The sequence below is a fragment of the Anomaloglossus baeobatrachus genome, chromosome 1 (genome assembly GCF_048569485.1).
Source record: "Anomaloglossus baeobatrachus isolate aAnoBae1 chromosome 1, aAnoBae1.hap1, whole genome shotgun sequence".
In the NCBI taxonomy this organism is placed as follows: Eukaryota; Metazoa; Chordata; class Amphibia; order Anura; family Aromobatidae; genus Anomaloglossus; species Anomaloglossus baeobatrachus.
The window spans coordinates 711,151,001-711,223,089 of record NC_134353.1 but is presented as its reverse complement, the minus strand read 5'-3'; the positions used below and the strand labels follow the sequence as shown (position 1 = coordinate 711,223,089).

General features: G+C 46.6%; 1 protein-coding gene across 1 annotated transcript; it reads right to left on the bottom strand.

The window, feature by feature from the left end:
- Positions 1–34,151: 34,151 nt before the first annotated feature.
- On the bottom strand, positions 34,152–53,541 carry LOC142298934 (macrophage migration inhibitory factor-like). The gene is made up of 3 exons (XM_075341800.1): positions 53,369–53,541; positions 41,021–41,193; positions 34,152–34,325 (listed from the first exon to the last, which is right to left on the bottom strand). The coding sequence occupies exons 1-3, from the start codon at positions 53,474–53,476 to the stop codon at positions 34,247–34,249; spliced, it is 360 nt and encodes a 119-aa protein (XP_075197915.1). The 5' UTR covers positions 53,477–53,541; the 3' UTR covers positions 34,152–34,246.
- Between the last annotated feature and the right edge of the window lie 18,548 nt (positions 53,542–72,089).

The following is a 72,089-nucleotide window of genomic DNA, read 5'->3' as shown; positions in this document are numbered from 1 at the left end:
ACGTTCCCTGAACGTGCCCCCATATTCTAGAAGGTCCAGAGCCGACGTGGGACATCCAAATGGATTTCTGCGGACCCATTTTTTCTATTAAATTGGAGAACAAGGGAATGATTTGGGGAGTGTTTTTTCTAATAAAAATTTTTTTGTTGTCTTTTTTTGCTTTTGTTTACTGTCAATTAGTTATGTCGGGTGTCTGATAGACGCCGTGACATCACTAATTGCTGGGCTTGATGCCAGGTGACATTACACATCTGGTATCAACCCCATTTATTACCCCGTTTGCCAACGCACCAGGGCGCGGGATGAGTTGGGGCGAAGCGCCAGGATTGGCGCATCTAATGGATGCGCCACTTCTGGGGCGGCTGTGGCCTGCTATTTTTAGGCTGGGAAGAGTCCAATAACCATGGCTCTTCCCACCCTGAGAATACCAGACCTCAGCTGTCAGCTTCACCTTGGCTGGTGATCTAATTTGGGGGGACCCCATGTTATTTTTTTTTTATTATTTTTATTTATAAATAAAAAAAAAAAAACCTGGGGAGCCCTCCAAATTGATCACCAGACAAGATGAAGCTGCCAGCTGTGGTTTGCAGGCTACAGCTGTCTGCTTTACCCTGACTGGCTATCAAAAATAGGGGGGACCCCACGCCATTTTTTTTTTGTTTTTGTGATAAAAACTAGGCTAGGCACCCTTTAGTGCCACATGAAAGGTACTAAAGGTGCCAGCTTAGAATATGCAGGGGGGGTGGGACGTTGTATATATATTTGACCTCCATTGACGCTTTTTAGGCTGGATGCCCACAATCGGGGTTTGCAGCGTTTTGGGCGCAGAGTGTTTTCCCTGCGTCCATGACGCTGCGTTGTGCAGTAGAAGCACAGTGGAAGGATTTTTAGAAATCTCATGCCCACTGTGCTTCTTTTCTCTGCAGCATAAACCGACCTGTGAAGCAGCTTCCCGAGCCTCAGCATGTCAATTTATGCTGCGTAGATGAGTGTTCTCTGCAGGTAGAATAGAGCTCCACAGCAGCCTGAACCCAAATCGTGGGCATGGGCAGCTGCGTTCTCCCGTGGGAAACACTCACATCTCTGCAGGAAGGCTGACACTGTGTACTAGACGCCGTGTCGCTGGATCATGGCCACGTAGCCCAACAGTGAGAATATTGTTGCTACAGCTACATTTTGGGGGAAATAGCTGTGGATTCAAAATGATTAATATACTCCTGAATAAAATCCTTGAGGGGTGCAGATTCCAAAATGGGGTCACTTGTGGGGGTTTTCTGACGTATAGGTACCCAAGTCTTAAAAAACGCACCTAAAGAAACGCATGGAAAACGCATGAAAAACGCATGAAAAACGCATGAAAAACGCATGCGTTTTCTATGCGTTGTTTCTCAAAAAGCATTGTTTACAATTCTCCCCTCTGCCAGAGGGTGCGTTTTTTTCCGCGCGGAAAAAAAAGCAACGTGTTCACATACCCTTAAGATTCACAAGAAATGCAAATGTTTCTGACATGTTCTTGAGTGCGAATTCTTAGGGTTTTCGTCATCATGCCAATATAAAAGAGATTGCAGAGACACACAGCCATATACACCAACGCCTCTGTAGTACAAGTGATAGATCTTAAAACTTTCATCACTGTCGGAATTTGTGAAATCAAATTTTTAGGAATATATTTACAAGCAGAGCAGTCACCACAGGGGAAGGAACCCCATGGCGGACAACGACTGCCAAAAATAAATTTACTCTAAGGCGGGATGTAATGGCTGTGCATCAGTAAACCTCTCAAATTACGTGACCGTCGCCACGTAATAGAAGGTTTCTTAGTTAAAGCCGACCGTAGATCCCTATCGGTTAGTAAAACTGACCAGTGTTTATCCAGAATTTTTGATATACCTAACCAGTTCGCATTAAAAGTAGATATGAATCGAGTGATGTTATCTGACACCTGTTTCCTTGTGGAAACACCAGTCAAAAGAGACTGTCTCGTAGATCCAAAAACCCTGTTAAAATCCCTATAAATATCCTCACGTTAGATTCTGAAATCTATTAAATAACATAGAGGATTGCCTTTGAAAAGTGTCTTCATTTGAACAAATTCTGTGAGCTTGTAGAAACTGTCCTATGGGGATTGATCGCTTAAGTTGAGGAGGATGTGAGGATGCAAAGTGGAGAAGAGAATTAGTCGCTGTTTTCTTACGATGGATATCAGATTATTATTATTATTATTTATTATTATAGCGCCATTTATTCCATGGCGCTTTACAAGTGAAAGAGGGTATACGTACAATAATCATTAACAGTACAAAACAGACTGATATAGGAGGAGAGAGGACCCTGCCCACGAGGGCTCACAGTCTACTGAGTGATCCATCCATATGTTTAGAAAACGTAATATCAAGGAACTCAATGGTATGTTGACTATATTTCCAAGTGAGCCTAATATTGGGGTCATTGGTATTGAGATGATGCAGGTAGCTGTCCAGGTGCGACGGGGAGCCCTGCCAGATGAAAAGTACATTGTCTATATAGTGAATTACATTGTCATGCCCAGGGGTGCCAAGGACCGTCTCCCTCTCCCAAATCCCCGGGAACAAATTAGCATATGAGGGAACACAAGACGCCCCCATAGCAGTCCCCTGGAGCTGTAGGAAGGGGTGGTCCTTGAACACAAAAAAATTATGACAAAGAATAAATTCCAAAAGCTGGAGGATGAACTCCTTTAAGGCAGAATCAAGATTGGTTATTTCCAAAAAATATTTTACTGCGGCAAGGCCTTGGGCATGACGTAAAGACGTGTAAAGGGACTCCACGTCGCAGCTGACCAGCCACCACTCCATCAAACTTTCTTAAAACATCAGTGCTATCTTTAACAAAGGAGTGAAAAGTCTGTACACTTTGTTGCAAAAAAAAGTCAACAAACCGCCAATTTGATTCAAAAAGACCCCCAATACCTGAGACAATAGGTCTATCCGGTGGAGTCAGGGGGTCTTTGTGAACTTTGGGCAATAAGTAAAAGGGAGTAAAGAATCCCTCATTTGAGGTGTAATGGCGGATGATTCCACTCCGTCGTCCAAAACAGTCTTCAAAAGGTGTTTGAAGGGGACCAATGGACAATTTGGTGGTGTACGGTAACAAGATGTGTTACCCAACTGTTTGAAGGCTTCTGCCTCATACATCTGCACCAGCCATATGAGAACATTCCCGTGACACGCCCGCACCGGTGTCTGGGGGCACTCATTACCGGGGCGACTCTGTTATGCTCGGGTGCCATGTTAATAAATGCTGGTGGGGATTATTTACAGGGGATATGTCGTGATGCCACCTGTGGTATGCGGCAAGATAGGTGCCGCTGCTGCTGTTCAGTTTCCTGGGGATCGGTGGTGACGCAGCTGAGTTGGTATAGCTCTCCACAGGTAGAGCTGGGCCCCAGGGCTGTTGGGAGTAGTAGTCCTCACAAATGATAGAGATGTAAAGGCGGGGTGCAGGGTCGGGGGCACAGGCAAATAACTAGGCAACACAGGGAGACAATCTCAAGATTTTACTCACTGTTGGAAGTTCCTGGTTTACATGACCGGTCAAATGTCGCCGCCGAAGTGCTGAGTCCTGCTGTGATGGGCTCCAGCCAATCCCGGATAGTTCGGAGGCACTACCCGGTGCACCCTTGTGTGTTCCTTTCCTAGTTATCTTCCTGCGCTGAACTCTCCCGCCTGTCCCGCGCCTACACACATAGTGCCCTGAACCGGTGTCCGCAGACCCTGTAGGGTGGCTTTAACCTCTGTCCCTTGGCCCTATATGGATTTGTGTGCGGATGTGGCTTCGGTACTTGCAGTAACTTCAGCCTCCGGTTTGCTAGCTGAGCCTTATAGTTCTCCACTAGTTGAGGTGCCGGTTCTTTACTGCGGCCAAGTCCCTCCACTCCGGTATGCCATTTGTGGAACGAGACCACGGGTGTATGTCGCACTAGGCTCTAGGACCCCTTCTCTCGTGTGCCTGGGACGAGCAGCCCCAGCTCCAGACTACAGGTCTTCACTCCTCCGCGCATACTTCCTGACTGGCTAACGTTCTACAGTGTGCTCCAACTATCTAAACCCCACCTCCCAGCAGGCCGCCATCACCCTGGTCTGATGGAGTGTTGCTAAATAAGAGTGTATCTGTGTTTGTGTGTATACCGATTTGTGACCTCATCTTTACCACACCTCTGCCTGAAGTGCCGTACCTCTGTGGAGACTGGAGCCTCAGGGGCGCCACACCCACCCTTGTCACCTGGTTTTATAATGATGTCTTGCATATTTTGCAAAGATCTAATAGCCCTTCGTTCAGCTCGTGATATGTTATCAGAGACAATCACAGTATTGGCATGACGACAAGAACCCTAAGAATTTGCACTCAAGAACATGTCAGAGACATTCACAATTCTTGTGAATCTGAAGACCCTGAAAAATTGAAAACAATACCCAGACACTTTTTTCTCCACTATCAGAGTGACCCTAAAGGTTTTAGTGTTAGGGGTATTGATCATGTGTTTATGGGTAATAGGGGAGGCGATATTAAACGGAGACTCCTCCAGAAAGAAACCCGTTGGATGGTCATTTTGGATACCATCTCTTCTCAGGGCCTCAATGAAGCCATCAGCTTTAAGTCCTTTTTGTAGCTATGATCCTGTATATACGAGGAGATTTTCTTCTGTTGTTTTTGTGCCCCCCCCGCGACAGCCGACGAGCTGCTCGGATCCGGATCCGCAGTGGCTCGAGGAGTCTCCGGACCCGAGGCGGGGTCGCGCAGCCGCTCTAAATGAAAAAGGGGGAAAGATATTTACAAAATGGGGTGAAAAACAAAGTTCGTGATGCCACCCATGGGTTGTGGTAGCGTGGGATACCACCGCTGCCGCGTTTGGGGGAGCGCACGGGAGCGATGGGATGGCAGCGTATGATGTTAACCCCTCCGTGGGCAGGGGGAAGGTGTCCCGGGGCTCTGTAGTTGGGAGTATGGGGACCCGACAGGAGGAGAGGGGCACAACGTACTCACACAGTCCAGGAATTCTGACACTGACAACGGGTAAACCAAAGTCCTGAATGCCCTGTAGATGTTGTTGGAGCACGCTGGGTCTGTGCCCTTTTGGCGCTGCTGGTTTGTCTGATGCCTTGTCCCTTGGCACTGTGTTTACTCTGTGTGGATCCCTTTTGCCTGAAACTACTCGGGTCCCGCTCACCCGTGTGGCTAACGGAGTGAGCTTGCTCTCAGGGTTTACGCTTGGGATTTTCTGGACGATTTTGGGAAGTCCTATCCCTTTCGGTGCGCTAGTACCCCGATTTTGAAGCTGGTAGAGAACTCCGTCCTCGTTGGGTAAATTACAGGGCTGCATGAAGCTACTTCCCAGCCTAGGGTACGCGTACCTCGTCGTGCCCTGGCCCCTGCCCGGTTGTAGCACAAGGCCGCCAAACTGCCCTCCATGGCAGTACCCTGCTTCTTGCCACTACCCCCTGCGACCGGGGTTCCAGCTCCTTCCAGGCCAGGCCAACGTCCGGCACCTGGGACGGGTACAGGAGCCCAGCTCTGCAGCGTGACCTTTCACTGTCACTGCTGGCTGCTCTCTCTCTGACTACTGACACTTCTGGCCCTCCTTCTACCATCCCTCCATCTGGGCAGCCCTATTCCCCTCAGACTGCCCAATGGGTGTCTGGTGGGTGTGGTGCAGAGTGTTCCTCAGGAATTGTGTATACCTGTTCTTAGCAACACCAAAGGGACAGAAGGAATCGTAACCAAGGAGGAGCATGTACCATGCATAAGGGCAGGTTGCACAGTACCCTTGTGACAACCTGATAGGCCAAGGTGTCACATTTTTATTTTGTTTTTAATTTTCCTTTGTATCATTGTATTATTGTATTATTTTAGGTTTTCCCTTGGATTGTGTCCATGGTCATTTTCAGATTGGTCATTCACACTTCCTTGGCATTATGGAGTCGCCCATCAACTCCTGTCAAGCTTCATCCCCTTTTGGGTTATGGTTTTGGTGGGATGTGTTCTCACCTGTTATATTTGATATGTGTGACTAAATTGTATTTGTTGACCGTGTTGTTGTGGCACCCTGGACAAGCCAGGTTGTCACAGGTACTACACCAACACACCCCACACCCCGGTTAGGCACACCGAAGTCAAACACAAAAACCTTGTTGCCTTCCTCCAGGGGCTGATGTCCACACCAGGGGGTGGGCCAGGCGGTTGGTCCCGCCCACCGAGGAGTTCACAGTCCTGGAGGCGGAAAAAGGAGTCAGTTCAGTTTTGGAGTTTAGAGAGTGAAGTGGTAGGAGAGGAGACTGAAGGCGTCCGGGTGTGAGGCCCCGACAGAACAGCAAGGTTGGCAGACGGTGGTGACCGTCTGCAGGAGAGGCTAATTACAGCAAACCGTAAGGACCGTGGACGGGCGGTGGCCCAACGGTACCGGATCGGGGAGCAAAGAGAAGCCAGCACCATCCGGCAGGGCTTACGGACCCCGACCAGGCTAGGAGTCGCCGTTAAACTGGTCAAATCTGTTAGCGAAGGGAACCTCCGGGGTTTCCCAGCAGTCAAGACCCGATTGAAGGCAACAGCTCACACCGTAAAGGGAAACACAGTCACCGCCAAGGCTACAGTTCCCAGGGCCAGCGCCTGCGGGCAAAAGGGGCTCCCTCAGCCTCCATCCAAGCTGGGGAGCGGGTTACCGGTGGGAACCCATTGGAACCGTAAACACAACACAGGTGCAGGGAAAGGCAGTCACCATCAACCTACTGGGAGAACTACCACAGCCGTCTGTGGGACCCGTCCATCATTGGCTGAGTGAGAACCACCGTGCCGTGCGGCACAGCGCTGCCCCCGCGACCCTGCACCTCACCAGGCCCCATAACCCGCCTGCCATCCATCCCTACCTCCCTCACTGGGCCCCGGGACAACCAACCCCCCTACCCACGGAGGGGAGAAAACAACATCCAAGCTGCTCCCTGTCACCGCTCCCGGGATCCCCGTCCAGAGCAGCGGTGGTGTCACAACCTCACCACAACCGTGGGTGGCGTCACGGACAATCAATCCCCAAAACCATTCCCCTTTTCACTCACGGGCGAGGAACGCCGCTCAAGTCCCCGGGATCCGGCCCACCGCTTGAGCCACCACCGAGTAGCAGCAGCAGCAGCCGGACCCGAGCAGTGGGTGAGCGCAGCGTCCCCTCCTTCGCCCGCGACAACTTGGCGTCACGAACAGGATCTTACCACTCTGATGTCTGGTAGAGGTGCGCCTTGTGACCGCCGGAGGTGTCCGGCCAAAAATTTTGAGAAGCCGCCATTTTGGGCGTGAAAAATCCCCGCTCGAGCGTCTTCCCGAGCAGTGGAGGCGCGAAAGCCGAAACCCCGCCCCTGTACAGGAGGAGCCGGAAAAATACTAAGGGGGACGGAAACAAGATGTCTGCGCCCGACAGAGTCGCTGGAGGAGCGGCGGTCGCAGCCGCAGTGGCACCCGCGGATGGGAATGGGCCCGCCCAGGTCCCGGCCGCACTGGCGAGAGGTGCCGTGGCCCCAGCTCTCGCTCAGGTGATGCCATTCTCCTTGCCCTATGTGCCTGGAGCTACCTGGCTGCCGCAGTACGATGGGAAACCTGATGCGTTGCAGGTCTTCTGGAAGAAGCTTAGCCCGCTACTGGAATTGTACCCCCTAACTGATAAGCAACGTGCAGCGGTAGTGCTGGGGCAGCTAACCGGCGCGGCAGAGCAGGAGGCGGAGACCTGGGCCGAGGGGGACCGGTCCTCTGTAGCCACAATCTTTGAGAAGCTACAGACTGCCTTTGAGACCCGTACCGAAGCCGAGCTGCGGATGCAGTTTTACCAATGCCGGCAACGGCCCGCGAATAGCATTCGGGACTACGCCTTGCGTCTGCAAACCGCCCACCACACACTGAAGCGGGTAGACACTATCAACGATGCAGACAGCAACAAAATGCTAGTGGAGCAGTTTGTACAGGGGATGAGGTCCTCGGAGGACCGCAAGCAACTCCGGCTATGGGCCCTAGAACACCCTGATGTGGGCTTTGCCGTGTTAAAGGAATGGGCCATTAAAGCACTGCAGCCTCCAGCATCGAAAGTCCCTGAGGCAGCCCCATGGCCAGCTGAGACGGCTCCCGTCGTGGTGGCCCCTGTCCTCCCAACACCTACGGAACCTGCAACCCCAAGCGGAATGATGGAGGAACTGGCTGCCCAAGTCCGCCGCATGGATGGGGACCTCGCCAAGATCCTCGCCGCACTCCAGCCTCCAACCAGGTCCCAGCCCCCGGCGAAGATGCAGCTCGCCGACAGCCCCGAGGACGTCCCCTGGATGCAGCGGAGAAGGGCCAATGACTCACGGTATGGACCCCCGATTTGTTACAGGTGCAGCAAGCCCGGCCACTACTCCCGACGGTGTCCGTTAAACGAGCAACCCCTGGGGCCACGGGCCAATCCTCAGGAGTAGAACCCCATGGCCCCCCAGACTGGTGGGACCAGTACATCGGAGCCCAGCCCATCATCCCCCTGGCAGTGGACGGCATCCCGCTGATGGCTCTCCTGGACACTGGATCTCAGGTAACCACCATACCATACACACTGTATCAACGGTTTTGGGGGAAGGACGAACTTGCCCCCCCAGATGGCAGCATGACACTGATTGCCGCTGACGGACTCCCATTGACCCAAGTGGGGTACAAACAAGTGGCCATGACTGTGGGAAGAGCTGAACTGCAGCACCAGGGAATGATTGTGATAATGAATGAACCCAGTGATCATGACCCAAAAGTAGTGCTAGGGACTAATGTGATGGAGCACTGCATGAGTGACGTGCTGACCCTACTGCAACAGCTGGCCGCCACAGCGGTGGGGAGCCAACAGAGAGCTGTGCAGTGTGAGATCCGGGCCCTGATGTATCGCCAGCATGTGAACTCGACAGGAGGGGAGATTGGGGGAGTGAGAGTGATGGATGCGGCCCCTTTGATTGTGCCTCCCAGGAGCGAGATGATGATTTGGTGTAGGGCAGCGGTAGGGCCCCAAGGGCGAGACTATCCTGCCATGGTAGAGCCCATGCCCTCCGAACACTGGCCCACAGTAATGGCCGCCCGAGGTGTGGTAGACGTCAAGAAAGGGAGAGTGCCCGTGAGGGTGCTGAACTGTGGGGAGGAAGAGGTTAGGCTTCCCCGGTACGCTACCCTTGCCAAGTTGCTCACTCTAGATCCCCACACCATCCACGAGGCCGTTCCCCCAATCTCACCGCCTACTACCAGTTCTCACCCATCCCTGGGGGAGGTAGACGAGTGGTGTCGAGAGCTACACGTAGGCACTGACGATACCCCTACACATCACAAAGAAGGGGTATACCAGGTGGTACGGAAGTATGAGCGAGTTTTTAGCAAACATCCTCTAGATTTTGGGCAGATTAAAGGGGTCCAACACCACATCCCCACCGGTGAACACCCCCCTATTAAAGAGAGGTACAGGCCTATTCCCCCTGCACACTACCAATGTGCCAAAGACATGTTGAGGAACATGAAGGAGGCAGGGGTTATTAGGGACAGTTGTAGTCCCTGGGCCGCCCCGTTGGTGCTGGTTAAGAAGAAGGATGGCACCATGCGGATGTGTGTGGATTACCGGAAGATTAACCAGATAAGGCATAAGGATGCTTACCCTCTGCCCCGCATTGAAGAGTCCCTGGCTGCGCTGAGAACCGCTAACTACTTTTCCACCCTTGACCTCACCAGCGGATACTGGCAGGTGGCCGTGGCGCCAGAAGACCGAGAGAAGACTGCCTTCGCCACTCCTATGGGACTCTGCGAGTTCAACAGCATGCCGTTCGGGCTGTGCAATACCCCCGGAACCTTCCAACGGCTGATGGAATGCTGTCTGGGACCACCAGCACCGCTAGAAGTTTTTGAATGATAAGAATGATCAACCGAAGAAGTTTACCTGATTGAGATTGTGATTAAACCGGCCGTTGCCGGCAACTGTTGACCCCGTGGGAACTGTCTTTAACCATTACGTAGAAACTGCTACGGACAAGCCCGAGAACTTGCAGGGCAACCACGAACTAGTGGGATGTAAATAAAAATGTTTGTTGGCTTGATACCGTTACCGCCTCCAGGGAGGCTGATTTGGAGGATGGGCCTGGAGGAAAGTGATGGCCCAGGCCCGCCACTACCGTAACCGGTGGCGATCCTCCGGGGGTTCAGGGGTTCCCCATGGACGTGGGTCCCCTGAAAGAGACAAAACCCGCTCAGGCAGCCCGGTGAAGGACTGGGGTCAAGGGGTGCTGCCCATTTGCTTAGGGGCAGCATCAGGGCCAGGTTGTTTGGGTGGGAGAAGAGTGGAAGCCGTACCGTTAATAAAGACAACCATTTTGCAACTTTTAAGTATCGTACCTCCCGATGTGGAAAGAATGAAAAATGCTTATGTTTTAAATGTTTTACCGTTTTATCTTTTACAGTTAAACAAAAATAAAACCGGTGATGGACGGGCAGCCCGCGGACGGTTTGCATTTTACTAAGGGGGAAAGTGGCGCCCTGGACAAGCCAGGTCGTCACAGGTACTACACCAACACACCCCACACCCCGGTTAGGCACACCGAAGTCAAACACAAAATCCTTGTTGCCTTCCTCCAGGGGCTGATGTCCACACCAGGGGGTGGGCCAGGTGGTTGGTCCCACCCACCGAGGAGTTCACAGTCATGGAGGCGGGAAAAGGAGTCAGTTCAGTTTTGGAGTTTAGAGAGTGAAGTGGTAGGAGAGGAGACTGAAGGCGTCCGGGTGTGTGGCCCGGACAGAACAGCAAGGTTGGCAGACGGTGGTGACCGTCTGCAGGAGAGGCTAATTAGAGTAAACTGTAAGGACCGTGGATGGGCGGTGGCCCGACGGTACCGGATCGGGAAGCAAAGAGAAGCCAGCACCATCCGGCAGGGCTTACGGACCCCGACCAGGCTAGGAGTCGCCGTTAAACTGGTCAAATCCGTTAGCGAAGGGAACCTCCGGGGTTTCCCAGCAGTCAAGACCCGATTGAAGGCAACAGCTCACACCGTAAAGGGAAACACAGTCACCGCCAAGGCTACAGTTCCCAGGGCCAGCCTCCATCCAAGCTGGGGAGCGGGTTACCGGTGGGAACCCATTGGAACCGTAAACACAACATAGGTGCAGGGAAAGGCAGTCACCATCAACCTACCGGGAGAACTACCGCAGCCGTCTGTGGGACCCGTCCATCCAGCCGTTTGTTTGTCCAGCCAGAGTCTTTGCATTCATCATTGGCTGAGTGAGTACCACCGTGCCGTGTGGCACAGCACTGCCCCCGCAACCCTGCACCTTACCAGGCCCCGTAACCCGCCTGCCATCCATCCCTACCTCCCTCACCGGGCCCCGGGACAACCAACCCCCCTACCCACCGAGGGGAGAAAACAACATCCAAGCTGCTCCCTGTCACCGCTCCCGGGATCCCCATCCAGAGCAGCGGTGGTGTCACAACCTCACCACAACCGTGGGTGGCGTCACGGACAATCAATCCCCAAAACCATTCCCCTTTTCACTCACGGGCGAGGAACGCCGCTCGAGTCCCCGGGATCCGGCCCACCGCTCGAGCCACCACCGAGTAGCAGCCACTGAGTTCTTTATTAAAATGGCCACTCCTCCTCTTTTTTTTGAGTCATTAGCAAAAAAGGTGTGTTGGAACCTTGGATGAAGTAGCCATTTATTATTTGTGGAAAGAAGGTGGGTCTCCTGAATGCACGCTATATCACAATTAGATGCCTTCACCTCTCTCCACATCATTGACCTTTTCGCTGGTGAGTTGAGTCCATTCACATTAATAGACAATATCTTAATTCTCATATTGGAGCCGCAGGGGGGTTTGAATTCCTAGGAACGCCATCAGGGATGAGAGGGGCTAGACCAGCAAGGAATTGAGAGAAATTTCCCAAAAAAATTAAGGAACATTTGTGAGAAGAGGAACAAAAACAAAAAAATTCCAACACCGGTTTGCCCCGAGTAGGGTGCCCGGTGTATAACCGCTCGCCATAGGCGAGAACATCAGGGGGGCTACGTGACATCCCGTGTCACAGGAGCAGGGACAGCAGGTGCCATAAGCAGGAAGGAGTCCCAGCTAAGCTACTGACCATTCAGGGTTAATCCTGTCTGGAGGGCCTCTTTGATTCTCCTGCCCACCAGGGTTTGGTGGGTGGGCTATTCCCCAGTCATCCAGCAATTTGCCCAGCTGAGAAGGAGTATGACATATGTGAGTGCCTCCATCTTTGAAAATTATCATCTTCACCAGAAAACCCCACTTGTACTTGATGTCTTGATCTCTAAGGAGTTTAGAAAGGTGGGCAAATTATCTTCTTTTATTAAGAGTTGCAGCAGAAAGATCTGGGAAGATTTTTAGTCCCATGAAAGTGTCTGGCAGGGCTGGATTACCCCTCAGTGTGTGCAGCACAGCTTCTTTTGTTTTATAGAAATGAAGTCTAGCCAGGACATCTTTAGGCAGAGCTGGATCTATGCCTTTGGATTTAGGGACTCTATGAATCCTGTCCACTATCAGGTCTCTGGTGTCCCATCCAGGGAGTATAAGCTGCAGAAACTTGTGGAAGTATTCCTGGAGGTCTTTATCTGCTACTGATGAGGGAATCCCTCTGATTTTCAGGTTATTTCTTCGGGATCTGTCCTCTATATCACTGATTTTAAGTTTTAGTGCCTCCACCTCCTTTTCCAAAGCTGTGTTAGCATCTATCAGATTGTTATGTGATGTTGCAAATTCAGCCATTTTAGTTTCTACATGCTCTGTGCGATCACCCAGAGACCTGATCTCTTCCTTCAGCTCTCTTACTATTTCTCTGAGATCAGCCTGCAGGGAAGCCCTCAGCGTTTTCAGCAGAGATTGCATTGTTTCCTCTGTCAGAGGAATGCCTGTGCTGCCTCTCAAGCAACCTGTATCTCCTTGTGAGGAGTGAGAAGAAGCTGAGTGGGAAGCCAGCACCATCTTGCTTGGTAAGGAGAGATCTCTATCCCGGGGGTAGAAGTCTGTCAGTTTGGCTGGAGTGCCAGTTTTTTTAGGTCTCCCCTTAGGCATTGCTGGGGGCTGGGGTTACTCACACCTCCTCTAGCTGGTAATCCTGTTATCTGTGAGCTGATAAGAGCCGGTTTATCCTGCTTCAGCACAGAGCTCTCCTTAAAGCAGCCGTCGCCATCAGCGTGCAGGCCACGCCCCCGCTGGTGACATTGTTGGGGATTTATTCAAAATTGAAGGCATACAGAACCAGCATGCCTACCACAGCATCTTGCAGCGGCGTGCTATTCCATCCTGTTTGCGTTTAGTTGGATCATCATTTATTTTTCAACAGGACAATGACCCCAAACAAACCTCCAGGCTGTGTAAGGGCTATTTGACTAAGAAGGAGAGTGATGAGGTGCTACGCCAGATGACCTGGTCTCCACAATCACCAGACCTGAACCCAAGCGAGATTGTTTGGGTTGAGCTGGACTGCAGAGTGAAGGCAAAAGGGCCAACAAGTGCTAAGCATCTCTGGGAACTCCTTCAAGACTGTTGGAAAACCATTTCCGGTGACTACCTCTTGAAGCTCATCAAGAGAATGCCAAGAGTGTGCAAAGTAGTAATGAAAGGAAAAGGTGGCTACTTTGAAGAACCTAGAATATAAGACATATTTTCAGTTGTTTCACACTTTTTTAAGTATTTCATTCCACATGTTTTAATTCATAGTTTTGATGCCTTCAATGTGAATCTACAATTTTCAGAGTCATGAAAATAAAGAAAACTCATTGAATGAGGTGTGTCCACCCATATCCTGTCCACCGCCATTAACTTGAGAACGGCGGCAGCTATAGGCATAGAAGTGGTGTCTAGGTATAGTAAATTAGCCATATGCTACGCAATGAAACCACCTATAACGCCACTTAGTGCAAAACAACAGAGTTAGCATTTTTATCTCAAAAACGGAATGAGATAGACAAAATAAGTGAATTAAAAAATTGTAAGGCATCATCAATTCAATACGGATCGACACCTTGCATACAGAAATGCTATGATATGAAACCCATGACCACCCCAAAACATTGAATGCTGGTCATGCATATGGCACTCATTTAACTTTGATGCTCAAAGTAGCCACCGTCAGCTGCAATTCACATCTGGACTCTGGACAGGATACTGTATCTTGCTGCACGTTGTGCAATATGGTAGGTAACACATTTGCACAAGCATCTGTGATACATCGTCATAGGTCCTGGAATGTTGGTGGAGGGGTCGCATACACCTGCTGATTGATGTGACCTCACAGAAAGAATTCCAATTGGGTCAGGTCAGGTGAGCGTGGAGGCCACTCCACGCAGCCACCATACCCAATGACTTGTAGAAAGGTTTCATAAAATCATAGAATATTACAGTTGTAATGGACCTCCTGGGTCATCTAGTCCAACCCCCTGCTCAAAGCAGGATTCACTAAATCATCCCAGACAGATGTCCATCCAACCTCTTTTTAAAGACTTCCATTGAAGGAGAACTCACAACCTCTCGTTGCAGCCTGTTCCACTCATTGATCACCCTCACTGTCAAAAAGTTTTTTCTAATATCTAATCTGTGTCTCCTCCCCATCAGTTTCATCCCATTGCTTCTAGTCTTTCCTTGTGAAAATGAGAATAAAACTGATCCCTCTACAGTGTGACAGCCTTTAAGATATTTGTAGACAGCTATTAAGTCTCCTGTCAGTCTTCTTTGCAAGCTAAACAATCCTAAATCCTGTAACCGTTCTTCATAGGACATGGTTTGCAGTCCAATGTGGTGCCCAGAACTGGACACAGTATTCCAGTTGAGGTCTGACCAAAGAGGAGTAAAGGGGGATAATGACTTCACGTGATCTAGACTGTATGCTTCTGTTAATACATCCTAGAATGGTGTTTGCCTTTTTTGCTGCTGTGTCACACTGTTGACTCATGTTTGGTCTGTGATCTATTAGTATACCTAAGTTTTTTTCACACATGCTTTTGGATAGCTCTATTCCTCCCATGCTGAATATGCTCTTTTCATTATTCTTGCCAACATGTATGACTTTGCATTTCTCCCTGTTAAAAACCATTCTATTAGTTGCTGCCCATTGTTCCAGCTTGTTTAGATCTTGTTGAATCCGCTCTCTCTCTTCTCTAGTATTAGCTATTCCTCCTAACTTTGTGTCATCAGCAAATTTAATCAGTTTACCCTTAATACCTTCATCTAAATCATTGATAAAAACGATTCCTCCATGAGGTATCGCTTCACGTCCGCAGTCTTGTGAGTTTTACACGTTCTTATCATAGCATTTCTGTATGTCGATTCCTATTGAATTGATGATGCCCTACAACTTTGTAATTCACTTTTTTTCTCTATCTCGTTCCGTTTTCAAGATAAAAATGCTAACTCCGTTGTTTTCCACCAGGTGGCGCTATAGGTGGTTTCATTTTTGCGTAGTGCATGGCTACTTTACTATACCTAGACACCACTTCTATGCCTATAGCTGCCGCCGTTCTCAAATTAATGGTGGTGGACAGGATATGGTTGGACACAGTGTATATGAGTTAGCAATTTAATGGTCAGAACATATATAGGGACACTCCCGTTTTTAATTTTTTTTGTATCAAAGAAGGTTTAGAGAAATACAATGGTAATTTCTTTAAATAAATAGGAGCAAAAAAAAAGATAAAATTAATTCAATTTTATTGTAAACAATATTAAAAACATACCAAAAAATATACAACAGATGTATCGAGAATAAATTAGAGGATTTAGCGGCATACAATGCAAAATTACATATTGTGACAAAAATTGTTCTAAAATAATACAGCGAGCTGGAAATATTAGAGGAAATTACAATGATATAAAAATTCAATATAGATTATTCCCTCAATAATTACAAAATTTTATAAGATATAAAAGTATAAAGTGATTTTGTGCAAATCAATAATTGCATACAAAATTACATCCAAATACCTTACCAAAAGTGAAAATCAATTATATCAAAATATGTATAAATTATTTTTATGGAAATAAATAATTATTAATTATGCAGAGGGATTAAATGTATATCGAAAATCCATAAAAAAGATCTATACAAAAATATACCAGTTGCCTAAACTATTATATCACTGGCAATAATGCAATAAATAGACCCAATAAAATACTATATCCCGATTGTATTTCCCAAAATGGGTCTCTAGATGGCGTTCAAATCAAAGGAATGTCTGTAATAATAAGGTATGTGTAATATTCTTATATCAAAAGCCACACTGCAAACCTTAACACAGCCCAACGCCGTTACCGGGCCAATACTGTCATGTGCCACAATCCTCTTAATCCGATGTACATTTCGCTACGCCCTGCTTCTACGGGGGCGTTTTTTTTTTGCTCCTATTTATTTAAAGAAATTACCATTGTATTTCTCTAAACCTTCTTTGATACAAAAAAAACAAACAAAAAAAAACTGTATATGAGGTATTTATCCAGTGTGAGTGCTGTGTACAGTATACAGTATGTCCAGTCATGTGTGCTGTATAAAGCCAGTGTGTGCCGTGTGTACAGTATACAGTATGGCCAGTGTGTCAAGTATGTGTGCTGTATATGGTCAGTGTGTAAGTGCAATGTGCGGTATACGGCCAGTGTATGAGTACAATGTGCGCTATACGGCCAGTGTGTGAGGGATGTGTGTGGTATACAGCCAGCGTATGAAGGTTGTGTGCGTATATGGCCAGTGTGTGAGTACAATGTGCGGTGTATGGCCAGTGTGTGCCGTGTGTATAGTATACAGTATGGCCAGTGTGTCAAGGCTGTGTGCTGTATATGGCCAGTGTGTGAGTGCAATGTGCAGTATACGACCAGTGTGTGAGTACAATGTGCAGTATATGGCCAGTTGTCAAGGCTGTGTGCGGTATACAGCCAGTGTGTGAGTACAATGTGCGGTATATGGCCAGTGTGGGAGTACAATGTGCAGTATACGGCCAGCGTGTGAAGGCTGTGTGCGGTATACGGCCAGTGTGTGAGTTCAATGTGCGTTATATGGCTAGTGTGTGAGGGCTGTTTGCGGTATACGGCTAGTATGAGAAGGCTATGTGTGGAATACGGCCAGTGTGTGAATGCTGTGTGCGGTATACGGTCAGTGTGTGAGTGCACTGTGCGGTATATGGCCAGTGTGAGTACAATGTGCGTTATACAGCCAGTGTGTGAGGGCTGTGTGTGATATATGGCTAGTGCATGAAGGCTGTGTGTGGTATAGGGCCAGTGTGTGAAGGCAGTGTGTGGTATATGACCCAATGTGTGAACGCAGTGTAGCACCCTAGTGTAGAGACTGGTCGCTACAGGGTATATCATTATATCCTTCTCATATAGATAAGGATGGTTGACCTTAGGGAGATCAACATCTAGCACCGCGGAGCACCATCACGTGTTTTCTCAACGCAGTGATTCTAGAGCAATGCCCCTTGGGAAATATGCAAAACAAGGAAGTCGCGGAGACACCATCACATATTTCTCAACGCTGGCAGTTAACTAGCCAGGTCTTTCACCGGGAAGGAAAAACCACGGGAAGGGCAGTCTCTAGTCAAGGAAACCACCTATGCCAAAACATGGTATCCATCCACAGACAGCTGTTTCGGGGTATCTGCCCCTCATCAGTGTGGAGTAGGAAACTGGCTAGTGGGAGCAATGCCTAGTAGAAGACTGTAACGCCTGCCTGGATCCACAGACTCAGATGGGCTGTAATGGGGAGGCTAGAGGGAAGCCACTCACCAAGCAGGACCCCCAGAACCCTGAAACCCTTTAACCCCTATACAGGGATTTGGAATTACACAGGGCCTGGGTGATCACTACCTGTGGAAGGCTGCAGTCCGATGACAGTAGTAGTCAGGCAGGGTCAAACCAGGAATTGCGGAACAGGGACAGAATCGGCAGGCAATGATGTAGTCAGCAAACGTAGCAGAGGTCAAATCCGGATCGGGCAGCGAGGTACAAAAACAGTAGGCAGGAGGGTAGTCAGAAAACACGCAGAAGTCCTGTGTGCTGAAAATACCCCGAAACAGCTGTCTGCGGATGGATACCATGTTTTGGCATAGATGGTTTCCTTGACTGGAGACTGCCCTTCCCGTGTTTTTTTCTTCCCGGTGAAAGACCTGGCTAGTTACCTGCCAGCGTTGAGAAACATGTGATGGTGTCTCCACAGCTTCCTTGTTTTGCATTATAGCCTTCCCATTCAGGGAGAGGTTGGTCCGGTAAGTTTACACACACCTCACACCACCATACAGCAGGGAGAAGCAGTCACTAGGAAAGGGTTAACAATATTTCTGCACACACAGTTCCTGGCAGACGCTAGGTGGTCTCCACTAATTAGAACAAGAGTGGTTGCCATAGCAACTTGCAAAGGTGGGGGCATGAGCAGTTAGGAGTAGAAAACCGTTTCACTTGACCTCAGAACAGCTTGTACACGAGACAGAGCAGACGCACAGTGTGTAGCTCCCTGAGGGTTGCTGTCAGGCCCTCAGGGAGGCAGAACAGAGCTGTCTGGATGTAACACTATAGAGACTGCACAACCAAGTCGGAGCTAGTAATAACTAGAGAGACGGGACCCGGCACCTGGAATCGTGGACTTAAAGACAGTAGTCGCCAGAGCATGGGACTGAGCACAAGAGAGGTACAGAGCCCCAGTTCGGGTGGCCATGGCGTGGCAGCAGAGAGGGAGCCTGGGAGATGGGACAGAGGTCCGACCCACGAGAGGCCCAGGCTGCAGGCCTGTACAGGCCAGGACTGGGGGAGTGTACAGAGTTGTGCATGGAGGAAAAAGGCCACAGATTACCAAACCGGATACAGCCTCTGACCTGCCCAGGATCGACCCGAGTCTCTGATGGCGAGGACCAGCACCCCGGGTTCGATACCACCTGAGCCAGTAAATAAAGTGACTGGAACACGAACCTGGTGACTCTGTGAGTAACTGCCGCCGTCCTGCACTCCGGTGCTCCCGTGGACTGCCGCTCCCGTTCTCACCAACCTCCCGGGGTTCCCCATTCTACCCGTGGAGATCGACACGATCCCGGCTGCACCTAACACCTGCCCCGGAGAGAGACTGTGCAGCGGCGGCTATTTCCTGGCCGCATACCATGGGTGGCACTGCAAATTATCCCCATTCCCCATCCAGTACTGCCCCTGGGAGAGGAGTAGTCGCAGGAAGGGTCGGCGGCAGAGGAAGCCGAGACTCCAGTCACTGCTGCAACCGGTGACACGCTTCCCAGGGGCCCGTCACCCTCCTTCCATCCTCATGTGTACTGAACACTTGTTTGTTGTTTGTTTTTCATGTAGCCGACGGGGTCACAGAACCGGGTCAGGCCAGTCACAGCTACCCCAAGGAACCACTGGCCCGGTGACTGAGTACCCTAAGGCCCCGTGGGACGCTACAGCAGTGTGCGGTATACCGTCAGTGTGTGAAGGCTATGTGCGGTATATGACCAGTATGTGAGTACAATGTGCGGTATATGGCCATTGTGTGAGGGCTGTGTGCAGTATATCGGCAGTCTGTGAGGGCTGTGTGCGGTATCTGTCCCGTGTATGAGGGCTGTCTGTGGTATACGGCCAGTGTGTCAGGGCTGTGTGTGGTATACGACCAGTGTGTCAGGGCTGTGTGCGGTATCTGGCCAGTGTATGAGGGCTGTCTGCGGTATATGGCCAGTGTGTCAGGGCTGTGTGCGGTATACAGCCAGTGTGTCAGGGCTGTGTGCGGTATATGGCCAGTGTGTCAGGGCTGTGTGCGGTATATGGTCAGTGTGTCAGGGCTGTGTGCGGTATATGGCCGGCATGTGAGTGTTGTGTGTGGTATACTGCCAATATCAGAAGATGGAGTAGATCCAGAACTGAGCACTTCTAGCCACCTGCCACCGCTGGCATGGCATCTATAACAGGCGAATGGCGGGGCTGCCAGGTGCCGGACCACGGCTGATCAGAGATTGATCACCTATCCTAAGGAAAGGCCATCAATGTTAAAGTAGTGGACAATCTCTTTAATAAAGTCATGTGCTGACAAGTTAAGGGTTACTATGGTTTTTTTTTATGTTAGGAGCATTAAAGGGGTTGTCTACGTTTGTGATGAGTCTGCAGTCACTGTGGCTGCAGACTTCTGAATTCGCACAATGCACACACTGCACGCTGTCAAGATTCTCTGGTGCCGGCGGTGAGAGTGGAAGGTTACGAAACTGAAGTATGCAATTTACATACATGTGAACATCTGCCAACTAGACATGCAGGGCCTCGCTCAATGAAAATGAACTGAGTGAGGCCGGTTACGTCTAGTCAGAATGTGGCCAGAAATATACAAATCGCTTACAAGTGCTCATATGACTGTCCACTCTCTCCACTGGCACTAGAGAATCCTAAAAGTGTACAGAGCATGCATTGTGAGAATTCAGAAGCCTGCAGTCACATAGATTATTCCCAGTTCTAACAGCTTCCTATGATTCTCATTGAACATTGAGAAAATTATGAAGAGAAGCTCAGCATCATGTGACTGTAAGGAATACTTTACACACTGCCATATCGGGACCGATATCGCTAGCGAGCGTACCCGCCTCCGTCGGTTGTGTGTCACGGGCAAATCGCTAACACCCGTCCTACATACTTACCTGCCTAACGACATCGCTGTTGCCTGTGAACCGCCTCCTTTCTAAGGGGGCGGTTCGTGCGGCGCCACAGCGACGTCACACGGCAGCCGTCCAATAGCAGAGGAGGGGCGGAGATGAGCGGCTGGAACATGCCACCCACCTCCTTCCTTCCTCATTGGCGGTGGACGGTGGTAAGGAGATGTTCGTCGTCCCTGCGGTGTCACACATAGCGATATGTGATGCCGCAGGAACGACGAACAACATCGCTACTCACCAGACAACGATATTTGGTGTTTGGACAACCTCTCCAACACCAACGATTTTTGCCACTTTTGCGATCGTTGAAGGTCGTTCGTACTTGTCACACACTGCGATGTCGCTAGTGACGCCGGATGTGCTTCACAAACACCGTGACCCCGAAGATAAATCATTAGCAATATTGCAGCGTGTAAAGTACCCCTAAGTGTGCAAATCACATATGAATGATTGGTCACATGGGGGGTACCAAACTGAATTCTTGCCCCGCTGCCGGAAAGCCTAGATACACCTCTGGTATTGCTTTATATAACATAGCGTAAATAATGCCTTTATACCATTATTACCCAAAAATTAGGGATTAAATAGCAGAGCAGGACAGCTTTATTGAATTTAAGGAATACCTTTCATTTTCTCATTTCTCACAAAAGCTGTACAAAATTATTGTCATCCTGACATATTACCTGCAGCAAGTTAAGGTACTGTCACACATAACGAGATCGCTAGCGAGATCGCAGCTGAGTCACCGTTTTGGGACACTTACCAGCGATCAGGCCCCTGCTGTGAGATCTCTAGTCGTTGCAGAATGGTCCAGGCCATTTTCTTCAAAGGCAATGTCCTGCTGGGCAGGACACATCGCTGTGTTTGACACTGTGTGACAGGATCACAGTGACTGCTGAGATCGTTATACAGGTCGCTACTGCGATCTGTATTGTTCTGCATCGCTGGTAAGATCTGACTGTGTGACATCTCACCTGCGACCTCCCAGCGACTTATCTGCGATCCCTATCAGGTCGCATCGTTTTTGGGATCGCAGGTAAAGCTGGTGTCACACATAACGACGACGACAACGACGTCGCTGCTACGTCACCATTTTCTGTGACGTTGCAGCGACGTCCCGTCGCTGTCGCTGTGTGTGACATCCAGCAACGACCTGGCCCCTGCTGTGAGGTCGCCGGTCGTTGCTGAATGTCCAGCTTCATTTTTTGGTCGTCACTCTCCCGCTGTGACACACACATCGCTGTGTGTGACAGCGAGAGAGCGACGAAATGAAGCGATCAGGAGCCGGCACTGGCAGCTGCGGTGAGCTGTAACCAGCGTAAACATCGGGTAACCAAGGGAAGACCTTTCCCTGGTTACCCGATGTTTACGCTGGTTACCAGCCTCCGCTCTTGCTGCCAGTGCCGGCTCCTGCACTGTGACATGTGGCTGCAGTATGCATCGGGTAATTAACCCGATGTATACTGTAGCAAGGAGAGCAAGGAGCCAGCGCTAAGCAGTGCGCGCGGCTCCTTGCTCTCTGCACTGTGACATGTAGCTGCAGCACACATCGGGTTAATTAACCCGATGTGTACTGTACCTAGGAGAGCAAGGAGCCAGCGCTAAGCGCGGCTCCCTGCTCTCTGCACATGTAGCGACGTTATGATCGCTGCTTCTGCTGTGTTTGACAGCTAAGCAGCGATCATAACAGCGACTTACAAGGTCGCTGTTACGTCACCGAAAATGGTGACGTAACAGCGACGTCGTTGTCGCTGTCGCTTAGTGTGACACCAGCTTAAGTCGTTATGTGTGAAGGTACCTTTAGGTATCCATTTATCTTTATATGATTTATCTTCATTCTTATGCATGGTACTTATACTTCCCCTGGGAAGTATGCAAATAAGAAAGCCGTGGAGACACCATCACGTGTTTCTCAACGCTGGCAGGAAACTAGCCAGGTCTTTCACCGGGAAGGAACAACCACGGGAAGGGCAGTCTCTAGTCAAGGAGACCACCTATACCAAACATGGTATCCATCCACAGACAGCCGTTTCGGGGTATTTGCCCCTCATCAGTGTGGAGTAGGAATCTGGCTAGTGGGGGCAATGCCTAGTATAAGACTACTTAAGCAAGCATTGTTGACCTTAGGGAGATCAACATATCCACTGCGGAGACACCATCACGTGTTTCTCAACGCAGTGATTCTAGAGCATTGCCCCCTGGGAAGTATGCAAATAAGAAAGCCGCGGAGACACCATCACGTGTTTCTCAACGCTGGCAGGAAACTAGCCAGGTCTTTCGCCGGGAAGGAACAACCATGGGAAGGGCAGTCTCCAGTCAAGGAGACCACCTATACCAAACATGGTATCCATCCACAGACAGCCGTTTCGGGGTATTTGCCCCTCATCAGTGTGGAGTAGGAATCTGGCTAGTGGAGGCAATGCCAAGTATAAGACTACTTAAGCAAGCATTGTTGACCTTAGGGAGATCAACATATCCACTGCGGAGACACCATCACGTGTTTCTCAACGCAGTGATTCTAGAGCATTGCCCCCTGGGAAGTATGCAAATAAGAAAGCCGCGGAGACACCATCACGTGTTTCTCAACGCTGGCAGGAAACTAGCCAGGTCTTTCGCCGGGAAGGAACAACCACGGGAAGAGCAGTCTCCAGTCAAGGAGACCACCTATACCAAACATGGTATCCATCCACAGACAGCCGTTTCGGGGTATTTGCCCCTCATCAGTGTGGAGTAGGAATCTGGCTAGTGGGGGCAATGCCTAGTATAAGACTACTTAAGCAAGCATTGTTGACCTTAGGGAGATCAACATATCCACTGCGGAGACACCATCACGTGTTTCTCAACGCAGTGATTCTAGAGCATTGCCCCCTGGGAAGTATGCAAATAAGAAAGCCGCGGAGACACCATCACGTGTTTCTCAACGCTGGCAGGAAACTAGCCAGGTCTTTCGCCGGGAAGGAACAACCACGGGAAGGGCAGTCTCCAGTCAAGGAGACCACCTATACCAAACATGGTATCCATCCACAGACAGCCGTTTCGGGGTATTTGCCCCTCATCAGTGTGGAGTAGGAATCTGGCTAGTGGAGGCAATGCCAAGTATAAGACTACTTAAGCAAGCATTGTTGACCTTAGGGAGATCAACATATCCACTGCGGAGACACCATCACGTGTTTCTCAACGCAGTGATTCTAGAGCATTGCCCCCTGGGAAGTATGCAAATAAGAAAGCCGCGGAGACACCATCACGTGTTTCTCAACGCTGGCAGGAAACTAGCCAGGTCTTTCACCGGGAAGGAACAACCTGACAATCCAGTCAAGGAGACCACCTATACCAAACATGGTATCCTTCCTGCCCTTCCCGTGGTTGTTCCTTCCCGGCGTTGAGAAACACGTGATGGTGTCTCCGCAGTGGATATGTTGATCTCCCTAAGGTCAACAATGCTTGCTTAAGTAGTCTTATACTAGGCATTGCCCCCCCACTAGCCAGATTCCTACTCCACACTGATGAGGGGCAAATACCTCGAAACGGCTGTCTGTGGATGGATACCATGTTTGGTATAGGTGGTCTCCTTGACTGGAGACTGCCCTTCCCGTGGTTGTTCCTTCCCGGTGAAAGACCTGGCTAGTTTCTTGCCAGCGTTGAGAAACACGTGATGGTGTCTCTGCGGCTTTCTTATTTACATACTTCCCAGGGGGCAATGCTCTAGAATCACTGCGTTGAGAAACACGTGATGGTGTCTCCGCAGTGGATATGTTGATCTCCCTAAGGTCAACAATGCTTGCTTAAGTAGTCTTATACTAGGCATTGCCCCCACTAGCCAGATTCCTACTCCACACTGATGAGGGGCAAATACCCCGAAACGGCTGTCTGTGGATGGATACCATGTTTGGTATAGGTGGTCTCCTTGACTGGAGACTGCCCTTCCCGTGGTTGTTCCTTCCCGGTGAAAGACCTGGCTAGTTTCCTGCCAGCGTTGAGAAACACGTGATGGTGTCTCCGCGGCTTTCTTATTTACATACTTCCCAGGGGGCAATGCTCTAGAATCACTGCGTTGAGAAACACGTGATGGTGTCTCCGCAGTGGATATGTTGATCTCCCTAAGGTCAACAATGCTTGCTTAAGTAGTCTTATACTAGGCATTGCCCCCCACTAGCCAGATTCCTACTCCACACTGATGAGGGGCAAATACCCTGAAACGGCTGTCTGTGGATGGATACCATGTTTGGTATAGGTGGTCTCCTTGACTGGAGACTGCCCTTCCCGTGGTTGTTCCTTCCCGGTGAAAGACCTGGCTAGTTTCCTGCCAGCGTTGAGAAACACGTGATGTTGTCTCCGCGGCTTTCTTATTTGCATACTTACCAGGGGGCAATGCTCTAGAATCACTGCGTTGAGAAACACGTGATGGTGTCTCCGCAGTGGATATGTTGATCTCCCTAAGGTCAACAATGCTTGCTTAAGTAGTCTTATACTAGGCATTGCCCCCACTAGCCAGATTCCTACTCCACACTGATGAGGGGCAAATACCCCGAAACGGCTGTCTGTGGATGGATACCATGTTTGGTATAGGTGGTCTCCTTGACTGGAGACTGCCCTTCCCGTGGTTGTTCCTTCCCGGTGAAAGACCTGGCTAGTTTCCTGCCAGCGTTGAGAAACACGTGATGGTGTCTCCGCGGCTTTCTTATTTGCATACTTCCCAAGGGGCAATGCTCTAGAATCACTGCGTTGAGAAACACGTGATGGTGTCTCCGCAGTGGATATGTTGATCTCCCTAAGGTCAACAATGCTTGCTTAAGTAGTCTTATACTAGGCATTGCCCCCACTAGCCAGATTCCTACTCCACACTGATGAGGGGCAAATACCCCGAAACGGCTGACTGTGGATGGATACCATGTTTGGTATAGGTGGTCTCCTTGACTGGAGACTGCCCTTCCCGTGGTTGTTCCTTCCCGGTGAAATACCTGGCTAGTTTCCTGCCAGCGTTGAGAAACACGTGATGGTGTCTCTGCGGCTTTCTTATTTGCATACTTCCCAGGGGGCAATGCTCTAGAATCACTGCGTTGAGAAACACGTGATGGTGTCTCCGCAGTGGATATGTTGATCTCCCTAAGGTCAACAATGCTTGCTTAAGGGGCCTCATGATGAAACTGCCTCTTAGAACCTACCAATTCATGGAGGAGGTGGTTGCCAGGGGCGTTACAACCGCGGCTGCAGAGGTCATCATGGCGACCAAGTTCGGGGGTGCAGGGGCCCGCTGGCCCCAGCCCCTGATTCAGATAGATGTGTTAGAGGCTGCGCATCAAGCTGAAATACATCGCAGCATAAAGATCCGTCGGGTCCCTATACTGCGATGTACCTGTGGTGCCCCTGAGGCTTCAGTCACCACAGAGTATTGCACCCAACATTAGGTGTAATGATAAACTCGGTTCCTGAGGAGGTCAGTCCCGGTTTCACCACATTATACACTCAAATACACACCAGGTTGCCCTGTTCCCACCGACAGAGAGGCATTTACAGGATACCCTCAACAGGGGCCCCAGTCCCACTAGCTTAGAATCTGGGAGGGAGGAGGTGCAGCCAGCAGGGGGAGTCAGGAGCCAACACAACAGTTAGAAAGTTTTCCAGCAGGAGAGCTACGGAGCAGACGTGCCTCACAGGTGCTCCAGTGGGAAGGAGAAGTTCACAACGGTTGCCGCGGGGAGAGGGATCTAGGGAAGATCATACTTCACGTTGGTTTTCCCGAATCTGCCTGGACGGGGAAAGTTTCAAGCTTCCCTGTCCACACAGCGCCCGACAGCACAGTGCCATATAGGATCCGGGGCCTCACTTCAAGCCGGACCCCACATCGGAACCACGGCACCTGCATATAGAGACAAGAATACATCTCGTGAAACCCAGGGTCCCCTCGTAACTTCAAGCCAGGGGATCCACAGACAGGCGTTACAAGGAGAAACCCACTGAACACCAAACCGGACTGATCTCTAAAGGGATTCGGGTTTGACGGAGCCCATCATAGCAAGTGACCGGTATTACCTGGGTGAGCGGCATCATACAAAAGTCAGTAAAACAACCTGGAACCGCAGCCATAGACTCTGACTCTTTATTACCTGTACTGCCGCTCCCCGCCGCCATTACTACTCCCCTCATCATCCTCCCCGGGGCCCGCTCTACCTATGGAGAGCGATACCATCCCTGGCTGCTACTACGATCTGACCCGGAGGACAGCAGTGGCCCATTCCCTGGCTGCATACTACAGGTGGCGTCACGACAAATACCTCACCAGTACTTCCATCATTTCTCCCCTGCTATCTTTTGTATGCCTCGGGGCAATGGAGGCGGGCTAGGCTGCCTGTGACCGCGACAGTCGACGGCCCGGCGACGAGTAGGTTAAAACGCACCTGCCCCACAGGGCGCTACATGTGGCGTCACGAACAGGATAACATGCCCAGCTTAAAAACCTGGGTACTGTGCGCCTTACGGACTGTTGAAAGACTGTTTAATTGTAACCAGTAGCCATTATTGAACAAAATGGGATTAAAGAAATCCCGCCCTTCTTGGGCTGGCGAGGACAGTGGCGCGAAAAATCAAGGCCCATCCCCCTCACAGACGTGGGAAAAGAGGAAAACGAAACTAGCATGAGGAGAGAGTCAGAAAAGCTAAGCCCCGCCTTCTGGTGTGCAAGTGGACTGAGAAACAAAACTTAGGGAGTGAGTCTGGAGCGTAAAGGAGACGGACATACTGGGACCACATGGGTGCAGGGTGTCAGCAATGGCAAGCCCTGGTCGTCATGGGGCAACACCGATGCGACCCCTGTTCTGGAGTGCTCAGGACATGGAGGCGGAGGTGGCTCGGGTGAGCAGGATGCAGCTGATGCCATCCATGAATGGGAGGCGTCCATGATGGGAGCGGTGGGAGCCATGCGGGCCCATGAAGAACTGGAATCACAGTACCTGGAGGGAGAGGAGTCTGCAATGGAAATTGCAGAGACCCTATTCGCCATTGCCACCGGCGACACCCTTCAGGTCCCATCAAGCAGCCCAGCATCCTCGGGAGCAGGAGAACTCGACGAAACGTTTGACTTCCTGGTAGCTGATGACCGAGCTACCGACCCGGCTGCTCGATACACGGCATAGGAGGAACCGGTTACTGTGCAACCTCTGGCTGCCGACCTGTTGATACCATTTCCAGCAGCTGGGGACCCGGCTGCTGCTATCTCCACTGAGGGAGGAGGAGGCAGCTGCAAAGCCAGTCTCCCAAGCCTCGGAGTGTCCAGTGCCAGTCCCCGCTTCTTCAAAAGCTCTACAGCAACCGGGTACCAGAGACTGCTGCACCTAAACCCTGGGAGCAGACCTCCTGCCACAGTACGGTAAGGAATGTTCCCAGTAACTGATCACCTTCACGGTTGATTTTTCCGTCTGTGTATATATTCGGTTGATTTTTCCTTCAGTTGACTTTTTGCTTTTTTGCGTTTAATAAGGACAACCGGGCCACAGGACTGACAGTGGTCGGAACTCTTTGTATATAGTTGCACCTGTTATGCACCCTACCATAATTAGGGTGACTTGCATATTTGCACTTGCCTATTTATATTTGAACGGGTTTTTGCACTTAACAAAGAAAGTTTGCTGACCGGAAGCAGTGCACTGACCAGTGGCACAAAAGGACTCCAGCAGTCACCACTCTTTATTGTATTTACCTGAAAATGTTTTATATGCTGACAGGAATGTTTTAAATGCCTGACGTTTGCACTAGTTTTAAAATTACAATGGTTTATGACAATGCATGCTGCTATAACCAATGTTTGAAAATGTTCGATACTGTTTTTGATATTACTGCTATTTGAAATGTTTTTTGATAATGCTTTTACCTTGCAAATGTTTTGATACTACTTTTGATAATGTAACCAGTGTAGCGTTGATATGTTTGTAACGTTTATTGATGGTGTCTCCCATAAAGGGAAGAATGTTATTTATTTAATGTATATACAAAATGCGGTGTACCAAACTTTGAATTGCTGCGGCCTGGGAGTTCTGTCATTTGCTGTGGGGGACTTTGGCACCCCTGAGGCTTTAGTCGCCACAGAGTATTGCACCCGACATTGGGTATAATGCCAAACCTGGTTCCTGAGGGGGTCAGTCCCAGTTTTAACACATTACACACTCAAATACGCACCAGGTTGCCCTGTTCCACTGGGGACTGGGCTAGGGTCAGATAATAAAGGGGTCACCGACAGAGAGGTATTTACAGGATGCCCTCAACAGGGGCCCCAGTCCCACTAACTTAGAACCTGGGTGGAGGGAGGTGCAGCCAGCAGGGGGAGTCAGGATCCAACACAACAGTTAAAAAGTTCTCCAGCAGTAGAGCAGCGGAGCAGACGTGCCTCACAGGTGCTCCGGTGGGAAGGAGGAGAAGTTCACAACGATTGCCGCGGGGAGAGGGATCTCTGCTCCCCAAGGAACCGATGCCACGCACGCCGGCAGGACCCTAGGGAAGATCATATTTCACGTTGGTTTTACCGAATCTGCCTGGACGGGAAAGTTTCAAGCTTCCCTGTCCACATGTACCGCCCCGCTCTCGGCAGCCAAGCTGCTCGGATCCGGTCCTTCTGTGGGTGGTTCGAGGGTCTCCGGACCCAGGGGTCTTGCGGTCACTTCAAGTAAAAAAGGGGGAGATGGGATGGTGGATGTAGGAAGTATATGTACGGGCTGGGCCGTACGGAGTTCGTGACGCCACCAACAGTATGTGGTGATATTGGACACCACCGCTGCAGTTACGGGGCACCCAGGGGAGATGTTGTGCAGCAAGTTGTTAACCCCTCCGTGGGCAGGGATGGTGGCCCCGGGACCCGTTGGGGTTTGGCGGTGGAGGGAGATGGGCGACCGCAGGGTGCTGATGTACTCACTATTAGAAAACACACGAGTCTCTGGTAAACCAAGGTGATGGTGGTCGGTGCCCGCAGCCGGCTACGTTCTGGTTCCCCCACCCGACTGGTGGTCTCTGTCTTTCTCCTGCACCTGTTTTAGAATGGTGGACTGCCTGTGCTTGCAACTTCAGGAGTCCGCTCCCGACTGGTTGTGGCCTAAGGAGCCCTTGCCCGCAGACGCTGGCTCGTGGGAACTCTGAGCCTTGGCGGTGGCCTGTTATCCCCCTCGGTGGGCTGTTGCCTTCAATCGGGACTTTGGGTGGGACAGGAACTCTAGTCCTGGCCGCAATCAGTTAATTAACTAGTTCCAGTCGCTTCTGGACCTAGCTTTAGGGTCTGAGTACCCCCCTGTGTGCTTCGGTTTCCGAGTCGGTTCCCCGGGTTGGTATCAGCGGGCCACTACCCTGTCCCGGTCCACCTCGGTTCCACCGAGCCGTCTTCCCGGCTCTTGCAGACAGAGACCGCCGTCTGCCTCCTAGCCAAAGGCACCAGGGCTCCTACCCCGGTACCTGTCAGTTTTCCTCAGGCCCAGACACAGACTTGACCTCCACTCTCCTTGAACTCTGAAACTGAACTGTCTGAACTGAACTGTTTCCTTTTCCCGCCCCGGGCTGTCTAAAACTCCTAGGTGGGCATCTTCCAACTGCCTGGTTCCGCCCCCTGGCGTGTCTATCAAGCCCTTAGGGAGGTGACTAGGGTTTTAAGGGTTGGCTGATGTCACCTGTGCGGGAAGGTGTAATGCGGGGCCCTATTTGTGACTACCTGGCCCGGCCAGGGCGTCACACTCACAGCGCCCGACAGCACAGTGCCATATAGGATCCGGGGCCTCGCTTCAAGCTGGACCCCACATCGGAACCGCGGCACCTGCATAAAGAGACAAGAGTACATCTTGTGAAACCCAGGGTCCCCTCGTAGCTTCAAGCCAGGGGATCCACAGACAGGTGTTACAAGGAGAAACCCACCGAACACCAAAACGGACTGATCTCTCAAGGGATTTGGGTTCGGAGCCCATCATAGCAAGTGACCGATATTACCTGGGTGAGCGGCATAATACAAAAGTCAGTAAAACAACCTGGAACCGCAGCCATAGACTGACTCTTTATTACCCGTACTGTTGCTCCCCGCCGCCATTACTACTCCCCTCATCATCCTCCCCAGGGCCCGCTCTACCTATGGAGAGCGATACCATCCCTGGCTGCTACTACCATCTGCCCTGGAGGACAGCAACAGCAGCGGTGGCCCATTCCCTGGCCACATACCACATGTGGCGTCACGACAAACACCTCACCACTACCCTCAAGATCTCTCGCAAGCCATCTTCTGTATGCCTCAGGGCAGCGGAGCCGGGCTAGGCCGCCCGTGACAGCGACAGTTGATGGCCGGCAATGAGTAGGTTAAGACGCACCTGCCCCGTGGGGCGCTACATACCGGCCGCCGATTAAGGCCATGAATATTGCTCCCCACGCACATGATACTGGGCATGGGGAGAAGAGAATACGCTGACGCTGCCGTAAGTGGCCACGCATGACACTGACATTATGCGCTGCGCCGCTTACACGCTGGTCAGTGCCCAGCATCGCAGGAGGACACCGGGGGAGCGCAGGGTAGGTGAATACCATGACCCCCCAGTCGCACAGGCCCTTTTTCGGCAGACAGCAGATGGGGCGCCGCAGGGAGCAGCAGGTCACTGTCATTTGCTGCTCCTGCGGTGCACAGGCTCCAGCACAGGGTGCCCTCCTTTCCTGTATGTCCTGTCTGCTCCTGTCTTCACCACACAGAGAGGGGGGAGGGGTGCCTGCACTGCTGCGGCCATAGCAACTGCTTCTAAAGACCCTCTGAACTCCCGGAGGCCAAGAAGGAGGTGAGATATGTCTGTCCTCAATAGTGTGCAATATGTATCTGTCTGTGTATATGTAGCGCCCCTGAGACCCTCAGGGCACTACAGGGAACTGCATCCTCTTGTGGATGCAGGACCTACCCCCTGGGACCTGGAGTACCAGTGCCGATTCCATCAAAACACAACCAAAATCCTAGTTCTCCTCTCCAAACTGGGCATAGAGAGTTAACCATGTAAGGGGATGGTCGCCTTGGGAACGAGTCCCTGAGTATAACTAGCCTAGTGGGAGGGGTCAGCAGTCAGAGAGAGAGGGAGAGAGTCTACTCAAGAGTTGGGAGCACACAGGAGAGGTGTGCGGACGTGCCTGAGCTGGGTCCGTGTAACGGTGACCCCGGGGGCACAGGAGAGAGGTCACCAGGATGGGTACTGAGATACCGCTGGGACCGGAGCACGAACAAGTCACAGGGCACTAGGTCAAATGCAAGTTTTAAACTGTTTGGCAAATACCTGCCGGGTGAGGACACCTTCATGGACTTCACCAAACCAAATAATCCGGGGGCATCAGCAGTAAACTAGGATCGGGGTTCGGACACTTACCTCCCCTCAGGGTGTGCACTGCCTGCCGTACGGAGAAGGAGACTGTACCCCAAAAGGGACAGTCGGTGTCCCCAAACGCTCCACGCTACGGGGACTCAATCTACAGAGAGGGCCGGGGATAGAGCAACCTTATCACCACATTGGCACTGGTCCTCCAAGGGACCTGAACCAGCAACCCCTTCGTCCACAGTGAGTAGAGACTGTTAAAGACAACTTGGTGTGGTCACCATTATTGCCCCACTACATCTCCCAGGCACAGCCCTACCTGCGGAGGGCCTACCATCACAGCTGCCACTACTATCAGGTCTGGGAGTACCCACATACAGCAGCGGTGGTTCTCTATCCTTAACCGCAACCCGCAGGTGGCGTCACATGACCAAAAACTCTTATCTCCCCTGTTAATACTCCCCATTAACAAAAGGGGTCCAGGGCACGGGACCGGGCAATGGCCACCAAAGTGACATTCCTATTTGTTACTGCCCGAGACCGAGTACCCCCTTCTCTGGGCGATACATATACTGTCTGTCTGTCTGTATGTCTATGTATACTGTGTGTCTGTCTGTGTATACTGTCTGTCTGTGTATTATGTCTGTCTGTCTTTACTGTCTGTCTGTCTGTGTAGTCAGTCTGTGTATACTGTCTGTGTATACTGTCTGTCTATCCTGTCTGTCTGTGTATACTTTCTGTCTGACTGTCTGTCTATACTATCTGTCTGTACATCCTATCTAGCCATCCTATCTGTCTGTCTGTACCATCTATCTATCTATACATCCATCCTATTTATCTATACAAAATTCCATATGCCTCATATTATGAAAGTGAACACATAGTACAATTGTTATTTTTTTTTTACTGTGTGCAGCGCGGTGTGGGGCTATGTACCAGGATGAGTGGGCTATATAGCATAGGATAGATAGGTGGCTATATAACACAATGGAGGCTATATACCAGGATGAGGGGCTATATACCAGAATGGAGTGCTATATATACCAGGATGGGGGGCTATATTCCAGGATGGGGCCATGACGGGGCCATATATACCAAGGTGGGCCATGATGGGGTCATATATACCAATATATACCAGGATGGGCAATGATGGGGACATCTATACCAGGGTGGGGCTATATATACCAGGCTATATCCATGATCGGGGTCATACACCAGGATGGGGCCATAATGGGAACATATACCAGGGTGGGTCAATATATACCAGGCTATATCTATGATCGGGGTCATACACCAGGATGGGGACAAATACCAGGATGAGACCATATATACCAGGATATAGGCATGATGGGGGTCATTCACTTGGATGAGTCCATGATGGGGAGATATACCATGATGGGGTCATGATGGGGATATATATAGCTGGATGGGGCCATGGTAGTGGACATATATACCAGGATGGGACTATACATACCAGGATATATCCATGATGGGGGCCATACACCAGTATGGGGCCATGATGTGAACATATTTACCAAAATGGGGGACATATTTACCAGGAAGTGGCCCAGGATGGGGGGCCCAGGCTCAAACTCTGCATCGGGGCCCATCAGACTGTAGTTACGCCACTGGTGGTTGCTAGTATTACAAATGTACACAGATGAAGTTTACATAGGGTGCCAGTTACACAGGTTCGTGTGCTGCACAGTGTCTGGCTTACAAGCTATTGATCATGCCCATACTAATAGATCAGGTGGGCTGTGCAGCAATATCTGACTGCTCCCCATAGTACAGACACCTCAATTCACCCAACCAACACTAAAGGGCCTGGCAGCATCCTGCATAAAAATGGAAAAATGTGCAATAAAAAAAATAAAAAATAATTTATAAAACACATAAGGTATATTAATCTGCTCATTTTCTCGAGCTCTATAACAATTTTCCCAGAATTAGGATATGAAGTTCCATTTAATAAATAATTTCTGACTCTTATTAGCTAACCTTAATTTTTCAACATTTTTCAAAACTGTCTAGTAAGGCAAAGAATTACTGAATAAAGTCTCCTAACTTCATAAGAGAAAAGAAGGGATTGAAGCCTAAATGCTGTAATATATCATCTAAAACCTGTAATCTATAATCTAAAGCTGTAATCTATAATCTGTAATGTATACATAACAGAAATGAATGTCCAATAAATTCCAGTTTATTTGATGGTAAATGTAATCATAGGTGGAAGTAAAAGACATTGTAGGTGCAGATTCAATTATTCCAGGACGTTAAAGAGCAACTCCAGCATAAGTGGTACCGTTCCAACCAACATTGGCCCCGTTTATGTCATGAAAAGAGATGTAAATCCTGAAAGAGACAATTGAAATGTTGTATAAGAGAGAAGCTACACATGTATAGGTGAAAATATTACTAGAAAATTGGGTAAGGTAAAGCACTATAGTGTTTAGACATATGGATGATTTATATAAATGGATATCAGTTTAATAAAATGGGCGGTAGGTAGTGATAGGTGGACTTGCAGATAACCGGACCGGCGGACCTAACCGGATTTATTAAAAAATCCGGTGCCGGCCCAAAATTGATCCCAGATATCTCGCTGGATGCCAGTCCCCACATAAGTCTATGGGAACAAGAATCTGGTGATTAAAAATGGTGGTAGAAGGGATAGGGGGATAGGAGGAGGCGCATTATACTTACCGAGGCTCTCATGTGGCGGTAACTGCGTCCAAAACCGCTCATTCACTTTCAGGGCCGCTCATTAGGCTCATGCAAATGCACTGCTTTCCCTGCCCACCAGCAGTCAGGCATGACAGATGACTGTTTCCAATCACAGATGCTACGTGTGTCTATCGTGGGCAATTGGGAAGAGCCGGGTAAAGTGCTGGGATTGTCGCATCTAATGGTTGTGGCAATCCTGGGCAGCTGCAAGCTGCTATTTTTACGCTGGGGGGCTCCAATAACCAAGGGTCTCCCCAACCGGAGAATATCAGCCCCCAGCTGTTGGGCTTTATCATAGATGGGTATCAAAATTCGGGGGGAAGGAGGGGAACTGCACTTTGCTTTTGTAATTATTTATTTAAATAATTAAAAAAACAATTAAAAACCCACATGTGGTTCCTCTGATTTTGTTACACAGCTAAGATTGGAGACTGCAGACTGTAGCCGTTAACTTTATCTGTGCTGGTATCATAATATGGGGGGAACCTACGCCAATTTTTTCATTTATTTATTTTTTACTGTATGATAAAGACTCGCAGACCAGGTGTGTGATTGGAAGCATCAGACACGCTGCCAATCAGGGTGGGTGCGTGTCTGAGTGCAACCAATTACAGACACCAATGGGCGGTCAAAGCAGAGCATATTCATGAGCCTAATGAGTGGCCCCGGAAAGCAGTTACAGCTGTGCTGGAGGCTCGGTAAGTATGAAGCGCCGCTTGATTTATTATTTTTTTCTTTATTTTTTGTATTATCCGAGTGCCGGACCCAGATCATTAGCCGGACTTCACTGAGAATTCCGGGACTGGGTCCGGCACCCGGATACTTTTGAAGCCATGTGGATCCGGACTTTTACAGTCTGGGTCCGCCCATCACTAGCGGGTCAATAATGCTAAAAAATAACAAAATAAGTATTATTACCTTTTAAAGCAACTGCAGCTAAAGTGCAACTTCTCTAAGTTTTTATTTACAGGACTGAACACTGACATACAACAAGTCATCACTGAGACCAGTAATGTTGCAGCAATGTCAAATTGTATATGTCACCAATTTAACCTGTCAGTTCCTGGAAGTATTGTGCTGGGGAGTCAGGGGCTTCAACATGTAAGTAATGCTAATTTTGTTATTTTTAAGTATTACCTGCCCAGTATCCATTTTTTTAACAGACTTTAAATCTATTGAGGAGATACTATCATAAGCTGATTACAACCCTTTATCATTTTAAACAAGCCTTACCATATGAGACATTCCTGTGAGTCATCAATAACAATGAGACATACTTATCAAAATCATCAAAATTTTGTGTGTCTAGGGAAAGGGGGAGACCTGGGTTCCCTTATCACCCTAGATAGGTTCCGCACCTATGTTCCGAGCTGGATACCAGGCCCTAGGCTGAGCCTGATCTGGGCCCTAGGTAGGGAGCGGATGGGTTAAGCTCTTCATCAACCCCACTAGGCACTACAGAACACACAGGACTAACAAACAAGGAAAAATAATAAACAGTTTATCTCAAAGTAGATGCCAGGAGAGGGACTGCAAAATGCAATAAAGTATTTCAGATGATTGCAAACCGACTACTTGCAATCAGGATCTGTAGGAATTTAGAACAATCACTAGCACAGAGTAATAGGAAGTAAAGGTATATAAAGTCACAAGGCAAGTGTTGATGAGAAGCAGCTGAGAGACTGAGAAACGCCGCAGGGTCCTAAAGGGAAAGGGATGAAAACCAAGCAGAAAAAATAGAAGGTCAGGGAGCAGTTTGCGCAGCGAAACACTGTGACCTTCTATAGCCGGACACCACAGGACTGTCTGTCACACCCATGATAATAGGCCTCAATTAATCAAAGCTTTTATGCCAGAAAACTAAAATGGGTAAAATGTTTGCAAATTTTGGTGTTTTCATGCCAGTTTAAAAGAGCTCTGCCAAAATATGCTGAAATGGAGAAGAGTCGAGGCGGAACAAGGTGTGGTTATGCCCGCCATTCAATTTTCAGCAAAAGTGCAATAGTTTCTTACACCAGACCTAATGGAGGAAAAATTCTGGCAAGACGCTCTTAGGAGATGCACCAAATTAATTAATTGGCATACACTCCCTGACAGAAGTTCTGTTGCTTATCCCTGTTATGTAAATAAAAGCTTATAACCTGACTTTAAATTCATCCATTGGTTTTATAAATTACTCTTTTGAAAGCTGAAACCCTCCCAAATTTGGTTTAGGTTATGAAAATAAAGTTGCTGCAAAGCTGAAATGTTGATCATTTAATGAACATAGAAAGGTCAGATTTTGGCAAGACAAACGTTTTGTCGCCTTGTCATATAATGCACCCAATCTTAGTTTCCATCCTCACCTGTGCTCACTAAATGATCGCTTAATTAGTGGGTGTGTATAAAAATAAACCCAGCACTCCAGACCTTCACTTGAACTGCAACTTGACCTCTGACAACATGCCAAAAATCCACCCTGTGACCAAAGCCTTGATTATCAAGAGGCTGAAGAACAGATCCACTGCAGAGGTGTCTGGCACCTTTTAAGGTGTCTCAGCGTCAAGTACAAACAATTAAAAAAAGATTTGAAGAGACTGGAGATGTTTTTGACAAGCCCAGGTCTGGCAGACCCCGCAAGACAACTGCTCAGGAGGAACGTTTGTTGGTTAGAAAATCCAAAGCCATCCCCTCTTACACTGCAGCAGAGCTCCAACAGGCCTGGTCACCTCAAGTCCCTATGTCAACTAGAACAGTTTGTAGGATTCTTTCTCGAAATGTCCTCCATGGTTGAATCAGTGCCCAGAAGCCAGCACTAAACAAAAGGCAAATAAAAAACCGTGTGGCATTTGCCAAGTCCCACAGCCTGCTAAACAGATGGACGCTGGAAAAGTGACAGAAGGTGGATTTCCCTGATGAATCTTCAGTTGAATTACACCACAGCCGCCGCAAATACTGCAGGAGACCTACTGGAGCTTGTATGGATCCAAAATGCACCCAGAAAACAGTTAAGTTTGGTGGTGGAAAGATCATGGTCTGGGGTTACATTCAGTATGGGGGTGTGCGAAACATTTGCAAGGTGGAAGGCAATATCAATAGCCTAAAATATCAAGAAGTATTATCTACCTTTTACATTCCCAATCATAAAAGGGGTAAAATTCTGCAGTAGGATGGTGCTCCATCTCATCCATCCATCTCTACAACAAAGTTCCTCCTGGCAAAGAAGATCAAGGTGCTCAAGGACTGGCCAGCCCAGTCACCAGACATGAACATCATTGCGCATGTTTGGGGTAGGATGAAAGAGGAAGCTTAGAAGACAAAACCAAAAAATCTAGTTGAACTCTGGGAGGCATGTAAGACTGCATTATTTGCTATTCCTGATGACGTCATCAATAAATTGTATACAGTCATATGAAAAAGTTTGGGCACCCCTATTAATGTTAACCTTTTTTCTTTATAACAATTTGGGTTTTTGCAAAAGCTATTTCAGTTTCACATATCTAATAACTGATGGACTGAGTAATATTTCTGGATTGAAATGAGGTTTATTGTACTAACAGAAAATGTGCAATCCGCATTTAAACAAAATTTGACTTATGCAAAAGTATGGGCACCCTTATCAATTTCTTGATTTAAACACTCCTAACTACATGTTACTGACTTACTAAAGCACTAAATTGGTTTTGTAACCTCATTGAGCTTTGAACTTCATCGGTAGGTGTATCCAATCATGAGAAAAGGTATTTAAGGTGGCCACTTGCAAGTTGTTCTCCTATTTGAATCTCCTATGAAGAGTGGCATCATGAGCTACTCAAAACAACTCTCAAATGATCTAAAAACAAAGATTATTCAACATAGTTGTTCAGGGGAAGGATACAAAAAATTGTCTCAGAGATTTAAACTGTCAGTTTCCACTGTAAGGAACATAGTAAGGAAATGGAAGAACACAGGTACAGTTCTTGTTCAGCCCAGAAGTGACAGGCCAAGAAAAATATCAGAAAGGCAGAGAAGGAGAATGGTGAGAACAGTCAAGGACAATCCACAGACCACCTCCAAAGACCTGCAGCATCATCTTGCTGCAGATGGTGTCAATGTGCATCGGTCAACAATACAGCGCACATTGCACAAGGAGAAGCTGTATGGGAGAGTGATGCGAAAAAAGCCGTATCTGCAAGCACGCCACAAACAGAGTCACCTGAGGTATGCAAAAGCACATTTGGACAAGCCAGTTACATTTTGGAAGAAGGTCCTGTGGTCTGATGAAACAAAGATTGAGTTGTTTGGTCATACGAAAAGGCGTTATGCATGGAGGCAAAAAAGCACGGCATTCCAAGAAAAGCACTTGCTACCCACAGTAAAATTTGGTGGAGGTTCCATCATGCTTTGGGGCTGTGTGGCCAATGCCGGCACCGGGAATCTTGTTAAAGTTGAGGGTCGCATGGATTCAACTCAGTATCAGCAGATTCTTGACAATAATGTGCAAGAATAAGTGACAAAGTTGAAGTTACGCAGGGGATGGATATTTCAGCAAGACTGTGATCCAAAACACCGCTCCAAATCTACTCAGGCATTCATGCAGAGGAACAATTACAATGTTCTGGAATGGCCATCCCAGTCCCCAGACCTGACTATCATTGAACATCTGTGGAATGATTTGAAGCGTGCTGTCCATGCTCGGCGACCATCAAACTTAACTGAACTGGAATTGTTTTGTAAACAGGAATGGTCAAATATACCTTCATCCAGGATCCAGGAACTCATTAAAAGCTACAGGAAGCGACTAGAGGCTGTTATTTTTGCAAAAGGAGGATCTACAAAATATTAATGTCACTTTTATGTTGAGGTGCCCATACTTTTGCACCGGTCAAATTTTGTTTAAATGCGGATTGCACATTTTCTGTTAGTACAATAAACCTCATTTCAATCCAGAAATATTACTCAGTCCATCAGTTATTAGATATATGAAACTGAAATAGCTGTTGCAAAAACCCAAATTGTTATAAAGAAAAAAGATTAACATTAATAGGGGTGCCCAAACTTTTGCATATGACTGTAAATCATTGTTGAAACGCATGGATGCAGTCCTTTAAGCTCATGGAAGTTCCACAAAATATTAAATATGGCTCTAATAGCACCACAACTTCATTCACCAATGTTATGCAATATATCTTTGTATTAGAAGTAAATTATTTGTTTGAATTTCACATTATTTTCTGTGGGCGACAAAACTTTTGTCTTGCCAAAATCTGACCTTTCTGCGTTCATTAATGATCAATATTTCAGCTTTGCAGTAACTTTATTTTCATAACCTAAACCAAATTTGGGAGGGTTTCAGCTTTCAGAAGAGTAATTTATAAAACCAATGGATGAATTTAAAGTTAGGTTATAAGCTTTTATTTACATAACATGGATAAGCGACAGGGAGTGTACACTGTGCTTAATGAATTTGATGCATTGTATTACAATGAGCCTTTCATTAATACTGGCGTGCACAACACCAGTCTTAATAAATCTGCCAGAAAGTACTACTGAAGAAAGAAGCTGAATTTATTTTCCCAGTGGTAGATTTTGGTCCTGTGGGTCTGAATAACCCTAATTGCGTCAGTAGTGAGTGCTGAAACCATATTCATTCCTACGTGTGTCATATTATTTGTGCACTAGGTGGGTTATGCTGATAAATATTAGTCAGTGGAAAAACTCAAGCTTTTTGCCAGTTCATGCCATTTATTCCTTGCCAAACTGATTCTGCATTGGGATTGCCTGGTATTTCAGCTGTACTATTGTGCCGAGTACCCCACTCACATGATACTATAGAAGAGAAGTGGCATCTGAACATCAACCAATATTTGTCTGTATAGATGTGACATTAAGCAATTGTTTTAGGTTTTATTGCAGAATTAAAAAGGATAATGTGCCTATATTAATGACAATTAAAGTATAACAGCCCAATAATAATATAAAGGTATCACAATAATGCATTAGTCAACTTTGCTGTGTCGCCATCTCAAGATAATAGGACAAATTTTGAGAAGGTTTCTGAATTTTGTAGAGAAACTTATGTTATGACTTTAAATATGACACTTATTCTTTAGTGGGTTTTAAGAATAGACTAATATCCCTCCAAATTCTTAAGAGTAGTATTAGGAGTTTCTGATGAAAGACGACATTATACACAGAAAACATTCTTTTTAATTTGGGGAACATTTGGCAGAACCCAGTAGATTTCTGTAGGCTCCAATTCTTATGTTCTGTAAGAGGTCTAAACTATGTCCATTCCGATGGGATCCACCTTTCAGTGAATATATCAATAAATAAGACATTGTTCATGTATGCAAAAGACTTGCCTTTCAGGAGATATTTGCAGCTGTTTGTTCAGAAACTCGCACAGTATCTTGGAATATTTTTCATTACGTGGACCTCCCGTCTTTCCAATGCTTTGCAGACTGCACAGGCCACAGGGATCTTTCGTTCCACCAAAAGTCATTTGTTGATCTGCGTGAATGGTCACTGCAAAGAACTAGAAGACACAAACAATATAATAGCACTATGCAACTAAAGTTGGCCACGCAGCCACGGTGTATGGAAAAGTACGGAGTATGGAAAAGTACTGTATTTTCCGGCGTATAAGACGCCTTGGCATATAAGATGACCCCCAACTTTTCCAGTGAAAATATGGAGTTTGGGATATATTCGCCGTAGAAGACTAGCCCTCTTCCAACAAAGGAAGGTGATAATGCGATTCAGGGGTGTAGCGGCGGGCGCAATTGAATCTCCCGGGTATGGCTTACCAGGGTGACAGTGGAGGAGGGGGGTCAAAGGAGGTAGTGTCACAAGTAGTGCTCGAGGGTATCGTGGCAGGCACCATTGAATCCCCCAGATATGGCTTACCAGGGCGACGGTGGTGGAGTGGGGTCTTAGGAGGCAGGTTCACAGGACGCGCTTGGGGGTGTCGCGGTGGGCATCAGTGATGTGCGGGCGGGCACTTTGCAGAGGTGTGCACGTGCGGACTCCGTGGCCAATTTCTTGAAGTCCATCTCATCAACCGTGGGCAATTCAATGGAGCCAGCAGTCAGCTCAGTGCACCTGCCGCTTATCCACCGCATCTTGTGTGCGCAGCTAGGACTCCATGGTCATTTCCTTGAAGTCAACTGCATCAATCTGCGTACGCGCCGCCTCCACGGCCATTTTCTTGAAGTTCATCACATTAACCACAGGAGATTCAATTGAGCCAGCCATCAGCTTAATACACCCGCCGCCGAGACACCCTCGTAACCGATCCGCCCACCGATCAATACACATGCCGCTGAGACACCATCGCAGCCCGCAGATCAATGCGGCCGCCGTGACACCCCCTAGCATGTCCTGTGAGCCTGTTTGCTATGACGGTGATTATACACCCTATAAGACGAGACCCGGCATATAAGACGACCCCCGACTGTTAAAAAGTTGTCTTATACGCCGGAAAATATGGTAGTACAATATGATCTTTGGGATATGCAAATATTATTTATGTTTTTCTTATTTTAATGTTGAGGGTGCATGCAAAAAAAAAAAACGGAAATCATGTTTTGTTTTTATTTACCATGCTCATCACTAACCTAAAAAGTGTTATCATATAAGATGTCATAAATATGTTGGGTTTGTGTTTCATTGGAGCCAGAATATGTAAAGAGTATTCTTTTATGTGCCGTAATAATAATAATAATAATAATAATAATAATAATAATATCTTCCATTTAAAATTTTTTTTTGAAGGTCATAAAAAGTTTTGACCTCTACAGTTTTGTGTGCTTTGAAAAACTTACATGTAGAGCATTGTCCGTTAATAAAAATCTATGGCTTGCAAACATGTAAAAAAATATATCCAGCCTTTCGTCAGGGGCGTAACTACTGCGGTCGCAGAGGTCTCAACTGCGACCAGGCCTGGCAGCTTAGGGGCCTGTGGCCGCCCGGCAGATCAGCAGCCAGCTCTTTTCTGTGAGAGGAGCTGCACTGAACTGGCGCAGACCATTTGGCCGCTATATGACTCGATTCCGCCGCTGACACCGAGCCCCCCTGCCCGGTGTCAGCGGCGGCATCGGGCCCCCCTCCCCCGTCATCGCGCACAGCAACAACTCCCCCCCGTGCCTGTGTGGTGACGTCACTCCTGTGCGACTGCTGTGCTGAAAGCACAGGGCGTAGGACACCAACCGCAGCAGCAGGGGAGCAAGGAGAGGTGAGGACGGAGCAGCGCTGGAACGAGGAGAAAGGTAAGAACTTGTTGTTTTTGGGTTTTTTTTAAATCAGTGTGTACATGGTGGCCAGAGGCCATGGGGGGCTGCATTATACATGGAGCATGGGGGGCTGCCTGCATAATACAGGAAGCATGAGGGGCTGCATTATACATGGAGCATTGGGGGGCTGCCTGCATTATACGTGGAGCATAGGGCGCTGGCTGCATTATACATGGAGCATGGGGGGCTGCCTGCATTATACATGGAGCATGGGGGGCTGGCTGCATTATACATGGAGCATGGGGGGCTGCCTGCCTTATACATGGAGCATGGGGGGCTGCCTGCCTTATACATGGAGGCCTATGGGGCTGCATTATACAACATGATGGACACCTTATACATGGACTATATGGGTGTATTATACATGGAGGAGTATGGAGCTGCATAACAAAATATGAAGGTTTTATGGGGCTGCATTATAATACATATATGGGGGCTACGTTATAATATATAACTAAAAAATATAGCACAGACAAACGGGAAGAAACCATATTGTATTTTCATCCTAGTGGATTAAGTCACAATCCCCAATAGACAGATGTCTAGAATATACTCCAAGATAAACTATAAAATTCGTGTAAAAACACGTATAGGAGACTCATTCAGGTTTGTAAAACATTACATTTTATTCAACATCAAAAAAGATAAAATTCATTTTCCATATGATGTAATTATAAGTATGAGGTAAGGTGGATTCTAAACACACCTACCCACCAATAAACCACCCAAATCGGCCCATCAACATCTCAAAAAAAATATATACCCAGCCAGTGCAAAAAGGGAACACCATGTGGTTGCACAATCGCATTATAAACAACAATATTTGGACTTACCCATGGTGTCAAAACAGAGAGTCAAACAGTGGTGGTTCAGAGGTGGGCAGGTGAGTATCCTTCAACCCGGACGCGCGTGTCCCAAAGCTTCATCAGCGGGGTGCAGGCGTTATAATATATGGAGGACTATGGAGGCTACCTTATACATGGATTATGGGGGTGCATTATAAAACATGGACGACTATGTGGTGCAGTATAATATATGAAGTACTATGGGGTGCATTCTAATATATGGAGAACGATGGAGTGAATTATAATATATGGAGAACTATGGGGTGAATTATAATACATGGAGAGCTATGGTGAATTCATTATAATAATTAGAGGGCTATGAGGGCTACTTATACATGGAGGACTATGAGGTGAATTATAATATATGGAGGACTATGGGGCGCAGTATAATATATTGAGGACTGTTGGGTTAATTATAATACATGGAGATTTATGGGAAATGCAATATAATACATGATGGAGGACTATGTAGCTGCATTCTAATATATGAAGGGTTATGTGGGACCCATTATACTATATGGAAGGCTATTATTGTATTTGGAGAACTATACACAAGGGGGACAAAAATACAAGCAGGGGATGGGAACGTTTTGTGCTGAGGGAAAAGTGCTCTTTCCCTCAGCACCCAGCTTTCCCATGCTCTTCTATACATCTCTCAGCACCCAGCTTTCCAATGCTCTGATATGGGAAAGCTGGGTGCTGAGGGAAAGATGTATAGCAGAGCATGGAGAAGCTGGGTGACGAGGACAAGATGGATATCAGAACATGGAAAAGCTGGGTGCTGATGGAGGGATTTCAGATCATGGGAAATCTGGGTGCTGAGGGTAAGAGCCAAGTGTCAGCGTCATTATCCCGTACCCCGAGTGTCAGTGTCATTGTCCCGTACCCCAAGTGTCGGTGTACGTGGAGGGTAGCCCAGGTCCGAACTTTGCATCGGGGCCCAACAAACTCTAGTCACGCCACTGCCTTTTGTATATGTCACAAGTATACATTTGTATTCTTTTATCCTTCAGAATCCTGGATCCTCTCTTTGCTCAGGAAGTTTGAAAAGTGTCTTAAACCAGATTATGAGGAATATTCTAGCTCGTTTCATCCCTAGAAACAACATTTTTTTCCAGCCTGCAGCCAATACAATCTATCTGAAGCTTGACTGTCCATCCTAATCCAACAAATAATGACAACCCTATTTAGAAGCGTTAAGTAAAAATAATTTTATTGCTGGGCTGAAAAAAAAGCTATTTTTCCAGGATCCATCCGAGGCTGAGGATTAAGTTGCTAGCAGGGAACAGAGTACCAAATCTCAAGCATAGTCTAGTTAATAAAATCAGTAGAATAAATCATATAGAACACAATGATTCTATACCATAATTACTTAGGTTGTTACTTCATCCAACCTCAGGTTTATAGCTTGAACTTATTTTACAGTTTCTACAGTTCTGACTCACATGATATAGACTTAGACAAATATGTCATAATGTTAAGGAAAATTCCACAGTTTTGGGAAATCTCCTTCTAGTGAATGTCTGCTGAATATCAAATCCAAACTCACTGACTGCTGGCACCAGAAATTCAGACCACACAGATTGGTGGTATAAATTCCTTTCTCAGTGAAAAGAAGGTGCACGTCACGTGCTTTATTGTTACAATCCTTTTTATTGAACAATAGTGGGTTAATCTTTTAGCAAAATTCCTAAGTATGCCATTGGGTATATTAAAAGGATATGCAGAAAGCCTGTGATGTTTGTCCATATTTGGGATTTCCTCTCCAGCCCCTCCTGTTTTCCGACCCACCATAACTCAAAGGGTCTTTGTCACGTAGCTCACTAGTCATGGATCCGAACTTGCGCAGATGCAGCAGCAGCAGACTTCAGTGTACACACACTTACAGTAACTTGTAGGACTAGAAGGTGGCCTGATTCTACGCATCGGGTATTCTAGAATTTACGTATTGTGTAGTTCATGTATGATTTTTGTTATATATATATATATATATATATATATATAGATGTTGTGTGTAGCTACCAAGTGTTTGTGTAGGGCGCTGTACATGTTCTGGGTGTTGTCTGGGTGTGGCGTGGGGTGAGAGCGTTGTTGTATGTGTGTTGCGTTGTTTGTGGAGCGCTGTGTGTCTGTAGCGTTGTGTGTGTGTGTTGCGCGGTTTGTGTGGGTGTGGGGTGTGTGTGTGTTTTGGTGGGAGGTATGTTTTGTGCAATGTGTGTGTTGTGTGCGTATATTTATGTATGCCGCGGTGTTTATGTGTTGGGTGTTGTGTGTGTGCAGCGTTGTCTGTGTGTGTGGGTGTCTGTGTAGGGCGGTGTTTGTGGTTCCCAGTGTGTGTGTGTGGTGTGTTGTGCAGTGCGCGTGTGTGTGTGTGTGTTGGGGGGAGGTGTGCACCTCCCATCGTGCTCCATCCCCCATGGTGCGCACTCCCCATCGTGATCCATCCCCTATGCTGCGCATTCCCCATCGTGCTCCATCTCCCATGCTGCGCACTCCCCATTGTGCTCCATCCCCCATGCTGCGCATTCCCCATCGTGCTCCATCCGCCATGCTGCGCACTCCCCATCGTGCTCCATCCCCCATGCTGCGCACTCCCAAACGTGCTCCATCCCCCATGCTGCGCACTCCCCATCGTGCTCCATCCCCCATGCTGCGCACTCCCAAACGTGCTCCATCCCCCATGCTGCGCACTCCCCATCGTGCTCCATCCCCCATGCTGCTCAATCCCAAACGTACTCCATCCCCCATGCTGCGCACTCCCCATCGTGCTCCATCCCCCATGCTGCGCACTCCCCATCGTGCTGTATCCCCCAAGCTGCTCTCTCCTCCCAGCCTCCTCCAGCATGCCGTGCTCCTCTGCCGACACTCACACACCCGATCGCATACACTCACACACACACCCGATCGCATACACTCACACACACACCCGATCGCATACACTCACACACACACCCGATCGCATACACTCACACACACACCCGATCGCATACACTCACACACACACCCGATCGCATACACTCACACACACACACGATCGCATACACTCACACACACACACCCGATCGCATACACTCACACACACACACCCGATCGCATACACTCACACACACACACCCGATCGCATACACTCACACACACACATACCCGATCGCATACACTCACACACACACACCCGATCGCATACACTCACACACACACACCCGATCACATACACTCACACACCCGATCACATACACTCACACACACACACCCGATCGCATACACTCACACACACACACCCGATCGCATACACTCACACACTCACTGACGATATCGCACATACGCGCTCACACTCACAACATCCGGAGATACCACATGCTTCTGGCCATGTGATCCTCCGGCAGGTCCTGGAAGCTCACTGCACACTATCGCCGCCGAGAAGCAAGCGATATCCCAGGATGTTGTGAGTGTGTGGATGCGATGTGATGTGTGTGTGAGGTGTGTGTGAGAGTGAGTGTGATCTGATGTGCGTGTGTGTGTTGTTATGTGTGTGCGTGTGTGTATGTTCCGCCGCTGCAGGACCTTGATGCGCTGGTAACTATGCTACCATGGTTACCAGCGTATCCCGTCCCCCGCTCGCACGGGAGCCCACACCAGCATACGGCGGCAACCCCAGCAATGCAAGGGTATGTGTCGGCTGGGTTAGCGGCGTACACTGATGTGGGCTCCTGGGGGTACAGTACTCACCTGGGAGTCATGGCTCCGTGTCGCTTCGGGGAATGCGTGCGGGGGTCGGGGCCAGAGCGAGCGTGCATTGCGTGAGGGGGACGGGGCGTGGCCGAGTTGCCAATACGTGCAGGGTGCCGGGGCGAGAGGCCAATCCGAGTGGGGGGCGGAGCCTGGGCGAGCGGCCGGCCAATCCATGTGGGGGCAGAGCCTGGGCGAGCGGCCAATCGGTGCGGGGGGGCGGGGCCATGGCGAGCCCAGCGGCCAATCCGCTTTGTGTCACCGTAAGGACACAATTTTGGAGCAAGACAGACAGACAGACAGAATAATGCAATTATATATATATATAGATTACCATGTTCAAGACATACACACAGCTATTTTGGAATCACACTCATTCATACAGATTGGGCTGTGGGCCAAGTTTTAAAATCATTCTGATGTCCAGCAGTTGCTTAGAGACTATATGGCATATGTAAGGGGAGTAGACTGGTTTGTTTGCCTTCCTACCCCTGAAGACACCAATCGCGGCATTGTGTTGTTACGTAGTGTAATGTGAACAATATCCTGCTTCTTTTGTGAATATTGTGTCATGTGAATTGTAATGTAATGTGATGTATTCCTGTGATAAGGAGTAATGTATAATGTAAGGTATAGTTTATATTAAGTATTGCATGTGGTAATGTGTTGCATAGCACTTGTGTAGGAAGTTTTTGTACTATAGAGTCAGTAACAGTTAAGCTGGGTTCACACTAAGCGACAGCGACAACGACGTCGCTGTTACGTCACCATTTTCTGTGACGTAACAGCGACCTTGTAAGTCGCTGTTATGATCGCTGCTTAGCTGTCAAACACAGCGACGCAGCAGCGATCATAACGTCGCTGTGCTACATGTGCAGAGAGCAGGGAGCCGCGCTTAGCGCTGGCTCCTTGCTCTCCTAGGTACAGTACACATCGGGTTAATTAACCCGATGTGTACTGCAGCTACATGTCACAGTGCAGAGAGCAGGGAGCCGCGCGCACTGCTTAGCGCTGGCTCCTTGCTCTCCTTGCTACAGTATACATCGGGTTAATTACCCGATGTGTACTGCAGCCACATGTGCACAGAGCAGGAGCCGGCACTGGCAGCAAGAGCGGAGGCTGGTAACGAAGGTAAATATCGGGTAACCAGGGAAAGGTCTTCCCTTGGTTACCTGATGTTTACGCTGGTTACAGCTTACCGCAGCTGCCAGACGCCGGCTCCTGCTCCCTGCTCGCTTCATTTCGTCGCTGTCTCGCTGTCACACACAGCGATGTGTGTGTCCCAGCGGGAGAGTGACGACCAAAAAATGAAGCTGGACATTCAGCAACGACCGGCGACCTCACAGCAGGGGCCAGGTCGTTGCTGGATGTCACACACAGCGACAGCGACGGGACGTCGCTGCAACGTCACAGAAAATGGTGACGTAGCAGCGACGTCGTTGTCGTTGTCGCTGTGTGTGACACCACCTTTAAGCGTTTGGACTAGCCCAGCATGGGATGGGTCAGTTGGAAGGGAAAGTGATGGTTCATTGTGTTGTAGTCAGTGAAGACCTAGTGAGTGAAAGTGACAGACCTATAGTCATGAAGGTCACATACAGTTGGAGGTTTGTGCCAACAAAGGATAAGGAAAAGGGTCTGGAGAGAAGATAGCTTGAACATTGTGCTGATTGAGACATGGGGTCTCTCGTTGAAGCAAGAGACCGATCCTCAAACAGAGTGACCCCAACCAGTAGGAGATGGAGGACAGAACTCTAGTGGCCAGGCCCTTTAACCATCAATGTAACGAGTTGATCCTAACTATTCAGTGAACATAATAGACTACCCAAACAGTTTTCCCCTACGCGTCCGGGAGATTTACTCCAGTTATGATGGGCCCTTAAAAAGATTGGACGTGGGACCGCTGGAAGGGAAGATGAGTATCCAGTCTGTCTGTACATACTGTAATGCTGGGCTTGGTTGTGTTGGAAGTCCCAGGATGAGTAAGATCTCACACAATGCAGTTGGAATTAAATCTATGTCTGAGCATGCCTTGTAAAACTGTAACGAGCAGGAAGATATGTGCCTGCGATCTAGAGCAAAAGGTTGTAACAGAGGAGGAACTGTACTGTAAAATGTTGCTGTTTAAAATGAGCTGTTGGTCTCATTGTGAGTATGAGTAATCTTCCTATCCTGGCCAGATGATGTCAGTGGCAGTATGTGGCATCCATGGGTTCCCAGCCGATTCAACACAAGTCCATACACCCAGCCAGGACTAAGTATTTTATGTAGTGTGCCAGGGCATCCTGAGTCAATCCCTTGCCCACGACTACTGCCTCCCACCACATATTTTCTTTTCCAGTGTATTTCTGCTCAATAGATGTTAAAGTAGTTGTGTGGTCTAAATCCATAAGTCTCATGTCACCCTATATGACTGCAGACCTATGAATCCTCTTGCATACACCTGCATTCAGTGAGCCTCCATGGTCAGAACGTGGCCAGGAGTGTGCATATCGCAGTATCTACACCCACTTACTAAATACTAGAATCTCCTTGCCTCAACTGCCGGAAAAAGTAAAATGGCATTCCTCAATTCTTCCATTTACAGATAATCTTTGATTGGATGTTCTTGAATTCCCCATGTCAGTTCTCCAGCAGCAAATTATATATTGATTAAACTCTACATGACACACCAGAGTTATTTAATTTCTTCTAAATTACACAAAATGGGTAAGTCAGCTCATATATATATATATATATATATATATATATAATATATATATATAAAAAAAATATATATATATACATATATATATATATATATATATATATATACACACTGTATATATATATTAGACTGAGTCAAATAATAGCAAATGTAACAACTTTCCAGCTTTTAAAAGTAATTCTTCTCCTACTGAAGGCCCTAGATTGCCATTTCAGTGCACCCATAAGGAATGATGCCAACAAACGTTCCTCACAAACTTTATATGAATGTGAATTCCTTTATACTGCTCTCCACGTGAACATCATGATGACCCTATTGTACCTCCCTCCACTACCCTAAAATATGGTGACCCCCAACACAGTATAATCCCTAACTGTGACCTCCCACCCAGCTCTCCATGCAGCATAATGGACCTATCTAAAGTATAATGGCCTCCAAACCACTTCACACTGTATAAAGGTTCCCACTAGCCCTCAAAAGCCCTTCACACATTATGATGGACCCCACATCATTCTTCACACTGTATAATTGCATGCATACAGTATAATGTATATAATATAATGCATATAATATAATGCACCTCCCATAATCCTCCATATATTTAAATGCACCCCATAGTCCTCCATATAGTATAATGCACCCCATAGTTCTCCATATAGTATAATGAACACCCCATAGTCCTCCATATAGTATAATGCACCTCAAATAGTCCTCTACATAGTGTAATTCACAGCCCATAGTCCTCCATATAATATAATGCACCTTCGATAGTTCCCCATATTGTATAATGCACCCTCCATAGTCCTTCATATGCAATACACCCCTATAGTCCTCCATATAGTATAATTTACGCCATATTCCTCCATATAGTAATATGCAGCCCATAGTCCTCCATATAGTATAATCCACAGCCCATAGTCCACAATATAGTATAATGCACAGGCCATAGTCCTCCATATACTATAATGCACAGCCTGTATTCATCCATATAATATTATGACCAGCGTGTACTCACTGATTTAAAATAAATAAATAAATAAATATTCACCTCTTCCCGGTCTGCCTCTGCTCCATTTTAAGCATCTGTGCCTTCAGTCAGTGGCGTGCTTCCTCTCTCATAATTGATTTCAACTGTATCAGCATCAATGATGCTGTTAGAGTTGAAAGTGTGATGCCGAATGGAGCGGGGGGGGGGGGGGGGCGCTGTCGGCTCTGGCACTGGGCTCTCCTCCAAGTGACAGGCTCCATAGCAGCGACTGCTCAACTGCTTGAGCAAATTTTGGCACCTTATAGAGGATTGTGCCATCATTCAAAAATTCTGGTGGATAGTGGTCAATATTTTATCAGAGGTGGTAGAAGTTTTGTTAGACAATAGGGACAAGCTATTTCTAGTAAGAATTTAATATGATGAATAATGATCTCATTTCAATAAGCCATTGATTTCTTTTTCTGGCAAGGAAAGCTACGGCCATGTGCTGGATGAGAGAAAGATCATTCTCTATGTCCCAATGGAAAATATTAGTATACAACATAGTATCTAATATAATATACAGCTTTTAAATATAGAGGATGGCCTCAAAAGTTTACAAAGTAATTGGGTAAATGGTGCAATACTTCCCTCACCCAATCTGCGTGTACAGCCCTTGTAAGGGCCATACCCCATTAGTACCTAATCTATAATAGTGTGTATGTTTTATTTGTATCTATTATACATATACTAATTGTATATATTGTATTTATTATATTATATTTATATAATATAATAATATTTATTCATTTATAAAGCGCTATTAATTCCACAGCGCTTTACATATATTTTATGGAACAATTTCTGGGCATTAATTGTATTGTTCCATTATAAGTTGTTTCATTCTTAAATAAAAGTTAAAAAAAACAAGTAATAAAAAATGTTTTTATGTTTGTGCACACTCTCTGTGCATATTTTTTGCATAACTTTTGCATATATTTTAAAAATATGATAACATATGGTAAATACTAAGTACAGTATGCTATGCTTTTTTTTTTTTCTTTAAAGTAACATGTCAGGAACTTAAAGGACACTAACATAATTAAATTGCTGGGCGGGGTGGAAAAAGTCATCTTCAGTCACATCTTACTGGCTACAAATAGATATTCCATCACTAACAAAACAACTTTGAATATTTAAGTAACAGATTGCCAGAGAATCAGAGGAGGTCTATATGTATGATCACTCAGAATGGTAAAATAAAAATGTCAGTTAAACACGCAAAAAATAAGCCCTCACTGAGCCCCAGATTCGGAAAAATGAGAATGCTATGGGTCTCGGAAAATGGTGACAAAAGTTTTTTTTGTTTGTTTTTTTTTTTACAAGCTTTTTGATTTTTTTTTTCACCACTGAGCTAAAAGTAAAACTGTATATGTTTGATATCCACAAACTGGTACTGACCTGGGGAATGATAATGCCGGGTCAGTTTTACTATCTAATGAACATGGTATGAAAAGAAAACAAAAAACAATGGTGGAATGGCCTGTTTTCCAGTACAATATGGGGCAGAATGACTGACTGATGTCTGATGTCGTTCAAATGTACAAAAATAAGCCCTCATTGACTGAAAAATAAAAAAATTACGGCTCTTGGACGAAGGGGAGGAAAAAACAAAAACGAAAAGCAGAAAATTGCCTGGGGGTGAAGGGGTTAAAATTGATAAGCCATCCTATAACAGCCCAATATATTGCATGTTTGCAGAAGATTTTGTTGTGCCAAGTTTTGCATCTTTCCCATTCATCTGAAGCAACCACATTCAGATGCTTGGAACTTAAAGAAGTGTCTGCAACAAAATCCGCAGTGGGGGAAAATACCCTAGAATTGTAATTTATTTCCATCCGCATCTTGAAGTGCTATTTCTCTCCACAACTAATGGTAAACACATTAAAAAAATTCTTAGAAAATCATGCGATAACAGCTCCTCCTAAAGCAAGTGCGACGTTAAGAAAACAATGACCTCCCGCACAGCACTTTTTGCATTCTAGTCAATCCAGTCGACGACTTTGCTACATTCCTAATTTTCAAAAATAATTTAAATAAGCTCTTAAATATGTATATGAGTATTTTTGTCACAGTCTTCATAGTTTTTGCTATCTTTTTCTAACCCCACTTCTTACCTTAACTGGCACATCCATAGCCTGTTCAAGAAGCTGGCACAGATCAGACATGAGGGTCTCTGGTATCGCGCTCTGGGATACATTAGTATACAGAGTAAATAAAGGCATGATGATAGACCAGGGTAATGAACTATTGGGGATGGAGATACCAGGCAGATACTGTGGCTCCTCTCAGCCTTGGAAGAGAATTGTCAGTAAAGTTCAGCTCTTATGTACAGAACATCCTGGTCACCACGCCCAACTGTTACTTATTTACTCACATGATATCTCTTAAATCTGTTTTCACCGTATCAATATGAACCAGAAACTTCAAAAACATACTTGTGACCTCTTATACTATAGATAGGAAACAAGAATGAAAAACAGGAGGAAAGGGAGTACAATGTGCAAATATTTTTATCAAAATAAGGGGGGGAAAAGGGGCTCTGGTGAATACACATAAAATTGGGTGTTTAAAAACATACAACAGAGGGAGGGACTTGGTATGGGCATACAATACATGATTTTTACTCCTGTTTTTCATGTATTGATATGGAGTTTGTGCTTGCGGTAATGTGACCTTGGGGTAGCACTGTAACCACAATTATGGTCAAAATTAGGGATGATTGAATACTTCGATTATTCGTCTTTGCAAATATTTTCCGAATACCTCGCAGCTATTCGCGAATATTCGATGCACAATGTAAGTCTATGGGAAACCCAAATAACAACTATTCGGAACTATTCGGGCTTCCCATAGACTTACATTGCGCATCGAATAGTCAAATAGTGGCGAGGTATTCGGAAAATATTCGTGAAGCCGAATAATCGAAGTATTCTATCATCCCTAGTCATAATGGTTATATGGAGATTAGTGTTTCTAGATATTAAACAAGACAGTACACTGTGTGCAGAATTATTAGGCAAATGAGTATTTTGATCACATCATACTTTTTATACATGTTGTCCTATTCCAAGCTGTATAGGCTTGAGAGCCAACTACCAATTAAGTAAATCAGGTAATATGCATCTCTGTAATGAGAATATGTGTGGTGTAATGACATCAACAACCTATATAAGGTGGGCTTAATTATTAGGCAACTTCCTTTCCTTTGGCAAAATGGGTCAGAAGAGAGATTTGATGGGCTCTGAAAAGTCCAAAATTGTGAGATGTAGTCTTGAAATTGCCAAACTTTTGAAGTGTGATCACCGAACAATCAAGCGTTTCATGGCAAATAGACAACAGAGTCGCAAGAAGCGTGTTGGGCAAAAAAGGCGCAAAATAACTGCCTGTGAATTGAGGAAAATTAAGCGTGAAGCTGCCAAAATGCCATTTGCCACCTGTTTGGCCATATTTCAGAGCTGCAATGTTACTGGAGTATCAAAAAGCACAAGGTGTGTCATACTCCGGGACATGGCAAAGGTAAGGAAGGCTGAAAAACGACCATCTTTGAACAAGAAACATAAGATAAAACGTCAAGACTGGGCCAAGAAATATCTTAAGGCCTCTGCCACACTCACATGGAAATCACGCACGTGCCGCGAGACACGTATTTTCCCTGCGTGTTGTGTGTGGTAAGTACGTGTCTCCGGTACGTGCGGTCTACGTGTGTTTGCCCAACATGCTTCTCACATTCATCCAACTACTCCACAGCGTGGCTGGCCAGTAAAGGTCTAAAAGATGAAAAAATAATGACATGGCCCCCTTGTTCATTTGATCTGAAACCCATAGAGAACCTGTGGTCCCTCATAAAATGTGAGATCTACAGGGAGGGAAAACAGTACTCCTCTTGGAACATTGTCTGAGAGGCTGTGGTGGCTGCTGCATTCAATGTTGACCGTAAACAGATCAAGCAACTGACAGAATCTATGGATGGTAGGCTGTTGAGTGTCATCATAAAGAAAGGTAGCTATATTGGTCACTAATTTTGGGGGGTTTTCTTTTTGCATGTCAGCAATGTTTATTTCTAAATTTTGTGCAGGTATATTGGTTTACCTGGTGAAAATAAACAAGTGAGATGGGAATATATTTGGTTTTTAAGTTGCCTAATAATTCTGCTCAGTAATAGTTACCTGCACAAACAGATATCCTCCTAAGATAGCCAAATCTAAAAAAAACACTCCAACTTCCAAAAATATTAAGCTTTGATATTTATGAGTCTTTTGGGTTGATTGAGAACATAGTTGTTGATCAATAATAATAAAAAATCCTCTAAAATACAACTTGCCTAATAATTCTGCACATGGTGTATTTGTTCTGTCATATGGAGTTTGTATCAGAAAAATGTGAGGTTGTTTGCCAAGAAAGCTGTAACCGGTTCTTCAGTTTCTGCTGCAGATTTGCAGTGTGATATGCCCCAGATCCGCATGTACCCTTATTCAGAAGGGAAAAGCTGAGAGTGGCCTTTCAGTGAGATTTTCAGCTGCAGTTTGCACATTAAAAAAATTGAGCATGGTTTTCATCGGTATCTTGAAACAAAATACATGCTGAAATCCATATTAAACGATGTCATGTGTAAGTACCACTCTGTCTTATAAGGCAGCAGCAGTGTGTATTATCTCAGTATCTATTATCACTATACTGTGTCATCATTGTGCCTATAATCTGTTACGGGTGACAGACAGTCATGTGGTTTCTGGCAATGGAAAGTCACAGTGTTTGGCAGCGCAAAAAGTTCCCCGACTTTCTATTTTTCCTGCTGTTAGTATTTATTGTACTACATAGCATTCATGCTGGTTTATCATCTCTTCCCCTTTACGACTCAACAAGAACAAAGAAAAAGGAAAATGATCAAATGCCCATATAAATGCAAATATATAAAGTTTATTGAAAAACCATGATGTGACAAATACTGAGTGAAAAAAGATACAAAATAGAGCAGATTGGGTTAAAAAGAAGCCAGGACCCATCATACAATTGGATAGATAGTATAATGAAATGTGGGAGGTGTAGTACTATAAAATCACCACAAGATGTCACCAATCCAATGTAAGAGATGTAATACTGCAAAATCACCACAAGATGTCGCTAACCCACCATCCATATCGTTGCAATGCTACTAGCATTTACATCCTTGGGACAAGAGCTGGGTGGACTCGCAAAAAAAACGAGACCGGTGGGTCCCTGCTCTCTTTTTTAAAAAATCTGTATCTGGTCTGGAATCCACCCCCATATAAGTCTATGGGGACCAGAATCTGGAGATTAAAAATGGTTGTAGAAAGGATAGAGGAATGGGAGCAAGTGCGCTGTATTTACCAAGGCTTCGGCATGGCTGTACGCTGCTCCCAAGCTTTGCATTTACTTCCTGGGCTGCTAATACAAGGACACTAAACTTCAGGAAAGCAAATGGGAGACTTTTATGAGCATCCTGAATAGGGCTTGTGCAGAAAATATACCCTATGGGAACAAACATGCTAGAAATAGGAGGAAACCCCTATGGCTAAATAGAGCTGTAAGGGAAGCAATAAAAGAAAAACAGAAAGCCTTAAAAGAATTAAAGAGGGTAGGTAGTGATGAGGCATTATATAATTATAGAAAATTAAATAAAATATGTAAAAAGCAAATTAAGTTAGCTAAGTTTGAGACAGAGAGACTCATTGCGAGAGAAAGTAAAAATAATCCTAAAATATTCTTTAACTACATAAACAGTAAAAAACTGAAAAGCGATAGTGTTGGCCCCCTTAAAAATAGTCTTGGTGAAATGGTGGAAGGGGATGAGGGTAAAGCCAACCTACTGAATGACTTTTTTTCTACGGTTTTTATACAAGAAAATGCCATGGCAGATGACATGACCAGTGATACCATAAATTCACCCTTGAATATTACCTGCTTAACCCAGCAGGAAGTACGCCGCCGCCTCGAAATCACTAAGGTTGACAACTCTCCGGGCCCGGATGGCATACACCCCAGAGTACTACAGGAATTGAGTTCTGTGATAGATAGACCATTATTTTTAATCTTCTCAGATTCCTTAATAACAGGGTCGGTACCGCAGGACTGGCGCATAGCAAATGTGGTGCCAATATTCAAAAAGGGGACAAAAACTGAGCCGGGAAATTATAGGCCGGTAAGTTTAACCTCTACGGTTGGTAAAATCCTTGAGGGTTTCTTGAGAGATGCTATACTGGAGTATCTCAAGAAAAATAACCTTATGACAGAGTATCAACATGGGTTTATAAGGGATCGATCCTGTCAAACTAATTTGATCAGCTTCTATGAAGAGGTAAGTTCAAGCCTGGACCAGGGAAATGCAGTGGATGTTGTGTATATGGACTTTTCAAAAGCTTTTGATACGGTGCCACACAAAAGGTTGGTACATAAAATGAGAATAATGGGGATAGGGGAAAATATGTGTAACTGGGTTAAAAACTGGCTCAGTGATAGGAAACAAAGGGTGGTTATTAATGGTACGTACTCGGACTGGGTCTCAGTTCATAGTGGGGTACCACAGGGGTCAGTATTGGGCCCGCTTCTTTTCAACATATTTATAAATGACCTTGTTGGGGGCATGCGGAGTAGAATTTCAATATTTGCAGATGATACTAAACTCTGCAGGGTAATCAATACAGAGGAGGATAATTTTATATTACAGGGAGATTTATGTAAATTGGAGGATTAGGCTGAGAAGTGGCAATTGAAGTTTAATGTAGATAAATGTAAGGTCATGCACTTGGGTAGAGGAAATAACATTTATGATTATGTACTTAATTGTAGAACACTGGGTAACACAGACACAGAAAAAGACTTGGGTGTATGGGTGGATGGTAAACTTCACTTTAGTGGACAGTGTCAGGCAGCTGCTGCCAGGGCTAATAAAATAATGGGATGTATTAAAAGAGGTATAAGTGTTCATGAAAAAAATATAGTTCTACCTCTGTACAAGTCACTAGTGCGACCGCACTTAGAATACTGTGTACAATTCTGGTCACCGATATATAAGAAAGACATAGCTGAACTGGAAAGGGTGCAGAGAAGAGCCACCAAGATTATTAGAGGAATGGGTGGGCTGCAATACCAAGACAGGTTATTAAACTTGGGGTTATTTAGTTTGGAAAAACGAAGGCTTAGGGGGGAACTAATCACAATGTATAAATATATGAGGGGACAGTACAGAGACCTTCCCAAAGATCTTTTTACACCTAGGCCTGCGACTGGAACACGGGGGCATCCGCTACGTCTTTATACTCAGCCATGATAAAGCCAGACCCAGCCTAAAAATATCAGCCTCCAGCCGCCCGGAGTTGTCGAATCCATTAGATGTGACAAGCCCGGCACTTTACCGGCTCTTTCCGATTGCCCTGATGCGGTGGCAATTGGAGTAATACGGAGTTAATAACAGTCCACAGCTACTACTAAACCCTAGATTAGTAATGGCAGCGTCTATGATACCCGCATCACTTATCTGTAAGTGGAAGTAAACAAACACCAAAAAAATCCTTTATTTGAAATAAAATACAAAAAAACACCCTCTTTCACCACTGTATTAACCCCAACACACCCCTGAGGTCGAACATAATCCACACTAAGTCCCATGGCGATTCCAGCTTTACTATATCTAGGTCACAGCGAGCGGCCATAAAGCAGCATGACTGCCCGTTGTGAGTGCAGATAGAATGAGCTGCGCAATGAGCGGTGATGTCACTCAGGTCATTTGCGATCACAGCTGGAGGTTTCCATAGTCCTTCACTTGTGATCGCAGGTAATCTGACCTCAGGTGAGGTCACTGAGTTCACAGACCTACATCTCCTGGCAGAAAACTGCAGTTTTTTTTGCCAAGAGATGCAGATTTGTTGACCAAATTTTGACACCATATTCCTGCACCCAATCTATACCTCGTGGCAAAAAAACCCCACTTTTTTACGCTTTCTTTTACGTGGGATTTGCGGCGGGTTTTTTTGCCGTGGCTTTTTGCCGCAATTTTCTGCACATTTGGTGCTGAAATCATCTGCACCAGATTTCAGCACCAAATTTGACCCTCCTAGCAGAATAAAAAAGTTTTTTTTGCATTTTTCGGCCAAGAGATGCAAGTTTGGTTCTGATAATTTTACACCATATTCCTGTACCAATGTACACCTCCTGGCAACCCCCCTCCGCATCACTACCACATGCGATATGATGCAGTAGTAATGGGTTTTTGCCAGGAGGTGTAGATTGGGTGCAGGAATATGGTGTAAAACGTTTACCAATAAATTTGGCCCAAAAATGCAAAAAAACTTTTTTTTTCTGCCAGGAGGTGCAAATTTGGTGCTGAAATCTGGTGCAGATGACTTCAGCACCAAATGTGCACCTTCTGGCAGAATATCGCCGTAAAATTTGTGCCAAAAAAACAACAAAAAAACACGACAAAAATGCGTCAAAAAAAGCGTTTTTTGCCAGGAGGTGTAGATTGGGTGCAGGATTATGGTGTAAAATTTTCAGCACCAAATCTACATCTCTTGACAAAAAAAGAGTGATGTAGGTCTCACCTGAGGTGAAGTCACTGACTTTACGGAGGTCACCTGAGGTCAGGTTACCTGCTGTTACACGTGAAGGACTATGAGAATGTCCAGCTGTGATTGCAAACAATCTGAGTGATGTCATCGTTCATCGCAGCTCAGTCATTGTCTGTCTGCACTCACAGTGGGCAGTAATGATCTATGGCAGCTCGCTGTGAGATTCAGATGTAGCAAAGCTGAATCACCATGGGATCTCGTGTGGATTACTTTGGACCTGCAGGTGTGTTTGGGGGTTAATAAAGTGGTGAAAGACAGTGTTTTTGTCTTTTATTCAAAATAAAGGATTTTTTCAGTGTCTGTGTTTATTTACTTTCACTTACAGATTAGTGAGTGGGTGTCATAGATGCCTGCCATCACTAACCTAGTACTTAGTAGCAGCTGTGGGCTGTCACAAACCCCTGCTATTACCCTGATTGCCACCGCATCAGGGCAATCGGGAAGAGCCGGTAAAGCACCAGGCTTGTCCCAGCTAGTGGATGCGTCAATTGCGGACAGCTGGAGGCTGATATTTTTAGGCTGGGTTTCCCCAACCTGAGAATACCAGCCCCCAGCTGGCTTCATCATGGCTGGGTATGAAAATTAGGCGAGACTGCACATCATTTTTTAAAAATTATTTATTTAAATAATTGAGAAAAAGAAAAGCTGCATGCGGTTCCTCTTCTTTTGATACACAGCCAAGATAAGCGCAGGACTGGGTCGGCAGCATGTAGCTATGCGCTTTATCTGTGCTGAGTATCAGAATAGACCCTGCTCCAATTGTTTTATTTATTTGTATACCACGGTACTGACCCGCAAACAGCGTATGTCAGTGATTGCAGTCAGACACTGTCACACAGGCTGGGGGCACGTCTGACTGCAACCAATCACAGATGACAGGACGTCTGGTGGGCAGGGAAAGCAGGGAAAGGCGAGTGTATGCAATGTGATAATGTGCGGCACAGGAAGTGAATGTACGACCTGGAAGCAGTGTGCCGCCACGACACGGAGGCTTGGTAAGTATGAAGCACTCGTGTCGCGCCCAGGGATATGGGTGTACTCGGTCCCGGGCAGTGTATATCTTGGGAATCTCACTTTGGTGGCCGTTGCTCGGTTCCGTGCTCTGGGCCCTTTTTGTAAAGGGGGTATATTTACAGGGGATTAGATTAGTGTTCATACGTAACACCACTTGCGGTGTTGCGGCTATGTGGATGGAGCCACCACTGCACAATGTCCACTACTGGGGCTGCTGTTAATGACAGCCTGGATGTTAGACCCTCCGCAAGCAGGGCCGGGTCCCAGAGGGTAGGTGTAATGACGTGTGTCGGAAGAAGGTAGTCCACACAAGGGGTTGAGTGCAACTGGTTCTTTACTCACTTTCTGGTGGTAACTGGTCACCCGAGGCCGGCTGGTTTCATCTTCAGGTCCACTTTATCCCAGTGCCAGTGTAGTAATCTGGTACCTTCTTCCCCTGCACCTGTCTATGGTTAGTGGGTCCCCGTGGCATAGAGCAACTGGGGGTCCCTGTCCTGTGGTGTTTCTTTCCACTGCTGTCCGTATGACGGTAGCGTGAACCCTGTGGGGTTGGAGTCCCTGGTCCTGTCCCCGGCTCTCTCTTTGCTATTGAGTCTCGGAATTTAAGGGTCAACGAGGTCCTTGATGGTCCCCTTGCTGTGCAGGTGTTAACAGGCCTGCTTGGAGCTTCTGCCTGTCCTGGGGTCCTGTACCCCGTCAGTGCATACTTCCGGGAGTATCCCACCGTACTCCACCGGCAACTACCCCTCATGGGCATCAGGTTACTGTCAACTCCTTGTCAGTGCGTCTCCTCACGTCCACCTTCACTCCTCTCTCTTCTCACTCAGACTGACTACTCTCCACTTTCTGCCCCTCCCACCTGGTCAACTAGTGGACTGGACTGGCTCCACCTCTAGTCGGCCATCCATTGGTCTGAACCTAGCTTTGCACCATTGTATGGGGGATTGTTGGGGAAAACTGGGATTACCTGGAGTGTTTGTGTGTGACCGGCACTGGTTTTCCAGGGCCCTAGGGGGTAGGCCCTACATCCGGGTGAGGATGCAGAACCTTGTAGCTCCCTGATGGCTTCAGGAGTGCTACACTCACTTCATTCTTGTTTTCTTAATTTTTCCTTTATTTATTTATTTTTTTAATTTCCCCAGTGCCGAATCTGGATCAAACACCCAGAATCCTGTGCCCGGGTCCCCCTATTTTTTTGTAGCCAGCTTGGGTAAAGCAGACGGCTGGAGCCTGCAGACCACAGCTGGTAGCTTCACCTTGGCTGGTAATCCAAAACAGAGGGCACCCCACGCTGTTATTTTAAATTAAATTAATAATTTAAAACAAAAAACGTGAGGCCCCCCCCCCAAATTGGATCACCAGCAAAGGTAAAGCGGACAGCTGTGATCTGGTATTCTCAGACTAGTGAGGTCCGCGGTTCTTGGACCCTCTCCAGCCTAAGAATAGCAGGCTGCAGCCGCTCCAGAAGTGGCCCAACCATTAGATGTGCCAATCCTGCTGCTTTTCCCCAGCTCATCCTGATGCCCTGGTGCGGTGGCAAACTGGGTAATATATAGGGTTGATACCAGATGTGTAATGTCACCTGGCATCAAGCCCTGAGGTTACTGATGTCACGGCGTCTATCAGATACCCGACATCAGTAACCCAGTCAGTAATTAAAAAAAAATAGACGACAAACAAAATTTTTATTTGAAAAAAAACCTCCCCAACACATTCCCTCTTTCACCAATTTATTGAAAAAAAAAAACAAATCTGGGTCCGGCGTAATCCAATAAGGGGATCCCACAACGATCCATACTCACTGTCCTAGTCAATGAAGAACAGAATGTTCCTCATTGGCTGGGAGAGCAGTGCAGTGACCTGAGCTAACATCAATAGGTCAGCCCAGGTCACTGCAGGGCATGACCAGCGCTGACATCAGGAAGTTAGCTAGGTACATTAGCTGCGGTAATGGAAGCCGCTGCACTCCTGATGTCAGCGCTTGTCACTGAGTTCTAAGTCCGCCACGTTCTCCGATCACCTCTCGCAAGCGGCCTCTAACGTCACCACTAGTCACAGTCTCAGGCCGCCCGTGAGAGCTGATGTGAGAATGCGGCTGTCAGTGACAAGCACTCACGTCAGGAGTGCAGAAGTTCATCACCGCAGGTAATGAAATTTACTAACCTCCTGACGGCAATGCTCATCATCCCCGCGGCTACTCGCATGGCAGTGCGGGCATATGCTGATATTGAAGTGCGGGCAAATGCTGATGTGATGCCCCTAACCTATTCAGGGTGTCACAGGGTACTGCATTCCTTTCTCTTCTGGTGCAGGACTCAACCCCCAATGGTTCCGGGATCCTAACCTTTGGTATTGCTTCCATCAGCATCCAAATCCTAGCCACACCTCACACCACACCCTGTCGGGCACACCAGTGGGTGGTCTAGCTGGAAAAGGGCCACCCGCCTAGGGGTAAGGCAGACTGGTGGGAGGGACAGAGTCAGTTCAGTAGTATCCCTGAGAGAGTGAGTACCTGAGGGAGTTGTAGCTCCCTGGGAGACGTAGGCTAGGTCGCACACGGTGGTCTGGGACCGAAGGAGTCGGAGACCCAGTCACAGGGTATTGGAGAAGGGTGCCCAGACTTAGTTTTGGAGAACGGAGTAGCTAGTTTCCGAACCGGTACTGTGCACGGTGGGGTACTGGACCCTAGATCAGGGAGTAGCTTCACACAACCTGATAATTCACCTGTGGAGGATAGTCTCTTTATAAACTTTCCTCAGAGATCGAAGGCACTAACACAACGAGGGGGGTAGGGCTTTCCAGCTTATGCGGCCCACTGAAATTCCAAGTGTCAGCCATCGAGAGCACAGCTCCTCTACTTACCTCTACTTAACAGTAGGGAGCGGGACTCCGACAGCTTCAAGCCGAGGGGTCACTCAGAACATCTAAAATACTAGTGAATGGAGGCAGGGTACAGACCATCAGCAATACCAAAGGGAGCGGACTCCCGGACGAGCTCCCCTGAAGTGGCAACGGCACCCAGAGACTTGGTTTACTTCCATGTCAGAGTCTGCTTTATGGTCACATCAATACCAACATGGCCTGAGTCAGTACGCTGCCCTCACTTGCGTCCAACCTGCACCACGCTCCCCTGCACTCCACCATCCAGAGTCCCGGGGCCTCCCCTACCCGTGGAGGGAACGTCATTTGGCTGCCCCACTCCATCTCCTTGGGTACTCCCATCGGCAACAGCAGTACTCCCCTTACCGCGAACCACAGGTGGCGTCACAAACTCTTATCACCTGTAAATACCCCCGTTGAATTTGAGTGGCCGCAAGCCCCCGGGTCCATAGACCCTCGAACCAAAGCAACCCCATATCTGAGCAGTTTGAGCGCTACAGGGGCGGCACACTGACACGCTGCAGTGCGAATAGCCGCGGGGCTGGAGTGGGAGCGGGACACAGACAGCACGAGGTCACACAGAAGTGCTTCCGTGTGGCTTACGGGGATTTTGCGGGCCCATTGACTTGTATTGAGTCACGGTCCGTTATTATGGAACAGAATAGGACATGTTCCATAATAACAGAGCAAATAGGAAACTGTGGGAAACAAAAAGCGCAATAGGGTCTTACCCCAACAATGGAAAGGGGTAAAATGGTATATCACACTCACCTCTAATGGTTGTGCCAGTCACAACCACTATGTAGGCATGTTAGAATCCGGGTCCAGGCAGCAGCCCCAAGGAAAGCTGATAACAGAGAGTAATAGAGGAAGGGTCTAAAATCCGCGCCAAGGACTCAATGGATCCAGGAAGAGATTAATGCTTCTTTTAATATCATGCACAGGTCTACGCGTTTCAGGAGTCGCAGCTCCCTTCTTCAGGACAACAGGCAGAAGAGCATCAAATCACGAGATACTGAATGTATAACTGCAGAAGCTGGTGCCGCTGATTTTGGGGGTCTGTACCACCCTGATATGTTATATATATTCAATGTATAACTGCAGGAGCTGCCACCGCTGATCTCAGGGGTCTGTACCTCTCTGATATGTTCTATTTACTGAGTGTATTACTGCAGGAGCTGGCGTGGCTGATCTCGATGGTTCTGTACCTCTCTGATATGTTCTATATACTTGGTGTATAACTGCAGGAGCTGGTGCCACTGATCTCGGGGAACTGTAGTGCCCTGATATGTTTTATGTATTCTGTATAACTGCAGGAGCTGGTGCCACTGATCTCGGGTGTTTGTAACTCCCTGGTATGTTCTATGTACTCTGTATAACTGCAGGAGCTGTCACCGCTGATCTCGGGTGTCTGTACCTACCTGATATGTTCTATATACTGAATGTATAACTGCAGGAGCTGACGCCGCTGATATCTAGTGTCTGTACCTTCCTGATATGTTCTATATGTTGAATATCTATGGGTCCACTCATCTCAACCTCCAGCTGAGTGACGTCATCGCTCATCAAGGTTCAGTCTTTGTCTGCACTCACAGCAGGCAGTCATGCTTTTTGGTTGCTCACTGTAACTCAGATGTAGCAGAGCTGAATCGCCATGGGACCTCATGTGGATTACGTCGGACCTGCAGGGGTGTTTAGGAGGTTACTAAAATGGTGAAAGAGGGTGTTTTTTGTATTTTATTCTAAATAAATAAATAAAGCGGTGTTTTGTTTATTTACTTTCACTTACGGATTAGTGATGGGTGGTCTCATAGATGCCTGCCATCACTAATCTAGGACTTAGTGGCTGTGGGCTGACATTAACTACTTATTACTCCAATTGCTCCAATTATTCACCAGGGGAATCGGGAAGAGCTGGGTAAAGTGCCGAGATTGTCTTATTATTATTATTTATTATTATAGCGCCATTTATTCCATGGCGCTTATCTAATGAATGCGACAATCCCGGGCTGCAGCTGTCTATTTTTAGACTGGGGGAGTGGCCAATAACTATGGCCCTCCCAAGTCTGAGGATACCAGCCCCCAGCTGTCAGGCTTTATCTTGGCTGGGTATCAAAATTGAGGGAGTGGGGATACCGCACGTCGTTTTTTTAAAATTATTTATTTAAATAATAATAAAAAAGTCGCATGCGGTTCCTCTTATTTTGATACACAGCCAAGATAAGCGCAGGGCTTGGTGGCTGCAGCCTGTAGCCCTGGGCTTTATCTGTACTGGGTATCAGAATATGGGGGGACCCTATGCCAATTGTTTTATTTTTTTACTTCTATACCATAATTAGGCATGAGCGAGTACAGTAATATTCGTAATCACTATACTCGTAACGAGTACTTTGTAATACTCGCGTATTCATTACGAATAGCGAGTACAATGCAAGTCAATGGGAAATGTGAGAATTTTCTGCTGGACCTAACAAAGAGGTCTGGGGCCTGAGGTAAAGGAGAATATGCCTGTATGCATTTCTAACTCACATATGGTTTCTGGGAATGAGGATGTCACAGAATTACGCCACTTTTACAGATGCACAAGAACACCTACCAAACCTAACCTAAGTTGCATTTTACAGGCCAAAAAGGTTAAGAAATAGTTTTTCCTGCATAATCACTTGTACATAAGTCTAAATAAACTGGAGAAAAAAAAATATCCCTTTTAGCGTTTGTTAACGCGTAGTGTTTTGGCTTTTTTTTATACTTTTACAATTGGGAGGGCCCTGACATACATTTTGTAGGTCCCTCTGTCATACATGTTTTCTAGTTAGCTATTCCCCAGCACATTACAAGGCCAGGTACAATGTGCCCGTTGGTATGTTGACCTTTGACCTGAAGGGCCTCAAGTGGTCCTGTAACATACGTTTTGAAGGTACTACTGTTACTTACAGTATTCACCGTGTTCTTTGTTTTCTTTTTTTGCTACCCATGGCAGTATTTGCTGTTGTCAAATTACACCGTGTGCAGAATTATTAGGCAAGTTGTATTTTAGAGGATTTTTTTATTATTGATCAACAACTATGTTCTCAATCAACCCAAAAGACTCATAAGTAACAAAGTTTAACATTTTTGGAAGTTGGAGTGGTTTTTTTTTAGATTTGGCTATCTTTAGAGGATATATGTTTGTGCAGGTAACAATTACTGTGCAGAATTATTATGCAACTTAATAAAAACCAAATATATTCCCATCTCACTTGTTTATTTTCACCAGGTAAACCAATATAACTGCACAAAATTTCGAAATAAACATTTCTGACATGCAAAAACAAAACCCCAAAAAATTAGTGACCAATAAAGCCACCTTTCTTTATGATGACACTCAACAGCCTACCATCCATAGATTCTGTCAGTTGCTTGATCTGTTTACGATCAACATTGTGTGCAGCAGCCACCACAGCCTCCCACACACTGTTTCGAGAGGTGTACTGTTTTCCCTCCCTGTAGATCTCACATTTTATGAGGGACCACAGGTTCTCTATGGGGTTCAGATTAGGTGAACAAGGTGGCCATGTCATAATTTTTTCATCTTTTAGACCTTTACTGGCCAGCCACGCTGTGGAGTAGTTGGATGCATGTGATGGAGCATTGTACTGCATGAAAATCATGTTTTTCTTGAACGATACCAACTTCTTCCTGTACCACTGCTTGAAGAAGTTGTCTTCCAGAAACTGGCAGTAGGTCTGGGAGTTGAGCTTCACTTCATCCTCAACCCGAAAAGGTCCCACAAGTTCATCTTTGATGATACCAGCCCATACCAGTACCCCACCTCCACCTTGCTGGTGTCTGAGTCGGAGTGGAGCTCTCTGCCCTTTACTGATCCAGTCTCTGGCCCATCCATATGGCCTATCAAGAGTCACTCTTATTTCATCAGTCCATAAAACCTAACAACAAGGTTGGGGATGCACAGTAATAAATAATGTTTGATTAATAATGTGAGGGTGCATGAGCCCAAAAGGGGATTCATGAAAAACGAAGACCTCTGGCCCAGCTAAAAACATGTTCTGACATCACACTAGCAGCCGGGTAGGCCTGCACCTCCAAGGCGTTTAAGGAGAGGTGTGTTTAGTGTATCAGGCAGAATGAAATGCTGGTAGTACTGCCTTGTAACTATTTGCAAAGGCCAATAGCAACGTATTAATGTGGCTGATGTGGACGGATGGCACAAGTCAGGCTGTAAACCCCTAAATATTTTGGACACAGGAATGGTGCGTTTAGTGTATCAGGTAGCACAAAATGGTAGAGCTCTACTTTGTATTTGCAAAGGTCCGAGCATTCCTAAATGAACAGTTTCCTGGAAAGTGAATTGGTTGTCATGGGCCAGATGAATGGCCACCAAGGTCTCCCGATTTGACCGCCTTATCTTTGGTGTCATCTGAAGGCAATTATCTATGCTGTGAAGATACAAGATGTACAGCATCTGAAACAACGGATACTGGAAACCTGTGCTAGAATTTCTTCTGCGGCATTGCTATCAGTGTGTCAAGAGTAGGAGAAGATGGTTGCATTGAAAATCCAACACAATGAACACATTTTATAAGTGGTCATAAAATTGTACATAACTAATGAACAAATAAAGTTACGTTAAAACCAAGCACACCATTGTTTTTCTTGTGAAATTCTCAATAAGTCTGATGTGTTACATGACCCTCTTCCCATTTGAAAAAATAAAGTTGGATCCAAAATGTCTGACTTCAAAATGTCCACCATGATCACCACCCATCTTGAATAGTTTCCCCCCTCCCATATACTAATGAACCAGAAACAGGAAGTTGATATCACCAACCATTCCCATTTTATTTAGGTGTATCCATATAAATGGCCCATCCTGTATACACACACTGAACATATACACATATACTGTATATACACACAGGCACATATACTATATATACTCACACAGGCACATATACTATATATACATACACAGGCACATATACTATATATACAAATAGGCACATATACTATTTATGCACAGAGATAAATATACTATATACACACACATCATATATACATTAACATACACACATATACTATATATACACAGACACATGCACAATTATATACAGTACAAGCAACATAGGTATGTAAAAACAAACATATAGATCCAACAAGTATGAGAGGCTGCTGATAAGTCTTTGGCTTTACCCAGAAAGAAACGAGATTGGATGATGAAACTTTACATTTATTCCACATACTCTCCACTGATGTCAACACACTTCTTACATCGGTATGCCAAGTTCTATAAGCCTATCAAAAAGAAGGATTTCTGTTTTGCCCAAACCAGGCATCTATTGCAGCCATGGCATCAGAAATAGTGTGAAATTTGGTACCCTTGAGGTGTTTCTTCAGGTTTAGAAACAGATGATAGTCGGAGGGAGCTAGATTTGGTGAATAAGGTGGGTGGTCAACCAGCTGGAAGCCCAGCTCTGCTAGTTTTGCCGTGGTCACTTGTGCAGTGTGAGCGGAGGCATTGTCTTGCAGGAACAGGATTCCTTTGGACAGCTTGCCACGCCTTTTGGCATTTAGCGCTGCCTTCAATTGGTCCAAAAGTTCAATGTAATACGTTGCATTGATGGTGAAAGCCTTTTGAAGGTAGTCCACTAGCAGCATGCCCTCCTTAACCCAGAACACATACGCCATCACCTTAGTGGCTGATTTTTTTCACCCTGAACTTTGTTGGACGAGGAGAATCATTGTGCCTCCACTCTTTTGACTGCTTCTTGTTTTGAGGTTCATACAAACAAATCCAGGTCTCATCTATAGTGACCAGTCGATCCAGAAAGTTATCAGTCCGGAAACGCTGACATATGGACTGGGAAGGTTTCATTCGCATGCTTCTCTGATCTGTTGTCAAACATTTGGGGACCCACTTTGCAGATAGCTTCGTCATGTCCAAATGTTCATGGATAATAATACAAACACATTCACGGGAAATCCACATGATGTCTGCTCTCGGTCATCCAGGACGTTCTTCATCATTGGTGCTAAAGTGGCCCGTTTTAAATTTGGCAACTCAGTTCTTAACGGTGGAATATGAAGGGCATTGATCCCCCAATGTCTGCGACATATCACCATGAATATCCTTTGCGGACTTTCCTTGTAGAAACAAAACTTTTATCACTCCTCTGCTCACTGTTGCTGTGAATATTGCATTGGATTCCGCCATTTTGTTTTCCCAAGTGCATAGAACACTGTTGCCATAACATAAGCAACAAACACAACATTTTGAAAACATATATTAGACACAAAAGGCTTTCATGTGATGTAACATTCATTACCATAGAAACAAAAAAAGATCACAAAGCCAAAGACTTATCAGCAGCCCTTCGTATATACTTACCTCTTGGTTTCTTCCTAAGTTGCCGATGACCCATGGAGTTTATCCTGCACTTCCTCTTCTACTGTGGATGTGGGGGGGCTATGCAGCCTCCATCTTCCTGCTGTCCCCTCCCCTCAGATCTGCCATCAACTCCTGAAGGAATCTGATCCTCATTAGCTGTGTCCTCCATCCTCTCCTGAGCTGTGAGTCCTGGCATCTCCCCGCCCCCCCCTTCCCCGTGCTCTCAGCTGGTGGAGGGACAGAGTGTTTTGTAGAGCAGAGCTGCAGGTGAGCTTTTCATAGTAAGGATATCCTGATTCCGGGGCCCATCGGGATTCACCAGCTTCCTGGTGAGTCAGTTGGACACCGGAAATATACAGTAGTTTTTACAGTGCATGGCCCGTCTTTAGTTGTGAGAGCTTCCCTCTTCTCTGGGCCCCAGTGCGGCTGCATATGCTATATGTCCGTCCGCCACTGGGTTAAAATATATTTCTTCATTTTCACGGCTCAGCATTATAAAATGCTGTGAAGCACCTGGGGGTTCAAGATGCTCACCAAACATCTAGATAAATTCCTTGAGGGATTTAGTTTCCAAAATGGGGTCACTTGTGGGGGTTTCACCTATTTAGGCACATCCGGGCTCCCCAAACGTGACATGGTGTATGCTAATGATTCCAGACAATTTTGCATTCAAAAAGTCAGCTGCTTTCCACCCCATATGGGGTATCAGCATAATCAGGAGAAATTACACAACAAATTGTACTGTGCATTTCTGATGTTAACCTTGTGAAAATAAAAGATTTGGGTTTGAAGCAACTTTTTTGGTAACAATGTATTTTTTTACTTTCACAGCTCAACGTTATAAAATTCTGTGTAGCACCTGGGGGTTCAAGGTGCTCAACAAACATTTGGAAAAATTCCTTGAGGGGTTTAGTTTCAAAAATGGGATCACTTGTGGGAGTTTCCACTGTTTTGGCGCATCAGGAACTCTGCAAACGGGACATGTCATCTGCTATCTATTCTAGGCAATTTTGCACTCTAAAGTTTAAATGGCGCTCCTTCCCTTACAAGCCTTGTCGTGCGACCAAAAAGTAGATTTACACCACATGGGGTATCGACGTACTCAGGAGAAATTGGACAACACATTGTATGGTGAATTTTCTCGTTAATCATGTGAAAATGAAAAATTTGGGACTAAAGTAACATTTTTGTGGGAAAAAGTAAAATTTAAATGTTTTTCCTCATTACTTTTGTTTCTGTCAAGTACATAAAGGGATAATAAACTTCTTGTGTGTAATTTTGAGCAGTATGAGGGTTGCAGTTTTTAGAATGGTGTCACTTTTGGATATTTTGTGTCACCTAGGTCTCTCAAAGTCACTTTTGATGGAAAAATGAGAAATTGCTGATAAGCTTTGAACCCTTCTAACTTCCTAACAAAAGAAATAATAATTTAAAAAATTGTGCTGATGTAAAGTAGACATGTGGGAAATGTTTTTTTATTATCTATTTTGTGTAACATAACTCTCTGGTTTAAAGTCATAAAAATTCAAAGTTTGAAAATTTTTGAATATATTTTCACAAAAAATGCAAAAAATGTTGTCTTAAATTTTCCACTATCATGAAGTACAATGTCATGAAAAAACAGTCTCAGAATCACCGGGATCTGTTAAAACATACCAGAGCTATTACCGCATAAAGTAACATTGGTCAGAATTGAAAAAAAATGGCCTTGTCATGAATGGGAAAACAGGCTTGGGGGTGAACGGGTTAATCCGATTGAGATGCTGTGGTATGACCTTAAAAAGGCAATTCATGCTTGGAAACCCTCCAATGTGGCTGAATTACAACAATTCTGCAAACATGAATGGGCCAAAATTCCTCAAGAGCATTGTAAAAGACTCATTGGCAGTTATCACAAACATTTGATTGCAGTTATTGCTGCTACGGGTAGCCCAAGCAGTTATTAGGTTTAGGGGGCAATCACTTTTTCAC

Coding starts and splice junctions, on each gene's coding strand:
- LOC142298934 (XM_075341800.1), bottom strand. CDS start 53,476: ATGCCTTTATTTACTCTGTATACTAATGTATCCCAGAGCGCGATACCA. Junction 41,194..53,368: donor CTATGGATGTGCCAGTTAAG/GTAAGAAGTGGG, acceptor TGTGTCTTCTAG/TTCTTTGCAGTGACCATTCA. Junction 34,326..41,020: donor CTGCAAATATCTCCTGAAAG/GCAAGTCTTTTG, acceptor TGTCTCTTTCAG/GATTTACATCTCTTTTCATG.